Source organism: Rattus norvegicus, chromosome 13, assembly GCF_036323735.1.
Source record: "Rattus norvegicus strain BN/NHsdMcwi chromosome 13, GRCr8, whole genome shotgun sequence".
Taxonomy (NCBI): domain Eukaryota; kingdom Metazoa; phylum Chordata; class Mammalia; order Rodentia; family Muridae; genus Rattus; species Rattus norvegicus.
Window position 1 is genome coordinate 48,114,798 of NC_086031.1, and position 71,510 is coordinate 48,186,307.

Below are 71,510 nucleotides of genomic sequence, written 5' to 3' on the forward strand. Positions count from 1 at the left end.
TACTGGAGGAACAGAAGATAACCCTTGGAGCCGATTTATTTAAGGTGTCCGTGTGTGTGTGTGTGTGTGTGTGTGTGTGTGTGTGTGTGTGTGTGTGTAGTGTGTGCTCACAAATACATAACACAGTCGAAGGGTGAGGGTTAGAGAAAATTTGGTTTTCTTCTCCCACCACGTGGGTCCCAAGTATCAAACTTGCCATCAGGTTTGACCTTAGGCATCTTTAACTTCTAAACCATCTCTCTTGCACCAGCCCCTTTCTGAAACCCACCCCCACCCACCATCCAGCTCTGGACCATATCTCTACTCCAATCCCACTCTGCCAGGAATAGCTCGAGTGATCATTGATTGTTGGTGACGGGCTACTCGTGAGAAAGCCTCTAACAGACCAAGGGCCTGTGGGAAGTACTTAAGTCTGGGACAAGAGGTTGTAACAGCTCTGCCATGAAGGAGCTTCCGTCGAAGGGCAGTGGGGTGGGGGGAGAGACACCCCAGATGAGCAGGGAGTGTCGAGGTAGATGTCACACAGCACAGGAGATGGCTGGGGGCTGTGTGGAATCTCTTCAGAGAGAGTAGGCCAGGTCTGTTCCTTGTCAGGGGTTTCCTGGTCCTCTTCCCTCTGTGGTCAGCACGCCTCGAGGCTGCACACAGTCAAGACAGAGCTCAACTGCTGCTTTTCTTTGTGGGGCTGGCTATTTGGTCTCTGCTCTCTGGACTTTCCTCATCAGTAAGTGCTATGACTGAGCCAGGAGCTGGCTCTCCCCACTCCTATCTGGTCCTGGCTACCTGCAACATGGTGCCCAAGTCGGGGTGTCACATAACCTCTCCGGGGACCTTTGTAGGCTACGTGTCTGCTGGATCAGTGACACAGTCCTCAAAACTCCTGTCGTCACCTAGGGGAGGGCTTCCTTTTGTTGCTCTTCCTCCCGGCTTCTCTTGTATCTTCAAGAGCCACCCTGGGATAGAGGTCAATCTGACACCCAGGGAACCCCAGCACAGTGATTACAGGACAGGGTTTGCAGCTACTGGGACCTGGGTCTCAGTTCAGCAAGTCAGTGTTATTTTGGGCAGCCTTGCCTGCCATCTCTGAATCTCCGTTTTCCACCATATTGTCAGTCAGGACAACAATCCTTGTAGCCTAGGGTTGTATACAGACTGAATGTAGCGGCCCAGTACCATGGAGGACCATGAGTACGGTGTCAAAAACCAGGGTCAATAAAGGATGAACAGTATATTTTGCCAGAGTCTTTCATCAGGAAGGGGGAGGGGCTATCTTTTGAAGTAAACCGAAAAAATGTAAACTTCAAATAAATGTTGAAGAGCACACGACCTAAGAAAGATTTTTGATGTACGTACACACTGTGGGCTCTACTCTAAACTTGTGGACAAGGATTGTCTGGCCAAAGGTCGCTGTCTGCCTCAGGCCATCTTTAATAGAAGCATGTTAAACTCAGATGCCCATAAAGAGCTGGCTCTGGCACACAGCGCACTCGACTCTCAGCTTCTGTCCCTGGCTTTCAGATGCCTGAGACCCTTCTGAGTGAGTCTCAGCTCAATGGATGGATTCACCAGGGCAGCCTGCCTCAGGGTCTGTTAGGTAAACTAGTTACGGGCCCCCAAAAGGGTATCTGTTCTGTCATGTGCAGAGCTTTCTTGCCTCGCTACTTACAAACCCTAATAAGAAGTTTCTGGCTGATTCTAGGAGTCGGGTAGGGTTAACAGTAAGAGTAGGACTATGGGAATGGTGATATGAGAGGGGCCACCACACGTTCCAGACTATCTGGGGTTGGAAGGAGAGGGGGTCCGGGAGTGAGTGGGGGCAGGTGGGTACTGCGTATGCATGCTCCAGACTCAGCTACTGTGCTTCTGAGGCTCCAGTTAACACAGCCTGCGCATGGTAAGATACACGCGTCTCCAAGCATCCCACACCTCCCCCAACCCCCCAAACACCTCGAGGACTACATTTCCCAGACTCCCATCCACTTAGGTGTGGTCATGTGACTGGGTTTGTCCAATTAGCAGCAAATGAATGTGTCAGTGCAGTTTCTTTTTAAGTTAGTTTGTTTGAGTTTTTGAACCGGTAAGGCTTGTTTTGTTTTGTTTTGTTTTGAGACAGGTTGGCCACATGGGCTATGAAGTCAAGAACCAGTCTAAAACTACGTCGCTGCTATCATGTGTGCATGTGCGCCCGCGCGCGTGTTCTCTTGCTCTGTTTCTATCTGTTCCTCCCCGAGAGTGGGGTTTTGGGATTTGAGACTAAGAGTCCTTATGCCCACACTCCTCTACCATAGTATGTGAGTTTGAGTGCCTCTGTCCTCCTCAGCTATTGGAAGAGGAACATTACAGCTGTCTCTGCTTAAGGATGGCAACTATTGTGACGCTGGGTCCTTCTCTTCTTGAGCAAACAATAGTATGTGCCCACAAACGCCTAGTTGATGTCGGTCAGCCACCTTGCCTGGCCTCTTGCTGTAGTCAAGAGATGTGGTAACCATGAACTGAATGGAGCTGCTAAAAATGTAGCAACATACTGTTTATAGCAAGCTTAAAAAAACTGGAGAGTTAGCTCAGCAGTTAAGAGCAATGTTGGGGCTGGGGATTTAGCTCAGTGGTAGAGCGCTTGCCTAGGAAGCGCAAGGCACTGGGTTCGGTCCCCAGCTCCGAAAAAAAGAACCAAAAAAAAAAGAGCAATGTTGTTTTTCCATAGGGTTCAGGTTTAATTGCCAGTACCCACATGTCAGCTCACAATTGTCTGTAACTCCAGATCCAGAGGATCCAACATCTTCACACAGGCAGGCAAGTAAAAAAAAATGCCCACAAAATAAAAATAAATTAATTTTTAAAAAAGGCTGGATGGTGATACAGGCCTTTCTTTAATCCCAGCACTCAGGATGCAGAGGGAGGCAGATCTCTGTGAGTTCAAGGTCTTCCTGATAGAGTGCCAGGATAGCCAAGGCTACACAGGAAAACAAAGTCAAACTTTGGTGATATGGATTGGCCCAGGGAGTGGCATTATTAGGAGGTGTGAGTCACTGTAGGGACGGGCTTTAGGATCCTCCTCCTAGAAACTTGAGGATGCCAGGCTCTCCTGGCTGCAGTTGGAACAACTTGTAGAGCTCTCAGCAACTTCTCCAACACCAAGTCGGCCTGGATGCTGCCATGCTCCCCACCATGATGATAATGGACTGAGCCTCTGAAACAGTAAGCCAGCGCCAATTAAAAATGTTTGCTTTTATAAGAGTTGCTTTGGTCATGTCTCTTCACAGCAATGGAATACCAGAGACTGGGGTATTGCTGTGATAGGCCTGACCGTGCTTTTGTTTGGAGAGTGATATGAACCGCGCAGGCCTTGCTCAAGGAGTTTCAGAGAATTTTGGTACGTTGCTTGGAGATCATTTTTATGAAGTTGTGGTGAAGAATGTGTCTGCTTTTTGCCCTGGTCTGAAGAGTCTGCCTAAAGCTCAGGCTAAGGGGAAGAGACTCCCATTCATTGTATTGACGAAAGAAGCCTCGGGAAAGTTCAGCATAGACTGTGTCCTCTGGTTTATGCTCATGAAGAGTGTTTTGATCAAGTATAGCTAGCTTAGAAAGGAAAAAAAATGTGTGGTTCAAGTAATAAGAGGGCACGAGGAAGTGCGGTGTAACTAAATCCTGTGTTTGAGGAGGTGAACAGAGGAAGAGAGTGGTGACGTCCAGCAAGCTGAGCTTATTTTTATGTTTGCCGTTGATCTGTGATAGTTAGCACTGTGGAGACCGCTATAGACTTTGGGGACTTTTGAAGTTGGATGGGATGTATTTTGCATTATGGGATGGCTGGGTATGGTCCTCATAGACTGATGTGCTTGAACAAGTCTACAGGGGGACCAGGGCGTGGAATGTGGTCGTTTCAAAATGCATGGCCCAAGGAGTGGCACTATTAGGAGGTGCGGCCTTGTTGGAGGAAGTGTGTCACTGTGGGGGTGAACTTCGAGACCCTCCTCCAAGCTGCCTGAGGATGCCAGTCCTTTCCTGGCTGCAGCTGGAACAAGATGTAGAACTCTCAGCTCCTTCTCCATCACCATGTCAGCCTGGATGCTGCCATGCTCCCCACCATGATGATAATGGTATGCCGGCCCCAGTTAAATGCTTTCCTTTATAAAAGTTGCCCTGGTCATGGTGTCTGTTCACAGCAACGGAAACCCTAACTAAGACACAAACAAACAAGCAAAATAGTAGACGTGTGTCCTAAAATGACAATTAAAGTAAGCGTGTAACCGCTGTGGCTAGAGCTTCCATTTGTGTGCCTGATAGATCTCTGATTCATCCCAGACAACCTATCGCCAGGGTCTCAGGGGCTCATGGGTTTAGAATTGAGGGTCACATGCAAGGATCAAGACCTGTACTGTGCTGGATGAGCTAGGGAACCACACCATGGAGAAGAGGCCGTGGGTGCACAGCAGCCCTGGCAAGAGGCCATTCCCTGGAACTACCTCCTCCTGCCCACAGGCAGCACACCCAAGCCCTCCATCTGTGCCACCATGGGGCTGTCAGGAACCAGGAAACAGCTTTGACCCCACTCTCCCCATAACCAATACCCAGGCATGCAGAGAAAGAGGCTCCATTTTAACCATTAACGTGTTTGTTTGTTTTTAAATTCTTGGGGCTGGAGATGGCTCAACAGTTAAAGAGTGTCATGTTTGTGGGTCATGTAAAGGAGCAGAGTGCAGCTCACAGCAGCCACAACAGGCAGCCCATAGATGCATGGAATTCTAGCTCCAGGTTGTCCGGTGCCCTTTTCTGGTCTCTACAGGCACGTGCACACATGTGCGCGCGCACACACACACACACACACACACACACTCACATACACACACACACACACACACACACACACACACACACTAAAATAAATCGTAAAGAAGCATGAAGCAAAGACTTGACAGAGAGCAGGGAGACGCCAGTAGAACTCCACGGTATTTGGCCACTGTGTCTGCCAATGCTGTGGGACCAAGAATCCATCATCTGGTCTTACCTGTAAGGGAACATGGAGAGAGGGCAGGGAAAACTCAATACCCAGGCCAAGTTGGGCAACAAATGACTAGTCTCCAGCTAGCTACAAGAGCAGCTGGGGTAGACGTGACCGACTCCTGATGTCAGATTGAAACGGTAGGGAGAGGCTCTGACTCCAGGGGGGCAGCATCCTGAGAAGCCTAAATCAGAAGCTTAAAATAGAGGTAGGCACCACTTCCTGGGGAATATTAACAACTGGAGCAGAGAGCTGAGAGAAGGGAACTAAGAGTTCAAGACCAGCCTGGAGTACGTCCTTTGCATACTCACTCTCCTTGTTCATAAGACTCAGTTGCAATCTCCACCTGACAAGATTCTGGGCCATTGGAGGCCATAAAACACTGGCAGTCTGTGGAGTGCCTAAAGCATGTGGAAGACCACGCCTCCCAAGCACCGTGGTTGATGCTGTTGAAACCGTGTTGACGGTGGTAGCATTTGCACACCAGACCCCCTTCTCGGCCACAGTGCTCTTTTTCTTCCCGCTGCAAGGCTCCACTGCTCACACTTCAGTTACCCCTGCTCCCCAAGGACCCTCCTCCCCACACACACATGCTCTCTTGCCTAGGAGCCTGAAGCTGATGATTACCTCACACGGGGTGAGCAATCTCTGCCTCAGGATAACCCATGACTACTGCAGGCTGCTTCAAAGCTTCCTTGGGATAGGCCAACTCTGGCAGAGCTGAGCCAAACTTCCTGCTTGGCTCCTTCCAGAGTCCCCTTCTGCTCCTTTGTACCTTTCTGCCTTCTTTCTTTCCTTTCATGTATGTGGCATGCGTGTGTGTGAGCATGTGTGGCACATACATTTGTGGAGGATCAAGAATGATGTTGTCCTCTCTCTTCTCTGCTCTCTCCCTCCTTCCCCTTTCTCCCTCCCCTCCTCCTTGTCCTCTCCTCCCCATCCCCTTCCCCTCATGCTGTTTTTGTTTTTGTTTTTGTTTTATTTTGTTTTGTTTGAGCCAGGGTTTCACTGTGCAGGGCTGTCTGTCCTGGAACTCTCTCTCTGTAGACCAGGCTGGCCTCAAACTCCAAATCAGATCCACCTCACCTGCCTCTGCCTTCCAAGTGCTAGGATTAAAGAGATGGGTCTTCTGTCACTCTGAAGCAGGTCTCTTTCCAAACACTCAGACCAGCAGTGTGTTCTGGGGATTCCCTGTCCCCTGAGCATTGAGATCACAGGTGGGTCACCACACACACTTTGCCTTTACAAGGATCTGGGAATCTGGAGGCCAGCACTTCATGTGCTGAGCCTCCTCCCAGCCTTGTCCCTTGTCTTTCTTCTAAGAGTTATTCCTCAGTGGGTCTCATATGCTCGGATCTGTCATGGTTTGGGGCTGTGAGGGATAAATGGTTCTCTTTCTCTCTGTGTCTCTGTCTTTTGTCTGTCTGTCTGTGTCTGTCTCTCTTTGTCTGTCTCTGTCTCTCTCTGTCTCTGTCTTTGTCTCTTTCTCTCTCTCTCTCTCTCTCTCTCTGTGTGTGTGTGTGTGTGTGTGTGTGTGTGTGTGTGTCAAGTCAAGCATGATGAGAATGTAACCCAGGGTTTGCACCTACTAAGCCTATGGTCTACCTTTGGGTTACACCTACAGCCTGTGAGATATAATAGGGATGAGATTCGCCCAGTGCCTGGCGTGTGAGGAGTACTCGGCGCCGGCACAGAGACTGGGAGCCTTCAGTCTATGACAGTAAGAAGTGGGAATCCCGCAGGTTTGTCAGAGGTGAACAGACTTAGTGCTTTAGTTCTATGGCGGTTTCAGGCATGAGCCATCCCTCCTGCACCAGCAGAGGGCTCCACATACATAAAATTGTGTTTTCTCGCGGCTCTGAATCAGGTTCAGGCAAAGCTGACTGAGTTAGGCAGGCAGGGGCCAGCCTGAGCAGACAGAGGACACTCTAAGGTGGCACAGACAGCAGCGGGCGGAGTGGAGAGGGGCACCAGGCTACACGGGGTAATGTGAAATACGTTATGATCTTAGAAGCTGAAATCGCAATCCACTGAAGGTGTAATGGGGGGATAAACTTTAAAATGCCACTTGTAAAAGATTGCAGAAACAAAGAATAAATGAGAGGAGGCAGTTCCTGGCATAGCATTTGGGGGTCTGGACATACTCTCCACTGGGGACAGCTAGATGAACCAGACAAAGATTGCCACCTGCTTGGAAGCGTGTGATTACTAACGTCATATGAGACGATGGGCCAAGATCGTAAGAAAATGGATGTGGTGACGGGTGAGCCAGGCGCCTGGGCCACTTTGACCCTGGTCACAGATACCAATGCAAAGGGAGCTGAGAGGTAGGACGTTTGTTTGGATGGCCCCACAGGACCAATGCATAAAAGACAGAACCTGAAATGGCAGAGAGGGTCACACCTGTCGCAGGTACAGCCAGCACAGGTGCTGTGCTCAAGGTCAAGTTTTCTTCTCCTTGTACTCAGTGGGCCCAGTTCAAGCCATCAAAACCTCAGTTACCGAATTCGGATTTGCAGTGATCCAGACCTCGGGCACTTAGGTTTGCTAGGCCTCAAATACGCAAACAACTGTTTTCTCCGGGAGCCGATGACATCATCCTAGGCACCCATTATTCCAACAAGCAGACCTGTAAGCAAAAGCCCTGAACACAAGGAAATAACAACTGGGGGTGTCTGCTCCCACTCAGGAGGCAGAGAGTCCTGTACTTCCACTAGTGTCTCCTGCTGCCAGGAGCACCTGTTAAAAAAAACGTATTAAAAAACGTATTAAAAACGTATTAAAAAACGTATTAAAAAAAACCTATTAAAAAAAACGCAGTTTTGAAAATCCCTTCAGGCAGACCAAAACAAACATGCAAGATAATGTTTCCGGAAGTGACAAGCCTTGCAGCGGCTTCTCCTGAGGGAAAGGGGGGCTCCACTAATAAGAGAAGCTTGCGTGGGCTGGTGTGCTGGAGCAGAATCTCAGGGAGCCTGGCACACGGGGAGTCTTGACGAGCTCACTGAAGCTCTCCCTGGGGTGCCCTGCAGGGTGATGGCTGAGGGGCAAAGGTTAAGGGTCAGGAGAGGCAAGAGACCTCTGCAGGGCTACTGTTGGGGAGCAAGAAAGAGAACTCAGTCAACTGCTCACAGCAGGGGAAGGGGGTCTGGGTGGAGAGAGCCCCAGAAGGTTGGGGTCTAAACACTGCAGAGCAAGGAACTCTCCCCAAAGATCCAGGATCTTGCGGCTGGTTTTTGAAGTCAAGTGACCCGCACTCTCAGCTCAAAAAGGTACCAGTTGGAACACAGAGCACACAGGAGTGCTAGACTCTACCAGTAACCACTGAAGGAGAGGTTTTCATCCGATTCTCAGATGGATTGGAACTGAGTCATAAGCAGTAAGTCCAGACTCAGCTCAGTTAAGCCTGGAAAGGACTCAGTCCAGCACCCAGCACCCTGACAGAGACAGACTCAGTCCAGCACCCAGCACCCTGACAGAGACAGACTCAGTCCAGCACCCAGCACCCTGACAGAGATAGACTCAGTCCAGCACCCAGCACCCTGACAGAGATAGACTCAGTCCAGCACCCAGCATCCTGATGGAGACAGACTTAGTCCAACACCCCAGCACCCAGATGGAGGGATATGCCCTTCTAGAGGAGTGTATTTCCTGTCCTACATTTCAACTGTTTCAGCAAAACTGAAAATGGCCTTGAAAGCAATATACCAAAACAGGAAAAGTCAGAATAGATTCATTTTTATTTTGCAGTGCAGTCTCAGGTATCCCAAGCTAACTGCAACCCATTTTGTGCTAAGAACTAAGGCTGAATCTGATCTTGAACTCTTGATCTGCCTGGGAGGGACTAGAGATGTCAATCACCACACCTGTTTTATATGGTTTAAGGGATCAAATCTAGGGCTTCATGCGTGCCCAACATTACCAACTGAGCCACGTTTTCACCTGTGACTATCTTTTTTTTTACCCCTGACTATCTTAACATTTTAAAAATAAATTAAACATTTAAAAACCTTACAGGGATGGGGGACGAAAAGCATCAACTCAACATAGAAAATATGAAAGCCTTCAGCAGTGTACTGGATCAAAGATTTGAAAAATAAATTTAAAAGGTCAACATTACATAAACTCTTTAAGAAACACTTCCAACCCCACACCATTTCCTTATGTTTTGGAGACAGGGTCTCACTATGAAGCCCAGGCTAGCCCGGAACTTTCCATGTAGCCAAGGCTGGCCTGGAACTCACAGAAATCTGTCAGACTCTGCCTCCAGAGTAGTTAAGTGAAAGGAATGTGGCACCATACCAGGCCCGGCACATCCCACCTCAACTCACAAGCCCAGTCCAGCCCCAACATCCCAGTCAGAGATGCTGTGGTGTTTCTGCATGTATCCACAGCCTTTCTACAATGCTAGCACTCAGATTGCTAGCATTGCTGTGGGTTTGAAACCAGTCTGAACTACATAGTGATTTCAAGTCTAGCCTGGGCTATCGACTTTGTCTAAATAGTGAAGTACAAATACCATCAAAAGAAAGGAAGACGTCAATGCCCCTTGTAACTACAGACCCAGTATTTTCAACCACGTAGTATCAAAGTAAATTTAATAAAAGGAAAAGTAACTCATGCTCAGGGAGGTTAGCTAAAAAATTTTTAAAAATGTAAGTCATCACATTAACAGAAATATAAAAATGGAAAAATTATGTAGAGGCAGAATTTAACATTCATTTATAACTATAAATGTGATATTTAACATTTATTTATACCTTTTAGCTTGCCAACAATAGAAGGAAATGTTTCAGCATGAAACATTTTTAAATTTATTTTATTTATATGTATACACTGTAGCTGTCTTCAGACACACCAGAAGAGGACATCGGATCCCATTACAATGCTTGTGAGGCACCATGTGATCACTGGGAATTGAACTCAGGACCTCTGGAAGAACAGTCAGTGCTCTTAACCACTGAGCTATCTCTCCAGACCAGCTGAAACATGTTTAATGCACACACACATAGGCACATAGACATACACAGACACACTAACACAGAAACACACACACTAATACAAACACATACATAAATATACGTACAACAACATGCTAATACACACACACATAGATATTCATGCACGCACACACACATACACATAGACAAACACGTATGCACACACACATACACTCCACTTGGGTGAGGGTGCTCACCGTGCCTATCATTAAATATTGCATGTGATTTGTGGTCAATATAATAGGAAATAAAATAAATCAAAGTTACAGAGATTGAGAAATAAAAAGTCAGCTCTTTATTTGAAGATGTCATGGTTGTATATGTAGAAAATTCGAGAGTCTTCTGGAAGAGCTACTTCAATCGATAAGTGAATTTAAAAAGACGCAGCCTCGATCTGTAGAAATGGTGGTACTTCTATTTAATTCATTTGTCCATGTTTCGCTCAGGGCCTTGCAGAGGATTGATGAGTACATACTGCCAATCCCTGCCACGCTTTTTTATGCTGACAAGAAACACGAGAAAAGTGAAACCTTAATTGCCATTTATATAAGAAAACCATGTAATAATGGTAAAGAAGACCAAATGTGTGCAGTCTCTTTATGCTGAGAGATTATAGACCTTTGTTAAAAGGACTTGAGGAAATGGAGGTTGAATGCCAGATCTATTCACCAGAGAACTCTATACACCAACTTCCCCCCCAGAATGATGTGGATAACTATAGCCAGAGATACCTGTTGAAGGCAGAAGAGCAGAATTAGAAGATTCACACTACCTCACTTCAAATTTTCTGTAAATTTACATTAATCGAGACAACATGCGGCGAAGCCTGGTGATGTGAGTCTGTGACCCAGGCACTGAGGAGCTGACGAAGGCAGGTCTAACCCAAGGCCTGCCTGGGCAGCTCAGTGAGGCTCTACCAAAAAGACAATTCCAGGGTTCCGAGATGGATCCACATTCACGTGATCCTAGACAGGACAGGAAACACAAACTGTCTTAGTTACTCCTCTATCACTGCAAAAAACACCATAACCAAGACAACTTACAGAAGAAAGGGTTTATTTAGGGCTTCCCATTATCGGAGGGCTGGAGTACATAACCACCATGGTGGGGAGTGTGGCATCAAGCAAGCATGGCACTGGACCAATAACTAAGTGTCTGCTTATTGAGACATACACTCCAGGCAGAGAGAGACACTGGCTCTTTTGAAACTTCAAAGTCCATCCCCAGAGACACACCTCCCAATCCTTCCCAAACAGTTCTACCAACCAGAGACCAAGTACTCAAACAGATGAGCCTGGGGGGCCATTCTCATTCTCACCATTCCACAAACCATAAAGGATCAGCCTCTTCTAATTTACTTTAGTTGACTAATGAGATTTATTAAAAGGCTATAAATGTTTATTAAAACTAAACACGTCTTCGCTGATGCCACAGGCTGTTCCTCATCAGAAGACTCACCCGAGAGAGGGAAATGGTGTCCGCAAAATAATGGAAGAGCAAGCCCTGGATCTTCCCTCCCTGTGGAGGCATAAATGTAATAATTCAGAGGTCAACTGGCCCTAGAAAAATCTAGAAACCAATTGAGAGCTTTTTGTTCCCCCTGGTCATTGTGAAGCCCGCCATATTGAAATCTGGTAGAAATTTCTGTAGTTTTCTCCACTTGAATCATACTCATCATCCACCATGTGCAGAGCAGTTGGGAGGAAATTTCAAACTCCCACTTCCTCCAGGCTGAGGGGAAAGAGAACAAATAACCAACATTCTGATGCAGAGGAGTACTGCCAAAGGACTGCGGTGGCATCTGGACCTGCTGCCTGAGAGATCCCAAGCCTCAGTGTGGGTCACCCGTGGTGCACACTAGGTGGCGCTCCAGCACCAGTTTACCCCATCACTGGCGCTGCCGCAGTCTTACTGAGCTAGGTAATTCCAAAGCGGAAACTTGTCAACATTCTCAATTAGGTTAAATTCCCAAGCCCAGAGAGATCATATTCCCACAAAGGGCTTGAGAAAACTCAACATTTTGGTAGAAAATGCTTGTAAATTATATATAGATAAAGGCCCAAAATTCACGATGTAAAAGAAGCTTCTACAAGCCAACGATAACGACAAATAACTCGTTTTAAAGTGAACAAAAGAAATCTGAGTGTGGTGCCCCCAGCTGTACCTCCAGCACTTGGAAGACAGGAGGATTACAACCCCGGGGTCATGTTCTGCCATGCTGAGGTCAAAGCCATGCTGAGTCCATTGTGAATAGAGCTGCAGTCATCATAGAAATAGACGCCTCTATGAGTTCTGGCCTTATTTGGAACGCACAATAACTATTTTAATTTCGGGCACTCCAGTCCTTTCCCGACTAACCGCTGCAGCCTACATTCATACCAGTAAGATGCAGGGTGTCTCACACCAGGTCCTTGTTATTTTTTGTCTTCGTGTCAACAGCTACTGTTGCTCAAATGAGGTGATCACAAATTGTAGTCCTGATTGATTTCCCTGTCCTCTCCACACCCCCTTCCCCCTCACCAGAGGATAGGAGTAGATGTTTCTGGATGAGGAAGAGATCATCAGTATCATCGATTAACAGAGAGATGCAAATCAAAGCCGCCATGCAAGGCCAGCTACCGTTAGAATGTGGTGCTGGATGGGGTGAAGTTCTCAAGAGAATATTTATAAGGGAACAGAAAACAATGAGGACATGGGAAAGTCGGAACCTTACGCAGTGTCTATGGAGAGATGAAATGGTTCAATTATACAGAAGACGCACAGATTTCTCGACAAGATCGTCCTGTGATCCGGCGATCACACTTCTGGTGACAGCTCGCAGGGTTGAAGGCGGATGTCAAAGAACAATTGCCTGATCATCTTACCATATCCGCTTCACTAGCCAAGACAGGGAAGCAGCAGCTGAACGGTAAAGACTTGACATCTACACAGAATGGAGGTTTTATGATCCTCAAAGAGGAAAGCGTTCTTGTCACACGCCACGACAGGAACCTGGAGGACATTGGGACATCAACCAGACACTAACAAACACTCCAATTCCAACTATGTGGAATACTGTCTTAGCTGCTTTTCCTGTTGCTAGGTTAAAATACCCTGACAAAAGCATCTGAAGGGAGAAAGGGTTTATTTTGACTTATGGTTTGGAAGTGCAGTGCAATGTATGTCGTGGTGACAGGGATTTCAGGCAGCTGGGCACATCCTGCCTGTCGTCAGAAAGCAGAGAAATGAATGTTAGGGCTCTGCTCACACTCTCTCCTTTGTATGTAGTCAGGACCCACGCTCAGGGCATGGTGTCATTCGGTCTTAGGCTCTTCCCACTTTAATTAGCCTGATCTAGATAACCCCTCACCAGTGTGAGGGGACAATATTAACTGTCTTAAGTATCTAAGTTAGTCACATGAGGTCATGGATCTGAGAGAGAGCAAGGGCTGGAAGGAGGACAGGGAAAGGGGGAAATGATGTCATTATAACCTCAAAAAATAAGACACTAAAATAAATAAATAATTCATAATAGCATCAAATGAGAAAACTGGGAAGAACTGTGACAGGGAATTGTGTTTAGTGGGAGTAGAGTTCTGGTGCTTCAAGAGAGAGTTCCATACAACAAAATATTACTCATCCAGAAAAGAGTTAAAATGTCATTTGTAGCAGTGCGAATAGAGCTGGAGGCTACTGAATTATGTAAAATAATCCAGATGCACAAAGACAAATGTATACGTTCTCCGTTCTCACTTGCTTGTAGGAGCCAAAGGCTAATTTCATAGGAAGACGCTGGTGTGGCTGAGAAGCTCCATTGACAAAGTGCCTGTCGCACAAGCAAGAGGACCTGAGTTCAAATCCCCAGGCATATCAGCCAGAGCTCAAACCCCAGTGATGTCAGGGCAGAGACAGGAGGATCTCTGGGGCTTGCTGGACAGCCATGGCCAGTTGGTAAGCTCCAGGGTTCAGTGGAGAGAGAGATACAGAGATAGAGAGACGGAGAGACAGGCAGAGACAGAGAGAGACAGACAGAGACACACAGAGACAGACAGACAGAAAGAGGGGGAGAGCAAATGTCAACCTCTGGCCTCCACACAGATACACATATGCATTTCTGTGCATAAGTATGTATACACAAACGTGCCCATAAACATGTACTACTCTAAACACAAAATTTTAAATATAGAAGAAAAATGGCCACCAGAGGCTAAGAAATAGAAAAGTTAAGGGACCTCAAAACATTTTTAGAGGAAGAACTAGCCCTGGTTTTCTATAGCGCAGTAGGTATACACATTGCAATCTATGTTAAATTGCAGAAGAACTCGAAGGCTAAAATGAGATGGAAATGTTTATCACCCAACTTGATCATTAAACACCGTGTGTATGTATAAAATTATCACACCGTATCCCTGAAAGCTACACAGGTCTGTCTCAACAAAGAAGAAGACAGCTGACCATGGTGTCACACAACTGTAATTCCAGTATCCAGGAGACTGAGTCAGGAGACTTGTCACAAGTTACAGGATAAAGCGTGCTCCAAGACCAACCTGGGCTAAAGTAAAGCCTGTTGGGAGGAGAGGGTAAAATGTATACACACAAAAATGTTCTAGAGCCCATTATAAAGCAAGAGAATACACGGACAGTATAAAACTGCACACTTCAAAGTGCTAAAGAAGGAAACCCTTGTCAGTTTTTGAAAAGATGTATGGATTTTGTTTTGTGTGTTTGGGTGTTTTGGCTGCATGTATGTCTGTGCACCGTCGAAGTGCCTGGTGCCTAAGGAAGTCAGAAGAAGGCATTGGGTTCTCGGAGATTACAGTTAAAGATGGTTGTGAGTCCCCATGAGGTTGCTGGGAATCAAACTCAGGTTCTCTGAGGGAGCAGCCAGTGCTCTTAACCACTGAGACATCTCTCCATCCCCAGGTCTTATTTCTTTATCACATTAGGAAAGGATCATCTAAGAAAAGCAACAAGAAAATCCACAGGCTACCAGAGAACATTCACAGCACACATATTGGAAAAGGGACTTCTGCATAGATCACAAAAACATTCTCAAAGCTCAGTAGTATAAGCTAACGACTTGGTGCAAATGTGGAAGACAGACTTGAGTAGACTCTTCACAGACAGAGGCAAATGAATGGATACCAGAGCCATAAAAGTCCTCAGCACCAATCGTCAGCAAAGGGATTGAAAAATCACAGTTCTGCCTTTCTACAGCTCACATGCCAGCAAGTCAACAGACTCCAGACCAACGGCCATGGGGTCATGTGACACAACAAAGCCTCACCCACTCATGTGGGAACTACTGTAGATAACTACTTTAGACAGTCGATTTTTAGGCTGGGTGGTGGCGCACACTTTTAATCCTAGCACTTGGGAGGCAGAGGCAGGTGGATCTCTGAATTTGAGGCCAGCCTGGTCTACGGAGTGAGTTTCAGAGCAGCCAAGGCTACACAGAGAAACCCTGTCGCTTCCATCTCCGTCCCGCAGAAAGGAGCGACACCACGACGTTCTTCTCAAAGCGGTTTATTCAGGAACCTTTCTTTCTGCATGCAAGCAGCATTCTCTCTTTTCTTCCCTTCTCTCTCCCTCCTCCCTCTGCCCCCAGCACACTCCCTTATATCCTCCCTCAACTCCACCTCCTCAGTCCAGACTGCGTAATCTCAGTTCATAGGTCCAAGTCACATGACCTGATTTTGGGTCATGGTGCGCCTGCGCAGCTCTCACAATGGCCGTGGCTAGTTTCAGGTGTGTGAGGAAGTCAGGTGCTAGTCATGAGACTTAGCTGCAGTCCCGGGCGCCATCTTGGGACTACCGCCACACCCGCTCGCCACATCCTTTGTGACTGTATAGCTCAGAATGGCTCCCTACAAAATCCTGCCTCAAGAACAAAGCAAAACGAAAAAGGAAGGAAGAAAAAGAAAAAGAAAGAAGATTTTTTTTTAATCATCTCCTCACTCATCCAGGAAGAAGGGGAGATCAGTTACTACTGTACTTTATTGTGTTCAACCAAATCACCATGTTACAAAAATAGCAAGCTGCCATAATAAAAAATAAGGCTCCTCTATCCAGCACCAGATAGCATCATTTTACTTTCAAGCCTAGAAATTGCACACTTGTATATAAACCAACCGAAGATGAGGATTGAGAGTTCATCTTGGTGGATTTTTTCCTTTGATGAATATGAAGTGTCCTTCCTTATCTTTTTTGATGACTTTTAATTGAAAATTGATTTTATTTGATATTAGAATGGCTACTCCAGCTTGCTTCTTCTGACCATTTGCTTGGAAAGTTGTTTTCCAGCCTTTCACTCTGAGGTAGTGTCTGTCTTTGTCTCTGAGGTGTGTTTCCTGTAGGCAGCAGAATGCAGGGTCCTCATTGCGTATCCAGTTTGTTAATCTATGTCTTTTTATTGGGGAGTTGAGGCCATTGATGTTGAGAGATATTAAGGAATAGTGATTATTGCTTCCTGTTATATTCATATTTGGATGTGAGGTTATGTTTGTGTGCTTTTCTTCTCTTTGTTTTGTTGCCAAGATGATTAGTTTCTTGCTTCTTCTAGGGTATAGCTTGCCTCCTTATGTTGGGCTTTACCCTTTTTTATCCTTTGCAGTGCTGGATTTGTAGAAAGATATTGTGTAAATTTGGTTTTGTCATGGAATATCTTGGTTTCTCCATCTATGTTAATTGAGAGTTTTGCAGGATACAGTAACCTGGGCTGGCAGTTGTGTTCTCTTAGGGTCTCTATGACATCTGTCCAGGATCTTCTGGCCTTCATAGTTTCTGGCAAAAAGTCTGGTGTGATTCTGATAGGTCTGCCTTTATATGTTACTTGACCTTTTTCCCTTACTGCTTTTAATATTCTTTCTTTATTTTGTGCGTTTGGTGTTTTGACAATTATGTGACGGGAGGTGTTTCTTTTCTGGTCCAATCTATTTGGAGTTCTGTAGGCTTCTTGTATGCCTATGGGTATCTCTTTTTTTAGGTTAGGGAAGTTTTCTTCTATGATTTTGTTGAAGATATTTACTGGTCCTTTGAGCAGAGTCTTCACTCTCTTCTATACCTATTATCCTTAGGTTTGATCTTCTCATTGAGTCCTGGATTTCCTGTATGTTTTGGACCAGTAGCTTTTTCTGCTTTACATTATCTTTGACAGTTGAGTCAATGATTTCTATGGAATCTTCTGCTCCCGAGATTCTCTCTTCCATCTCTTGTATTCTGTTGGTGAAGCTTGTATCTACAGCTCCTTGTCTTTTCTTTTGATTTCCTATGTCCAGGGTTGTTTCCATGTGTTCTTTCTTGATTGCTTCTATTTCCATTTTTAATTCCTTCAACTGTTTGATTGTGTTTTCCTGGAATTCTTTCAGGGATTTTTGCGATTCCTCTCTGTAGGCTTCTACTTGTTCTCTAAGGGAGTTCTTTATGTCTTTCTTGAAGTCCTCCAGCATCATGATCAAATATGATTTTGAAACTAGATCTTGCTTTTCTGGTGTGTTTGGATATTCCGTGTTTGCTTTGGTGGGAGAATTGGGCTCCGATGATGCCATGTAGTCTTGGTTTCTGTTGCTTGGGTTCCTGCGCTTGCCTCTCGCCATCGGATTATCTCTAGTGTTACTTTGTTCTGCTATTTCTGACCGTGGCTAGACTGTCCTATAAGCCTGTGTGTCAGGAGTGCTGTAGACCTGTTTTCCTGTTTTCTTTCAGCCAGTTATGGGGACAGAGTGTTCTGCTTTCGGGCGTGTAGTTTTTCCTCTCTACAGGTCTTCAGCTGTTCCTGTGGGCCTGTGTCTTGAGTTCACCAGGCAGGTTTCTTGCAGGGGAAAAGTTGGTCCTACCTGTGGTTCCAAGGTTCAAGTTTGCTCGTGGGGTACTGCCTAAGTCCTCTCTGCGGCGGCAGCAACCGGGAAGATCTGTGCCGCTCTTTCCGGGAGCCTCCGTGCACCAGGGTTCCAGATGACGTTTGGTGTTTTCCTCTGGCGAGAAAGAAGATTTTAAAAATAAAATTAAACTTGCAGCTAACTGATGATTCTAATTTCACACTCGTCTGCTCATTCATGGAAGACAAAACTGTGTCTTTAAGGAGACTCACCCAGGAATAGTCATAGAAACTTACATTCACAGCAGCCAAACAGCTAAAATAACCCATGTCCACAAACAGGAAAGGGAGAAACAAAGTGGAGTATTATATTCATTAAACCGAATGAAAGGAAAGAACCTGCTGATACACACACCTGATGAGTCACAGGAACTCTTTGCTCATGGAAAGATGTCAGACATGGATGGCTGCAAAGGAGTTATGGATTCTAGCAGCCCATATAATAGAAACACATTCCAGGTATTTTGTTTATAAGACATAAGCCTAGATCGGGCAAGTTTGGGAGCTATTCTGATTTATATCTAAGAAATATACACCTTGTTGTTGCTGTCTCTCCTGGCCATTTGCTCATAGTCTGTCTCCTCTCATGGTGGCTTCTTCCTCCCTTGGTCTCTTTTCTTCTTCTCTCTCTCTACCTGTGACCCCCGGCCGGGTAACTAAAAGCCTGCCTCCCTCTATCTATTGCCCAATCACAGGATTTAGCCTTTTATTTTCCAATTAACTTGGGGAGCAAGGTTTGCACAACAAAAGCTGGGATACTTGAGAATTTCCTCATGGGGGCAACCAGAATTTGGGGGTACATAGCAGCACCAGCCAACTCCTTGCATTTCCCCCTTTCATCTAAGTATAAAGGTTCTCTTACGATAATAAACAACATACGGCAGGAACAATTATGAAATGATTATAAAATCTGTGGTGTAATCATTACATTTACAATGTCCAGACCATTTGTAGTTGGCAACTTAGGAGAAAGTATTTTATTATGTATTCTATCCTTGCGAGTTCAGAGTTTTGTATTTAATCACTTTATCATTACCATCTTAAGCGTTCACCCTCTCTAACTTTCATAATTTGTAACTATCAACCTTAAATCCCCAATTTACAATTTCCCCCAACCTTCATCAAGTACCTTCTATACCCTCCAACTTTCATCTACCAACCTTAGAAACCTAGCAAAGTAAACTTTCATGTCCTCCAACCTTTGTAACTTGCACTTACTATCCTTAAAACATCTCCTTAGAACCTAAAACATTTTCTTAGATCCTTTGTAACTTAAGTTTACTTGTGAGACTACACTATCTAGTCTTTAATACCATCAGAGACCTGAGAAGGAATATTGCTGAGTAAGCAGGAGTGCAGAGCAAGCAGCTTCCAAAACTGTAGAAATGACAAGGACAGTTGACTGCCTGGCCGGTCCCCAGTGTTTTTTATAATGCTGGAGCATCATCTTCTGTCTTCAGTCTTCTGGCCCAGCATGTCTGGCAGACACATTTGTGAAGCAGGAAATATGAAGGACTTGCTTACTCTGTCTTGGCAGAGCTTGGCAGTTGACTTGGCCTATGTTTAAGTTTGCCCATTTTGGAGAGCACTCTCTCTGCAGAAGAAATAGGACACTTTCTCTGCCCAATAGCTAGCTTGCCATAATTAAAACCATCTCCAATTGGAGGTCCTTCCAATACTCATCATGTTCTTTGAAGTGAGTTGAGGTACTGCCAGGAACAAACCTGTCTCATAATTGAAAAGGATCTTTAATAACGAAACAACTTTAAATGTCATACTCAATGGATCTCTGAGGTTTTTGAAGACCAGTTATCTATTGATAGCATCTTTTAACAAGAAAATATTACTTGTTTCTAGCTATTTATTATCTGTTCAAACTTGGGTGCATATTTTTGTAATAATCTAGACTAGTTAGTCTCTTACATGGCCATAAGTTTGTCTGACTATTGGCTTGTATTTCTTAACCATTCCTAACAGTTTGCAATGGAAGCTATTAAAAGCAATGGGACTAAACCTTGTCTTTTGTAAATAAGTTGCATAGGCAAAATACTTTTACAAGAGTTGATATATACATACATTATGTTGTAACAAAATTAACCTTATATTTTGTATCAATACATAAGGATTTGTATCAATGAAAACCTTAAGCCTGTATCAAATACGATAATGCGCTTCAATGTAAACAAACACAACCTTATTTGAGAATAGCAATGACTCTAAGTTGAAGAGTAGATTCCATACTCTACCCCTTTCTTCTATTATTCCTATATGATATTTCGATACTCCCCTTTCTTCTCAATCCCCTTCCCTTTATCTAAGAAAGAAAGGATAGAGAAAAGGAAAGGAAAGAGAGAAACCCCTAGGTCTAAGTTCCCTATTTCCTTTCCTCCCTGTCCAAGGCCATAACTATGTGCGACCATCCCCTTAAATGACAACACATCCATAACCCATAAGATGACCAAAACCACACACCTCAACTTAAGGAATGGGACAACGGTCTTAAAATTGCTTCCTGATTTGGGACGTGGGATTTCTTTTTGCAGGCCCAAGAAAACAGAGAAAACAGTCCTAAGAAATAGCTGTGACATTTGCTGTCCAGTCTCTGGGTGCTATGAAAGTTTAGATTGAAGTGAGGTCCTGGCTGGATCAGTTTGTAAGGCTGGACGAAGCAAGATTCCAGAACAAGTGTGTCAGTACCTCAGCATCCTTCAGAATGAATCTCATTAGGTCCTGCTCCTCCTCTTGGCATTTGGTCCTTCTGTTTTGAAAACACATCAACTTTTAAAGGTAACATTTCTTAATAACAATGTATGAAATGTACAGTGCACATAGATCGAATAAAATGAATTTTTTGTTCATTGTTCGAGCAGGTGAAAGACATCTGCCTTTCTTGAGCTAGTCTGGGTTCTAACCCAAACTGTAATATAAATTTTTATCTATGCCATACGAAGGGATGACATGACAAGTCTTGAGGACTCTATAGTCAATAAGATCCAAGTTAAAATTCTGGCTGGAGACATATATATGTCCCAGCCAGTTTCAGAGTTGTTTCACTAGAGTGTGGTTAGCATTATGTGTTACCAATTTGGTGCTTTTGATTTTTCTTTTCCTTCTGCCTGTAGCCAAGATCTTCAGGAGGTCTTTCCCCAGTCAAATCTTATTTCTAATAATTGGATGGAAAACATAGCTTTTCTCTTCTCGTTGGAACAAATGCAAAAATCTCTCCAATCCAACACATTTCCTTTCTTCCATTCTGGAATTAGAACTTCTACAGTCTGGTCTAATTCAGCAGTTCATTCTAAAATCCATGGATTGTTAATAGTTGTGTTACCCGTCTTACTGATTTTTAAAATGTTCAAAGTCAACAAAGCACCATTTAATCTATCCCTGGGATGTTTCTTATCCTCCTTCTGCTCAATGAGCACCTCCTTGTAAGTTTTGTTCGGTTTTCCCATAATGCCTTGACCTGTAGGACCGTGACCTATATCCAGAATAGGCTCTGTGCCCTATTGTTCATAAAGCTGTTGTCTTCTAATGGACACATATGCCTGGGTGGCTTCAGCTTGGGTCACCAAAGGCGTTTCCAAGACAGTCTCCAATAGGTGTGCCGTCTCAGACTCATCCCCTTCAGAATTTGACACAGAAGCCCATGGGAATTTCCAATATGCATCCATAGCAAGATGTGTCAATAAACGTACATATCTCAACTCTACAAAACAAAACACAATTATATTGTGTGACGTTGCTTTAAGAGAGTATCCAGAGATTCTGAATTCTTTCTTTTTGTTTTTTGTTTGTCTGTTTGTTTATTTGTCTGTTTGTTTTTTGTTTTCCGGAGCTGAGGACCAAACTCAGGGCCTTGCGCTTGCTAGGCAAGCGCTCTACCACTGAGCTAAATCCCCAGCCCGAGATTCTGAATTCTTAATTTAATATATTACAGCTCTGTGGGTTGCCCCTCTAATTCCTCAAGCCTTTGCGGGTTTTCCTCATCTGGAGCTACCTTCTGTGTTGTTGTAGGTGCCAGGTCCTTTCACCTCTGTTCTGTAGCCTGTGATCTAGCATCTAAGTTCCCAGTCTCTTTCTGTTTTATATTTGTCTTATTTTGCCTTATTTGTCTTAATATTATAATTATTATTTTTATGATGGTAAGTATAGCAAGATTATACATAATTAGATGTCTTGTGACATTGTGTCTCCCCTTTATTTTTAATATAAAATATACGTTTATCTTAAAGATAAAAGAGCAAAGACCCCAATACAATGAAATTTAATACCTAGCATAGAAATTTGGGGCTTCTAAGTCCCATTGTAGCTTTGGAAAGCAGTTCCTTCAGACTGCAGGCTCTTCAGACCAACATGGGGCTAATTCCTCTCCCTCTGACTTTTACAGCTCCAGGCTTTCCCCACATAAACCTTGACTGGGCTGCAGTTTAAGACCACCTCCTGTCCGCCATGCCCCTAAGCTTCAGCACCGGGGCCTGGGGAAGGCTTGAGGGAAGCTGTGGTTCAGTTTTGTAATTAGCTGTGAGGTAACTTGCCTGTGGCCCAGGTGGAAGTATATCTTTCCTACCACATGTGGCTGCTTGGCAGAGTCCCAGAGAATTGTCTGCTCTGCACAACAATCTGGAAGGATCCTTCCCAAGGGCTACAGCATGAGTTATACCAAGTTTGGGGAAATTAGCAGTGGTCTATTCCTGTGACAGGCACCGGTTGTACCCTTAGGTTGTAGCTTGAGGAAGTTTGTTGAGATTCTGCAGGCCAAGAGAGACCTTACCACAGCCTTCGCTCACTACCCGCTGCTGGCTTTACTGAGAGGTGGTGGAGTCTCTCAATGGAGTGCACCTCTGAGGGCTAGAAACCATCTTTTATGTCTAATAAATGAATGTGGAATTAAAAGGTTTTGGTTTATGCCCCACACTGAGTGACATCTGTAAATGAATTATAAATTCTAGTTATCACACATAAAAGACACATAATCCAGGTTATTTTATTTATAAGATGTAAGCCTAGATTGGGCAAATTTTGAAGCGATTCTAATTTATATTCCAGACATATGTCCCTTGTTACTCGCTGTTTCTCCTGGCCATGTCCTCATAGTCTGTCTCCTTTCATGGTGACTTCCTCCTCCGTTGGTCTCCTCTCTCTTCTTCCCTCTTCTACCTTTCAGTCACCCCAGTCAGGTGACTGAAAACCCATCTACCTCTATCTATTTCTCAATCACAGGCTTTAGCCTTTTATTTTCCAATTAACTTGGGGAGCACGGTTTATGCGTAAGAATTTCTTTGGGGGACAACCAGATCTTGAGGGCCAGTATTTACCATTTGAATACACAGCAGCACCAGACCAACCTCTTACAGACAGCACATACTTAATATTCCAAAAAGATTCTGTCTTAAAACAGACAAAGTTGTCATAGACAGAAAATAAAATTAGTGATCAGGATACAAAGGTTACAGATGAACTGAGAAGAAAGACTATCAGAGAACTATGGGGTAATAAAATCTTTCTAGTCCTGGAGAAATGGCTCAGGAGCTAAAAACGCTCACTACTCTTGTAGATTACCTGCACTCAGTTCTCAGCACCCACAGCAGCCTGCTGCAACTGTCCGTAACTTCAGCTCTAAGGAATCTGATGCCCTCTTCTGGCCTCTGTGGGTACTTCACTCTTGCATGCAGACAAAAAGATAAATAAAAATACAATACACTTTTTTAAATAAAGGGGGAATTCTATAATTTCTCAGGAATGTGAGCTAGCTCAAAGTATACATTTATTTAAATTCAATTAATTGTGCACTTAAGATGAACACATCAAAACTAGGTACATAGCTTTAATCCTAGCACTTGAAAGGCAGAGGCAGGTGGATCTCTGTGAGCTTCAGACCAGCCTTCTCTACATTGTGACTTCCAGGACAGCCAGAGCTACATAGTGAGACCCTGCCTCAAAACAGCAACAAAAGTAGAAAGATGAATACATTAAGAGCTGGAGTGTTACCTAGTTGTAGAATGCTTGCCTAGGACGTACAAGACTCTGGGTTCCATTCCCAGTAGGCAGGGAGGGAAAGAGATGGCTACATTTTACTATATGTAATTTTACTTCAGCAAAGGAAAAAAAGATAAAAATGATACAAAGTCGAACCTGGTAACATGAGGAAACAAAAACACAAAAGGAATGTAAATCAATAGAAACCGGAAAAAAAAAAAAAACAGATACAGAAACAGACTTAAGGCACAGGAATTATAGGAAACACAACTTTGAAATAACTGCCCTTACTGTATTCAAGAAAAACAAGTCAGGGTAGAGAACTTTTCTAGAAGAAAACAAAGCCGGGGTTGGGGATCTAGCTCAGTGGTAGAGCGCTTGCCTAGCAAGCGCAAGGTCCTGGGTTCAGTCCTCAGCTCCAGAAAAAAAAAAGAAAGAAAGAAAAGAAAACAAAGCCAACTTGAAAAAGACCCAAATAAATGAGAGACTGAAAAGGGAGAAAATAAGGGAGTTTAAGAACTCAGAGAAAGAATTAAGCAGAAGATTAGATGAGGTTGTGAAGAAAATTAGTCAATTGGAAGATCAGGAAAAAAATGCTCAGAAGAAAGCACAGATAAGAAAAAAAACGGAGAAGAATAAATGGGGATCAAGAAGCAGAAATGAGAATTGAGAAGTTTTAACATATAATTAAGGGACGAGAAAAGGGAATGTGAAGGCCAAGATGTATGAAAACTAGGCATGGTGGCTCACAGTACTTGGGAGGTTGGGGTAAGGAGATTGCTAGAAGTTCAAGTTCACCATGAAACACAGAGTAAGATACTGTCTCAAAACGGATTATCTGAGGAGAGGATGATTGGGAAATCTCTAAAAGTGAAAGGTGAGAAGTCATGGATCCACGAGTTTAACGCATTGCTGAGGGGCAAACGAAGCCTCGGGTGTGTGAGGCTCACGGTTAATCCTCAACAATAAAACAAAGCGAAACAAGGTGCCCCGTCACTGTATAGCAGAGTAAAGCAGATACAAAGGAATATGAAATCTTGAAATTATTAAAAAGGAGGGAGATATAAGCTAACAGCCAATGTTTCCACAGGAACACAGCTGTTAGAACAGTAAGATGATATATTTAGTGTTCCAAGAGAGAGTAATTCTATTCTCAGCAGAGACATGCTTTAAGAAGAACACGAAGTAGGACATTTTCATGTGATGAGAAAATGGAATTATTTTACCAGCATACTTACACTAAAAAAAAGTATTAAAGGGTGTTCTTCAGACAGAAGGAAACGATTCTAGATGGAAAAGCTAGAGATAAAGATTTTAAAGCAAAGATCAGAATCCATAGGCCAGAGTCTGGAGAGATGGCTCAGCAGTTAAGCACTCTTCTAGAGGACCTGGGTTCAAGTCCCGGCACCCACACGGTGGCTCCAGTCCCAGGGGATCTCATGCCCTCTTCTTGCCTCTGAGGAAATTACACATAAATAATGAAGATACGTATGTGCAGGCAAAGCACCCATGTACATAAAATAATCAATATTGTATACGTTCTACAAAACCATTTTAAGACATAAAATATATAGAAAATTGAATTCATAGATTTAGAGAAGGGCTAAATGGAGTTAATTGTTACCTAGAGATTACTAGGAAAAGTATACAAAGCACCAATTAGTGGTGCTATTAATATTATAATTTCTAAGAATATGAAAGTGTATATAACTTCTAAACTATGATCTATGACTGATGCTTTTTAAACTGTATTTTTCTTTTCTTTTTTTAGTATGTCGCAGAATTCATTGTTGTTGAAAGCCAGACATCATGTTTTCAAATAAAAGAAACTGGAAAAATATTTTACTGTGATAGTTTATATTAACTTGACAGGGAGCCAGCGCCGTTTACTGCCTGCTATATTTATAACTGTCCCTGAGCTTTTCCAACAATTCCTTCTTAGGTTTTGTTTTCGTTTTGATAGCCAAGGCTGGTCTTGAACTCCTGATTTTCCTGCCTCTGCTTCTCACGTGCTAGGATTACAGGCACTGAGCAAGCATGCCTGGCATAGGACCTGCATTTCTGAGCCATGACTGTCCAAAGAATTTTTTAGTTTTCATGTTTCCTTTTATGAGACAAGAAGGTTTGGGGCTGGGGGTGGAGTTGGTCAGTTGCGCCCCAAACAAATAAGGCTCTTATAATGTCCCTCACAGAACAAACTTTTATACAGAAGTCAAGTGGGAATTTCCGGTTTCTTTGGGGACTCAGTTGTGTCACGTGAGTTTTGCTGAAGTAGAGACACGGGTGAGAAGATGTTTTGTTAAAGCTGTCAAGTGAAAGGGGACAGTGATGTTCAGAAAGAATATCTTCCCACGCTGCAGACAGTGGGAGGAAGCTCTTGCATTGGTTCTCCTTGCAATGCATCACTGATCTTCGCTTGTTGTGACTTTGTAGAGAGTAACTCGCCAAATAACTTCTCCTGACATTCTGACGGCTTCTTGCTGCTTGCTTGATCTCTTGCTGGTTGGTAGAGGCTCTCAGTTTCTCTTATTGAACTGCCGCTGCTGATTCGTGTTCGGTGTTTGCTAGTGGACTAGACTGCAAGATTGGAATCGCCCCAAAGAACTATTCTAAACAGGTTCCCCAACCCCTGTTTCCTATTAACCTGTCCTTTCCTCTGGTGGGTGGTGGGCTAGAAGGGAGGTTGAGGCATTTAAGAGTCGTTATTAAATAGGTTTTGAAAGATCTAAGCTTACACAGAAGGCACTCTAAGTAGAATTTCAAACAATTACCACTCCCCCCCAACCCCACCTCTCCACCTTGCATTCCACCCTCCCACCCCCACCGATCTCCACTCTCTTGGACAGCAGGATGAATCATTTCTCCAGGTTTCACCTCCAGCAGAGGTGAGGCAGAATCCACCTGAAGGTCCCAGCATGCCCTGGGGGAATTGCAGGACACCAGTCTCTTCCTCTGCCTCTGTTTTGTCTCCTAGTCATGAAGTGACCCTACCATGCATTTTACCATTACACCAAGTGTGATATCACCACAGATCGCAAACAGCAGGGCCGCCTGACCAAAACCCCCGAAACCAGGAGCCAAAATCATCCTTTGCTCTCAAGTTGGTTTATCCCACATATTATACCGAAGGAATAGAAGGGAGCTGTCACAGCCTCCAAGGCCTGGAGAGCATTTGTGCACTAGCTACTTCCCTGTTGCTATATCAAGAGCCCATGACCAAGGCAACTTATAAAAGAAAACATTTAGTCGGGGACTTGCCTACAGTTTCAGTCAGTCCATGATTATTATGGTGGGAAGCATGGCTTCCGGCAGGCTTGGTACTGATGCAGAATCAAGAGTTTATACCCTCACCTGAGGGGGTGGGGAGGGGAGAGAGAGAGAGAGAGAGAGAGAGAGAGAGAGAGAGAGAACATGAGCTTTGGAAACCTCAAAGCCCACCCCTAGTGACATATCTCCTTCAACGAGGCCACACTTCCCAATCCTTCGTGATATAGTCTACCAACTAGACAACTAAGCATTCAAATCCGTAGCCTATAGGAGCTATGCTCACCCAAACCATCACACCTTAGGTCCACTACTAAATGTCCTAGTGCTCTTTTCTCCCCAAAGGAAAAATGTACAAAAGTATATTTTGTGTTTCTTTTTGAGCTCTAGGCTCTTTTTTTACCATAGACCTTCCTAAGAGTGATTACTAAAAGCCATGCCACAGAGTCGAGAGGCTGTCTTGAAATCCCTTCTGCCAGAGAAGTCAGTCCATTCACTTTGAATTTAGCCTGAGGAAAATCCTTAGGGCAAGGGCAGAAAATAGACACATGGCCAAAATATCGTAAAACGTTCTCTAGCCCAGTTTCTGATGTTGTGCTGCTATGAAACCTCTTAGACTGGGCCCACAGTCCACACTGCTCCCAGCATTGCCGTCTTCCAAGCTTCTGCCGAGAGGGCCCGTTAAGCTACACTTATAGTGTCTACCTACCTTTTCAGTTCAAAGTCTTTCACACTTCTCAAAATACCCACGGTCAGGTCTGCCATAGCAATACTCCACTCTCTAGTACAAAATTCTCTCTTAGTTGTTTTTCTGTTGCTATGATAACACACCACGACCAAGGCAACTTATAAAATCGAATCATTTAATAAGTCTTATCATTCTAGGGGTTAGAGTCCAGCCAGTGGAACAAAGATATGTTTGCAGGGAAAGCTGAGAACTCATATCTCAAACAGCAAGCAGGAGGCAGAGAGTGCCATCAACCAGGGATCAAATATTCAAACTTAGAAGCCTATAGAGGCCACTATAATTCAAACTGCTATAATCTCTTACCTAGAAGATGTTTGACAAATAAGGACAGCAGGTGTTTTTTATTTTATTTATGGGATTAATTAATATTTATCTTCTTTGACCGAGATTTTTAAGCCCACTGGTAAGTATAAAGGTGTTTTACTTTAAGGTGTGCCCTTACTATGCAGCCTGGCTGGCCTAGAGCTTGCTATGCATACTAGAGATCTGCCTGTTTCTGCTTCCTGAATGCAGGGACTGGGGGTGTGTGCCACCATGCCCGACAGTGTAAAGCGATTTTAAAGAGTTAAGTCACATATTCTCATTGTTCGTAAGCAATGTTGGGAGCGCGCAGGTCCTCGCACTCTCAGATCACCAGGGAAATCAGGGATGTTAGGTAGGCACTGTTGTCTTTTCAAAGGAAAGGGAGTTTTTCTACCCAAAAGGCTGGGATTTGGACAAGAACAAGGACAAAAGCCAGACACATTAAGTTTAACAGCCCAGTAATTTATGTTATCTGAAGGACTATGTCAAGCTCCTGCAACCAGGACCAGATGTGGCTGACAGTCTAGGTGACCTTTGTATTATCTGAAGGGACAGGCCAAATCAAGCCCCTGCAACCAGGACTGGATATTCTTTTTTTTTTTTTTTTGTTCTTTTTTTCAGAGCTGGGGACCGAACCCAGGGCCTTGCGCTTCCTAGGCTAAATCCCCAACCCCAGGACTGGATATTCTTAATAGTCTAGATTACCTTTGCATCATGGGTATAGCCAGGGGCTCCCCCAAGCTCCCACAACAAGGACTGGGAGTGGCTAATAACGCAAATGACCTCTACACTCTCTGTATGACCAAGATCTCAGCAGATCCTTCCCAAGGCCTTAAGTTAAGCATGTGGGCCTAGCTCTGGAAGCCATCTTGGATGAAGTGACACGCACATGGAGCTTTGATGTAATTATGCCTCCTTCTGTACCTGGGACTGTCCTATGCCAGGAAACCTTTCCTAAATTGTACTGTGTTTAAATATGCTTACAGTAACCTCACGGCATCAGACTCCAGATGTTTGATCCAGCCTGGCTGGCTAAGTCTGGCTGAAGTGAGTTTTCCTTTTTGCCTCTTTATAGATGGTTTCACTGCTGGCCCCAGGTGCCTGAAGGACGCGCCTCCCCCCTTAACCCCTGCAGAGCAGAGCGTGACTGTTTGGGATTAGAAACTCAGAATCACTCACAGGTGCTGCTCTGGGTTCTCTAAGTTGTTGCTTTCTGAGTGTTTGTTCTCTGTCTGGGGCTCTCCCTCACACACCTGGCTCTCCTCCCGTAAGCAACAGAGTCATCCAAAGCCATTGGAATCTGGAGGTTTGAGAGACTCCTTATTTGAGGCCCTCTCATAGGAATGGCAGGAGAGAGCTGTTCCGTTAGAATCTTGCCAATGTCATTTGAATTTCAGTAGCTTGCAGCTGAAAGCCTTGGTAAGCCTTCTCTTGGACTGAAATGTTTTCAGCCTTTTTCCTGGATTTCTAGGGCTGCAATGGAGGGTAGGATGCTAGTATACATTTAGTTTTCCTGCCCTCTGATTCTCCCTTTGGTCTAGCATCTAACACAGCACTCAGCCTTGTGCCAGGATTCAAGTCTTCAGAAACTGCTCTATGCCTGTATTTGATGTGGGTAGAGAAGATCTCGGATCCGACAGTTTCCTCTTGTGACCTTTTAGCCTACCTTAAAGCTCTGCTGACTCAGCATTTTCCGGGTGCCTCAGCGTACCCTCTCCTGCTGCCTGTGACCTCTCCGTATAACCTGAGGCCTCTCTAGATCTGCTCAGCCACACACACCTGCTCATTCTACGTCCACCTTCCAAACACTAAACATTTCTGCCCCATTTTTTATTTGCTCTGTCCCAGTAGATTTATATACCCCAGGGACTCAGGAGCAGGTAGAGGAGACCTGTTCAATCTGCACGCACAATGCAAACCTCTTTCCCCCATAGCAATATATTGAGACAACATCTCTGCTTATGTATTAGAGGAGGGCATGCCTGCTGCGGTGTTCCTCTGGAGGTCAGAGAACAACTCCTCTCTCTCCTTCCACTAGGTGAGTTTTAGAGACTGAACTCAGATCACCAGGCCTGGCTACAAGTACCTTGCCTGCTGAGCCATCTTGCTACCCCCCATTGCTTCTTCTTAATGGAAATTAGAATGTCCTGTGCAGAAAGGAAGTGTGGGCTTGAACACTGCAAGCTTCCCGTTATTACTGGGTTTTCTGGTGACCGGTTCCCATACAGGAGGGTACCAAGGGACATTTGGTTAAAGCAAATAGTATTCCTGTCACTCAGGAAATCCCAAGTGACGAGGGACCGTGTCAGAAGCCAAGGACAAAAGCCAAATATCAGAACCAAAACTGCACCTCAGACTGTGTCCCTTAGGCAATATCAAAGGGTGAGGCGATCTGTGCTGGTAACTGAGGGCAGGGTTCAAACACACGTTCTTGCTATGTCATTGTATCACAGTGGACCACATTTATTTATTTATTCCATAAATATGAATTAAACACACATTGGGAGATACTCTAGGCACTAGAGACTGTAAACAAGAGAAAGCTTACATTCTGGTGGTAGGAAAGGGTAGATGGATGGATGGATGGATGGATGGATGGATGGATGAATGGATGGATGAATGGATGGATGGATGAATGGATGGATGAATGGATGGATGGATGAATGGATGGATGGATGAATGGATGGATGGATGGATGGGTGAATGGATGGGTGAATGGATGGATGGATGAGTGGGTGGATAGGTGGGTGGGTGAGTGGGTGGGTGAGTGGATGGATGGATGCATGAGTGGTCAGGGAGAGCCCGAATAGGGAGAAATGTGTGAAGATTGCAGGGAATGATATTCCAGGAGGTGACAAGGGCAGGTGTGAAGGCTTCCTCAAAGAACATATTTGGAACTTTCCAGAGATGAGGTCAAAGAGCTAGTCTTATTCTAAATTCCATGGACACCACTGAGGTGGCCATGGTAAGAAGCTGTATCAGGCAGGGTCTGATTAAAGTGTCTCAAAGGACACCCTGGCTGCTCCGGAAGTGCCAGCAGAGGGCAGAGAGGAAGGAGGGAACTCAGAGAAGAGGCTCTGTTGGTGTGCAGGGTACCAGCTGACACCATCGTGGAGGTGGAGGAGATAGGCCAGCTAGTAACACCTGGCCATTGAGGGTGGAGAAAAGAGGGAGTTTCTATGTGTGATAGTTGGCATATAGTTGGCCCAGGGAGTGGCACTATTAAAAGATGTGACTCTGTTGGAGTGGGTGTGTCACTGTGCATGTGGGTTTTAAGACCCTCATCTTGGCTGCCTGGGAGTATTCTGTTAGTAGCCTTCAGATGAAGATGTAGAACTCTCAGCTCCTCCTGCACCATGCCTGCCTGGATGCTGCCATGTTCCCACCCTGTTGATAATGGACTGAACCTCTGAACCTGTAAGCCAGCCCCAATTAAATGTTGTCCTTATAAGAGTTCCCTTGGTCATGGTGTCTGCTCACAGCAGTAAAACCCTAACTAATACACTAGGTGACTGGGGAACTGGGTGTCCGATGATGCCTCTTGCTATGGTAGGGAAGAGCTGACACCATGGGAAGAAAAACTTACAGGACGTCCATTGAGAGCTCACCCCATTGCTGACCCCTGAGGACAGCATACAGAGTAGAAGGATAAGCCCAGCCCTGGGTGTGGCCAACTCAACTACAGAGATGCTTCAGCGTAGCCAGTGGGGGGCTGTAGGACACCACATGGCAACTGCAGCATCTCAGAGACCTGACCGGGTCCTAGCCAGGAACAAAGCCTTTACACACCTTGTCCGTTTGGTCTATAGCACAGCAGGAAGACAGTCTTGCCTCCATTTTACAGAGGAGGAGGCTGCCATCAGCCAACTCTGCCGGCTAATATGGATGCTAACCATGAAGGCTGTTCTGCCACCAGGACTGGGGACTGGTCTTGAACGTTCCTTTTATTTTACATTAGATGTGTTTGCATTTGTTTGGGAAGAGCTCGGGAGAGTAATGGGAAACCCAATAGATTGGAAGGGAGGGTTTAAAGCCCCTAAAGTAATTTCTTGGGGAGCCCCCTGGGACACCCCATGCTGCCTGTCTAAACACTAGAGCTTTCTTTGCTGTTCTAAACAGTTATAAAGAAGTTGGGGAAGGCTGTGCGAGGTAACTGACTGGGGAAGAACAAGACATGGCCAGAGGGTTCTCTGTGAGATTTAAGGGCTAAAGAGGGCTTCCCTAGAAAGGAACCAGGAAACCAAGGCCTGGAAATTAGAGCTGTGAAGATTATGTCAGAGGTACCAGAGATCTGTCTTCCACAGATGGTGACCTGTTTGAGGACTGAGATCCTTTTCCTTGGGTGGAATTTTGGGTTATTCCTGGGGACGCCTCCTCAGCTGTTTTACTGGCTATGATCCCTCCTCCTGCATCCTGAACCCAGACTGACATCTGTTAGGAGCAGGCATGGCCAACAGATCACGCTAGAACTGTGCCAAAGCCTGGATGCAATCTCTTAGTGAGCTCAGTGGCTATACCGCTCTCCTGCTGCTTCCCAGAAGCACCTCAACATGCTTATTTTTAGTGCAATGCAGGGTTTTTCATAACACTTGTTTCTCCAGGAAAGATGGGCTATTACCTGTGTGTGTGTGTGTGTGTGTGTGTGTGTGTGTGTGTACTCTGAGTAACAACCAAAACATCAGTTCTGAGCAGTGACAGTGACAGCCTTTGACCTGGTTTTATTCCTTGTAAATGAAGTTCCACCTGGGATTGTTATTTGTTTTCTTTTATTTAAGATGGGGTCTCACTATGTAGTCCAAGCTAGCCTTGAACTCACTATGTAGCTGAGGTTAGCTTTGAACCAGTGTAATTTCCTGGCTCAGTAGTCGGAGAGCTGAGATTGAGGATAGGAGCCATGGCCCCTGCCCCGCATGAGTTTGCAGGTGCAGGAAACATGTTTGTACTTCTTGAGGTGCTTGTCTGGAGACCGGACTTCCTCTGGGTGGCTAGTGTGTGTCTTAGGAGTCTCCAGAAGGGTATGTGATTCTTTATCGCAACTTAATCGACCTTAATATTGAGGAGATGTGATTTGGAGCCCCCAAATCACAATAGATTCTTAGCAGAGCTGCTCAGAGGATCCTGTGTGCATCTAAACTAGGTTTTACACACTTTCCCTTGAAGAAGTGATGTCGGACAAAAAAGGAAGAAAACAACAACAATTAAAACAGGAAAGAGTGGATAGACTAACCATGGTGGCTGGGGATGCTAACGGTGGGTGACTATGGAGCATGCAGAGGCCCTGGGATGCTGGGACACTTGAGCAGCTCTGCAGTCAGGCGCCATTGTCAGGTCTTTTTGGTGACCCAAAGCTACCAGTCATTCCATCATAGAGGTGAGAGATAAGAAAAGTCCCTAGAGAAGTTCCCCACCCTGACCAAACTCCCTCCATTAGCCTCCCCACTCCCATCCACAACCCCAGGCATTTCTGCCAATGCCAGGATCCCACGCGGAGTCAGAAACACTGAAACAAATCTGTGTGTTCACAGGAAAGCAGAGTCACAGGGCACCATGCGCTCCTCAACCAACTTCTGAAGGACCTTCAAGGGAGCTTATCTCAGAGGTGACAGATCCCTGATGACCTCAGAGGGTGAGCAGAAGTGGCTGCCATGTGATATACTCTTGCAAGCCCTGCACCCAAGAGGCTGAAACAGAAGGATAGTAGTTCTGGGTTAGCCTTGGCTACACAATGAGACCCTGTCTCCAAAGAGCAAAGCAGCAACACCAAAGCAAAGAAGAATACCAGCTTGCATGCCTTCACGGCACTCCTCTGTAGAATTCTTTTAAAGATATTTTTATTTATTATATGCAAGTACCATGTACCTGTCTTCAGACACACCAGAAGGGGCATTGGATCTCATCACAGATGGTTGTGAGCCACCATGTGGCTGCTGGGATTTGAACTCAGGACCTCTGGAAGAGCAGCCAGTGCTCTTAACCACTGAGCCATCTCTCCAGCCCTGTAGAATTCTCTTGATGAGCAAAGAAAGCAGAGCTCAGGGACTAAGGGGCTTGCTTAGTTAGCATCTCTGTTGCTATAATGATATATCATGACCAGAAGCAACTTGAGGAGGAAAGGTTTTATCTCGGCTTATAGGTCTACACCACTGTCCATCACTAAAGGAAGTGAGGCCATGGAGGCGTGCTGCTCACTTGCTTTGCTCAGTGTGTCTTGCTCAGCCTGCTCTCTTATGCCCTCCAGATCAAGGATGGCACTGCCCACAGCGGGCTGGGCCCAACCACAACCATCAAGAAAACGTACCACAGGCTTCAGACCACTCATATTAACCCAGACGCTAAGTCCTGTAGAAGTTGTAGCTTCCCTCTGGACCCTGGAATCCATGCACACACCAGACATTGCACACAGCATTGGTAATCTACTCACTAAGGTCCTGTCATGAGTTAAATAGTGAACTCCATAACCTGCTCTTTGTTTGGACCTGAAGTATTGATTCCATAAATCCGGTTAGAAGCCCATGGCAGGGAAAGTCTTGTACCCTGGGGGGAACTTAGTGCTGTTGTGTAACTGAGTTGACATGGCTTGAAACTGCTTTCTGAACCTCTGCGTTTACACCATAGATGAAAGCAGAGAGTCATGCTGTTCCAGATGCTAAGACTAGGAAAGGCTGAATGCCCGCCCTTAACGAGAACATTCATTGCAACTGCCCTGAGTCTCAGGGAACTTTACAGAAGGGCAGGGAGTGGACAGGGGAGTACGGGAAGATAGGGAAAAGGCCATGGAATGCTGTCTTCTGGCCTCAGCCCTGGTATCATGCATCAAATATCAAGGCAGCTACAGATGCCTCCCCAGGGCCTGCACAGAACTGGGGCTGTCATCAGTCAAGACAGGGATGGAGGGGGGCTTTTAAGGCTCCTGAATTATTGGCTACTGATAGATTCCCAGGAAGGAGCGATCATTGTCATCAGATGAGTCTACCAGGCTCCAGAGGACAGTTCTAAACCAGTGGTCACACAGATGGCCTTCCTTAAGCCAAATGAGTCACAAAACAAGACAAAAGGACATGAGTGTGGGAAGGGGACTTGTAGAGAGGAAGCCATGTCCAGCACTGAGAACGTATCTTTCCATGGCTTGTCTCGGTTGTTTGTGTTCCCTGTAACCTCTTGAGTGTGTTTATAGTTCTCTTTATACATCTGAGAAAACACAAGAGCCACAAAGTGACAGGCAGTAGTTCACATCTTCCAGCAGTAATTCTGAGTATTAACAATGGTCTCAACTCCTCCACAGAAAGACACAAACTAACAGTTTGAATTAGAAAACAGAATCCGGGGGTTGGGGATTTAGCTCAGTGGTAGAGCGCTTGCCTAGGAAGCGCAAGGCCCTGGGTTCGGTCCCCAGCTCCGAAAAAAAGAACCAAGAAAAAAAAAGAAAACAGGATCCGTCTTTTTTGGTTGCTTTCAAGAAACACACCTCCCCACCACACTGGCACAGGAAAGGACTTTTTGAACAAGATCCCGGTAGTGGAAACATTATGTAAGTCCAATAATCAATAAATGGTACCTCATGACTAAATACCTTCTTCACAGCAGAGGACACCAGCATTTACGTAAAGGCAGCCTACAAAACGTGGGGGGGAAATCCTTACCAGCTATACCTCTGAGGATTAGTGTCTAGACTATACAAAAAATTCAAAAGATCAAACATCAAGAAAACAACCCGATTTAAAATGGTGCATAAGACTAAATAGAGAGTTCTCAGAAGCCGAAACACAAATGGCTCAGAAATATATATTTTTTTAAATTCTCAACACCCTTAGCCATCAGAGATATGCAAATTAAAACTAGTTTGAGATTTCTTTTTACGCCAGTCAAAGAAGAAAAAACAAAACTGGATGGCATATGCTGGCGCGGCTGGGGAGAAAAGGGAAGTTATTCACTGCTGGTGCGTGTGAAAACTGGTGCAGCTACTCTGGAAAACAGCGAGGAGCTTCCTCAGAAATCTATAAATAGATTTACCGCAGGATCCAGCTAGCCCACTCTTGGGCACACATACAATGGACTCTCATATGCGCCTACAACATACCTGCTCCTCTGGGCTCACTGATGCTGTACCATGGTCACCAAGAAACAGAAAGGACTTTGGTGTCCATCACTGATGAGTGAATCGTGAAAATGTGGTACATTCACACAACGGGATATTACTCAGATGTTAAGAAAAATGAAAGTATAAAACTCTTGGGGGGCTGGAGAGATGGCTCAGTGGTTAAGAGCACTGACTGCTCTTCCAGAGGTCCTGAGTTCAATTCCCAGCAACCACATGGTGGCTCACAACCATCTGTAATGGGATCCGAAACCTTCTTCTGGTGTGTCTGAAGACAGCGACAGTGTACTCACTCTACAGTGTACTCACATACGTAAAATAAATAAAAAAAGATCTTAAAAAAAAAAGAAAGAAAGGGGAGAGTAGACCAGGAAGGGTTAAATTGGGGGAGGGAAGTGGAGAACAGGGTAAAGTAGGGAACACAGGGAAGGAAAACAAACACTAAAGACATTTTGTTTTAAAGTCACATGGAAACATTACTGTAGAAGCTTCCGTGTGTGTGTGTGTGTGTGTGTGTGTGTGTGTGTGTGTGTGAGACCCTTTAACAGGGTGACAATTCCCCACAAGACACCACAGACAATCAAGTAAAAGGCCCATGCAAGTTGATGATAAGGCCCTATTGAAGTCACCATATACCTGGGTCACAGAACATGGAAAAATCGGTGTGATTTTTTTTCTCTCTCGTGAGTTTAACAGTTAGTACCCCATAGAGAGCCAAAAATGATGTTGAAAGAAAATAGCTTATCTTTGTGAGCTGATGATCTTACAGAGGGAGGAGCTAAGTTCAAAAGAAGGCTGTAAAGGAGCGGGAGAGCTGATCTAGCCCACAACTGCCCTGCCCTGAGTCGCTTGTCTTCTCCTGGGCCCCAAGCGGGTGGGCCCCATGCAGCTTGGGGCCGCACATGGTCCCACCAACCCACACAAAGAGTAGAGTCAGGCTGGTCTGTGGCAGGAAGACCGTGGGCCCTTCCCACTTTCTTCTCTCTGCCTCCTGGTTCGGCAATAGCAAAAGCCCAAGTTTCACCCTTAAATCATTGCAGAAAAGCAAGAATTGCTAAAGACCACGGTGTCCGGCTTGTTCAACCCAGAGCACTGGATTTCGCTACCCGCAGCTCTCCTCCCTCTCTCTCTCTCTTTCTCCTCCCTCAGGTATCCATTTCAACATTTCTGGCTGTGTGGCAGCAGGCCAGCCTGAGGAGAGCAGAGCAGGACCTGTGGAGCCGCTCCTCACAGAGCTCTATCTGCTGGAGGCAGGGTCATGGTGCAGTCCCTGGCCTTGGCAGGTGCGTACCTTGGACAGGGAAAGTGGGCTGGGCCTCAAGAGCCGAGAGTGCAGGAGCCTGTGGCTCCCTCAGATAAGGAAGCGAAAGGAGAACTTTGCTTCGTTCTACCTGGCCCTGACTCCTGGCTTGACTGTTGTTTTCAGCTCAAGGGTGTGTGTTCCGGAAGGCATAGACCCTGTTCTGGAAATGCAGTCAGTGGGCCCCTTCGCTGGGCGTTTGCTGTTGTTGCTGTGTTGTTTGTTTCCCTCCTGAGTATTTAGTCCGAGAAGCACCAGCCAACCATCACCTTCCCTAACTTTATATTGCTAGTCCTCCAGGAAGGCAGCCTGAGGGCGAAGAACTCTAGATGTTCTTACGAAAATAGTATTTTATATATGTCTAATATATATATATATATCGTGTGTGTGTGTGCGCACGCGTGCGTGTATTTGTGTGTGTGTGTGTGTGTGTGTGTGTGTGTGTGCGTGCGCGCGCGCGCCCGCGCCTGGGTGAGTTTATGTATACCGCATGCATCCAGGTGCCCATAGTAGCCAGAAGAGGACATCAGGTCACTTTGACTGGAGTTACAGGTGTTTCAGAGACACCTGATACGGGTGCTGGGGCTGAACCCAGCTTCTCTGCAAGAGCAGAAAGTGCCCATAACCACCAAGTCATCTCCCTAGCCTTTTCTTGACGATTCCATGCAGATTTTTTTTATTAGGTCACCAGAACGGTGTAAACAACTTTTTTGAAGGAGTCTGCCAGCTCTGGGTCTCCAAGGCTGCTGGGAACAGCGTTAGCCTCTGGTGACAAGTGGTAGGAATGTGAACCTTTGGGACCAGGGGGTCAGAAGATGGGGTCTCCTGCTCAGCCCTTCTAGGGGGGCTCTTCATAGCCCTGGGGTGGGTTCTCCATCTCTTCCACAGAGGCGCTTTTTCTCTGCATACCAGGTCTGCTGGTTTCCCATCACCTTCCTAGATCCATGCTGCCCTCCACTGAGACTCTAGAGCAGCCCCAGAATTGGGAAAACTCCCAGTTTCCAGGATAAAGTCTGAACAGAAGCGGGCCCTGGCTGAGCAGTTTCCTCTGGGTCTTCTCTGGAAGGAGAAAGTGTGACTTGTGTGACATCATCTTTACTTGGCCACCTGCCGCTGCCTTGCCTCTACCAACACGTGAGGCCTGGCCTGTGGCCCTGAGAATGACCTTGTGATATCTGTCTTCTTTTCTTGGATTACTTCAGGTGTGACGACTCTGCTGATGATCCAGTGGGGTAAGTGGCACCTGTTGGAGGCCAGTGCTTGCTCTCTCTCTCTCTCTCTCTCTCTCTCTCTCTCTCTCTCTCTTGCTCTCTCTCTCTCTCTCGCTCTCAGCCCATCTGTGTTTCTGTTATACCCCTCCATTGTAGCCACTACACACACATGTACACATACACATGCACACACACACATATGCACACACAGTTTCTGTTATACTCCTCCATTGTAACCACTACACACATGTATGCACATACACACACACACATACACATGCACATACACTGTTTCTGTTATACTCCTCCATTCCAGTCACTACACATATATGTGCACATACACATGCATACACACACATGCACACATACATATACACGCACACACACTGTTTGTTATACTACTCCATTCCAGCCACTACACACACACACACACACACACACATACAGTTTATTTTATATTCTTTCATTCCAGCATCTACACACACACATTCCAGCATCCATACACACATGTGCACACATGAACATACACAGTTTATATTATATTCCTCCATTTCAGTCACTACACACACACATGTGCATGCTGTTTTTGTTATCCCTCCACTACACACACACACACACACACACACACACACACACACAAAGAACTCTTGACAAACTAGGAGGACTAGCCTTCAAAACTCAGCCTCCTTGAGGATTCTCTTTGTTTCTCTAAAACCCTACCATTCCTTTTTCCCAGAAGAGTTTCGCCTCCTTCCCCCTAGCAGAGCTCCCTCCAGCTCACAGCAGCAGCTATGTCCTCTTCTCTCAAGTCTTCCTCAAGGTCCCTTGCTCCCACATCTGTGTCTCACAGCGTCTGCACACTTTCTAGGGTGGATCACAGTTCCTATAGTTCTCTCCTTGAACTTTTTCTCCCACAAACTCTGAGCTCAGAGGTAAGGGAACCCAAGAGCAGACCTGCAGTCCAGCCCTGTAGCCCAGTGAGGATATTTGTGCTTGCATTTGCTTCTGGTGCAGAGCTGGAGAGAGTCAGAGGGGACCCCCATGTCAAATAAAAAAGATCTAAGAGATCTCCCAGGCATTGGCAGGTCCTTTTCCCATCCCACCTACCTGCCAGGCATCAGTGCTCCAGAGATGCTGGCCCCTTGGGCTCTTACTCTGAAGATGCTTGACATGCTAGGCTTAGCACTGGGTACCCATCTGCGCTCTGGGTCTCACATGAGGAGTCAAGCAGGAGTGTGGGGTACCATGGATGGGGAGGTAGTGAGGCTGGAACTTCTCCAAATGCTGACCAAAGTCCCAGCCACTTCTGGGCTCCAGCAATGTAGCACAGGAAGAGGACTTTGTGTGGACCTGGGATTAGTGTCTGTGAGCACCTTGAAGAGACCTCGCCCTGTGTCAGCACTCATAAGGCTAATGCCACAGGGTTATCCTATGAGACACATTGTGTGGGCAAAGGTCCCCAGTTCAAGAGGAGGAAGCAGGGTTACCTGAGCGGTAGGTGCGTGCACTCCAGGACCTGCCCTCACCTGTCCACTGTGTCGCCTCTGCTGTATAAAATGTATTTGCAGCATTTGTGCATTATTGAAGTGTGGAGCTATGAGAGCCTCCTGATTCCCTCCTGTGTGACCCTGGGCCTGATCTCCTCTTTCTTCCTTTTACCATGAGGAGTTCACTGATCCTTGAACATGCATCCCTTCTTAGAAGCTCTGTGCCTGGATTACTTCTGTCAGAGCCATTGACTACCTGGAGGCTCTTCTCTCTTAGAGCTGACCATGTGCTCGGGGTCAGGGCTTCATGAACAGTCTCCACTTACAGTCGCCCTACACCCCGTCCCCTCCTCCACCTTCTCATTGACACTGGACACAGAGAGAGACAGTTGGGAGGTAGTAAGGAAATCCTGTTGGAACAAAAGGAAGTCCCAGAGCCTAGACACCTTCTCATCATTCATCAAGCCCCTGGCATAACATGTTGCTTAGTGCATTGCGGAGTTACACAGGAAGTGACCCCAGAGAGTCAGATGGACAAGCACTGAACGAGAGATGCACCTAGAGTTGGTTCTGAGTGATGCAGGAATGAAGACAATAATTCCTGCTCCCTGATGCCCTGGTCCTGCCTCAGGGATTCCCTCTGAGGGACCATCAATCACCGTTGGCCTCCCTGGGCCTCTCCCTCACAGCCTTTCATGAGTTAGAAGTACACCGGACACAAGCTACCTCCCCCCCCCCAATAAAACCGGCTCTTTACTAGAACCTTAGCTGTGGCACTGATAAATGCAGGCCCTCTACAAGGCATAACAATTACATGCAAACGACTTTAATGGAAGATTAAAGAAACATGAGCCCAGGCCTGTAACCGGAATGCCTCTCTCCCTGCTTCACGTATTTGCATTTTAATTGACATTGTGAAGTATTCCCAGCTGTGTTTTGAAGGTTCCACCTCTCTTCCTTTGGCGAAAGAACTTGTCGTGTTAACTAACTCCCTTTGGGCCTTGTCTTGTGATGGGGCTGCCACGGCAGGTTTCAGGCCAGGGCCTGTAGCTTGTGGATGTGGACTGTGGGCTTAGGGTGTTAAGGGATCAGGAGACCAGGAGTCTCACATCTGCTCTGCTCTCTCAGGGGTCATGCTGACAGAGAAGGGTCCCAAGATCAGGAACCTTGGGTTGCACTCGATGAAATGAACTTGGTAATGAGGGCTCTGGCACTCGTGGGCAGCCTGTGGCCCCCATAACTCACCTATGCAAATGCTCTCCTTACCAGGAGGTGTTTGCCTAACAAAAAGCAAGTCCAATTTCCTTCTAGCTGTCAGCCCTCAACCTAGGCACATAAAACACTCAGGGGTACTGTGTACCTGGGGCAGAGGCCACCAATTCCCAGGGGCTCATCTGATGGACTTTTTCCCCTCCTCCCTTACTGGTCAGGCTCTGCTGCAAAACTGTTCTGCTACTTCACCAACTGGGCCCAGTACCGGTCCGGGGCAGCTCGATTCCTACCTAGGGATGTGGATCCCAACCTGTGTACCCATGTCATCTATGCCTTTGCTGGACTGAACAACCACCAGGTCAGCACTGTAGAGCCCAATGACGAGCTTTTCTACCAAGAGCTGAACAGCCTAAAGAAGAGGTAAGCCGGAGTGGGAGAGGGGTAGGGTACCCTACTCCTACCTCAGCCCCGACCAGAAAATCTCCATTCCTGCATTACCATATTCCCCCCACCCCCATGTCAATGACCTGCTGTATGGCACTGGGCAGGTCATCTCATCTCTCTCTCTCTCTGGTAGTCTGTGCTTATCTAGAAGAGATGCGAGTCAGTGGGAGAATTGAGAAGGCCCCTTCTGGTTTAAATCCAAATAAGATCCGGATTGCAAAACTGTTTCCCACTCCGTGGAATTTTCTTCTTCCTCTTGGGCATGTTCTAAATGTTATCCATCTCCAGCTATTTTACGAAGCCCCTTTGAGGATCCTGGTTACTAAATCGTCGGTTCCTTGTGTGTGTGCACCTGTGTGAGGCTGCCCCAGTTCGACATAGGGTCCTTGACGTCACCCACAGAGGCTTTCCTCTCCGGATCTCCCGCTGCCTGCGCACTCAGTACTGGCTGTGTATCCAGGGGCTGATGCAGGCTCAGGCCGATTTCTACTGCCCCTCCCCTCCCTTCCACCTATTGTTCTTGTCAGTCCTCGGAGCTGGTGAGATTGAGACTTGGGCCTCTCTTGTCTTTTCAGGAACCCCAAGCTCAAGACCCTGTTAGCCGTCGGGGGCTGGAGCTTTGGTACCCAGAAGTGAGTGGATGCGGGCACGTGGGCGGCAGAACCTGTGGGTGGGAATGTGGCACACTGGCAGACAGAGAGGTCCTCAGGGAAATAGGTCAGGCCAAAGCTTGACAAGGGGTGAGGTTCCAGACCATGGCGCTTTTCCCTCTGGTTCTAGACCCGCAACAGGATGAGATGGCAGGAAGCATGGCTCCCGGTTGCCATAGAGATAGTCTCACCAGAAGCCTAGAACCTAAAACAGCAGAGAGAGTTCTGACCTCTCCAGCCTCAGTCTCCTCCTCCAGGAAGTGGGCGGAGAGGGACCAGGGATCCCAGACAGCTTGCAGTGTGCTTTCTGAGTTCTGAATGGGATATCTTGTCAGTGAGAGTTAGCTTGGCTGCCAAATTAATTGTCCATCTCTATAATTGTTTTTATTTATGGAGATAATGAAGCTAGAAATATCTAGAAAAATTTACACTATATGGTTCCCAAAGCTTTAAACATTTAAGAAAATATTTTTGGACCATAAGACATTTTGAGAATCTGATTAATGTTATGACAACTTCCCAAAATAACACTTATATATATATTTTTTAATTAACATTGTTAGGGTTTTTAGCCTGGCATCCCCAGAGACATGGACCTAAGAGTTGACACCATTAATTTAAGTTAGAAGTTAATAAAAGTAAATCAAAATAGAATCAATCTGTAAAAACTTGAGATTCTTAGGAACTCTAAGGATTCTTTGGGGGGGTCCACTGGGGGAGGGAGATGGGGTAGAGGTTCCCCCATCTAACATGGAGATTCGAGAAGAGCTCTGTACAGCATGAAGGTTAGCACATAGCACTCCACTTAACCTGCCAGGGAGCTCAAAAGGGGGGGGTCCCCAGGTTCCCAGCTCCTTGCCAGTCTCATTGCGTGCCCCTCTAATTACATTGGGACAATCCATGTGAGGAGGAGGGGGTGGTGATAATTCTGATCGACAGTGAGACTGTCCAGGGACTGCCAGGGGATTAGAGCAGTCCTGGTGACATTGATGTTAGGGTTAGAAAGCACTTCTATTGTTCCTTTTCTTAACCAGGCCCCTAACCTGTCAGCAAATATCCCCAGCAGCCCCCAGACAGCCATCCTAGAACCCTTTCTGATCTAAGCTCATGATTTGGATCCTGAGAACTTTTCTATTTGCCCTTGAGCAAGACAGTGGTCTTTAGTCTAGCCCCAGTCAGGCCACACCCCTTCCATCATACCACAGGTTCACAGACATGGTGGCCACAGCCAGCACCCGGCAGACCTTTGTCAACTCAGCTCTCTCGTTCCTGCGCACTCATGGTTTTGACGGCCTTGACCTTGACTGGGAATACCCAGGAAGCCGAGGGAGCCCAGCAGTAGACAAAGAGAGATTCACAGCGCTGATACAGGTATGGCTGGGAGGGTCTAGGGTCAGTCAGTCTGCCAGGTGACTCAGGGTGGTGGTCCTACTGTGGTTGAGGGCTGCTCTGGTCCCAGGACCAGCAGCTTCAGACTGCAGAGTGTGAACACCTATGGGGGAGTGGGTAATAGGATAGAGGGTCCTGCTAGCCCCTGCCTCTGCCTTCATTCTGCATTCTTCCCACAGGATTTGGCCAAAGCCTTCCAGGAGGAAGCCCGGGCCTCAGGGAAAAGTCGCCTCCTTCTGACTGCAGCTGTACCAACTGGTCGAGGCCATGTGGATGCTGGTTATGAGGTGGACAAGATTGTTCAGTGAGTCTCAGGCAGTCTACTTAACCCCCACATTCTCCAAGGCTGGAGCAGCCCAGGCTGGTTGAGCTTTACAGAGATGAAGCAGACCTCCGCCTGCAAGGCATGGCTTTCAGATGCTACCCCGTGTCTGAGAAGTCCCTGCTTTCTGCATTGGCTACTGCGTTATTTCAGATCCTTTTTGTGGGTGTGTGTGGATGGTTGGGGTGGTCTTTGTTCTTCCCTTCCTTGGGTACTCACAATGTTAGAGAAAGAACACTCTTGGGGGCAGGAAGAGGGAAGGGAGAGCATCTCCAAGAATATGGGAGGTCACTCACATGTTAGCTCTCAGTGTGGTATGTGGAGCTGCGGCCCCTATGACACTTGAGAGATGGAATAGTGGTGCAGGCCTTGATTCCCAGCACTCAGGAGGTAGGGGCAAGCAAGTCTCTATGAGTTTGAAACCAGCCTGCTCGTCACTGATTTCCAGGTCAGCTACATAGAGAGATGCTGTGAGTGTGTGTGTGTGTGTGTGTGTGTGTGTGTGTGTGTGTGTGTGTGTGTGTGTGTGTGTTTGGGGAGAGGAAGCTTATAATTGCAGCCTGCTGAGTAAGAGCCTACATTTAGTGAGGTTCTCAGGGGACTTACGTAATGTTAAAACTTGGGAAGCACTGAGCTAGATTGCTTCCAAAACAGCAAAATAGAACCAGCTTTCTTGCACAGAACAGAAAACACCTGAGGGTGCTGAAGTGGGGAAGGGGGAGGACAGCAAAGACAGTGCCCAACACCCCAGTGGGAACGGGACTGGTCTAAGGGTGAGGGATGGAGAATGTCCTTATCTCCCCACCCCTCCCCACCTCTCCTGCAGGAGTTTGGATTTCATCAACCTTATGGCCTACGACTTCCACAGCTCCTGGGACAAGACCACAGGGCACAACAGCCCCCTCTACAAAAGGCAAGGAGAGACTGGGAAAGATGCTGAAAAAAATGTGGTAAGTGGTCGGTGGGTGGGGTGAGGTGGGGGTCCCCTGTCCAGCAGAACCTGTGCGGTGGCCTCATCTGAACCTCAGTTCCCTAATGGAAAACAAAACCAGGAAAACTAAGTAAGCCACCAAGTTCCAGGGTTTTCCTGTTGTCTTTGTCTGCTTGCTTTATTCTGCCCCGTGCCAGTTCTGAGGGGAAAGCATCACTTCTCTGCAGGATCTTAGCTGACAACAGAACAAGTCATTTTAATGACATCAGACACACAAGGGACCGATGGGGAAGCCTCCTTGGAACTTGACTCTGTAGCCCATATGGCTCCCTCGTGTTTCACATCCACCCCTTGCCCAAGGTTGATAACACTGAAAGGGGAGGAACTACCCAGGCCCAGGAAGGGCAAACTGGTCTTAAACTGCAGCCGGGATCCACCCAACTCTTCCTCCCTGAGAAGTCTGGATAACTTCTCAGGGCTCTAACACGTGACTGTGCTTAGACACTGGGGATGCAGACCCAAGTCCCTTGATCTTGTTCCCAGGTGAAACCTATCGCCATACTAGTTAACAGAGAACACGCTCCCAGCTTCCTGTGTCACATCTGCTAGGCTCACGAACACGGTACACCCTTGAATTCAAAAGGCTAACTGTATTAGTTTCATTCTAGATGCATTGCCAGGTGGGGCAGGAATTTCTTTCTTCAGTGATGTATTCCAAGCCCCTAGGGAAGAGCCTGGTACACAGGGGACGGTCGGTGACTATTTGTTGGGTGCATGGTTGACTGGTTCCAAAGCCCCAAGTCTGGTTATTGGGCCTTGCAGCTTCTCTCACAGGGCGTAGGAGCTGAAAGAAGGGTATAAATGGGGTGCTTAAGAACCAGCTTAAGAAGAGCCTGGGACCCAGCAGAGGAGATCCTGCCCTCTTGCTCCCTCTAGAACCCCATTCTCAGGCAACCAGAACCCAGGTAAAGACAGATAATCAGGCCCCCTTCTCTAACAGGATGCTGCTGTGACGCTCTGGCTGCAGAAGGGGACCCCTGCCAGCAAACTGATGCTTGGCATGCCCGCCTACGGACGCTCCTTCACCTTGGCCTCCTCATCAGACAGTGGAGTTGGGGCTCCAGCCACAGGACCTGGGGCCCCAGGCCCCTATACTAAGGAAAAGGGGATACTGGTTTACTTTGAGGTAAGACGACTTTTAGCTATCCTGAATATGGTAGAAGTCCAAGGACTCCTGCGAGTTAAGAGGGCTTCTCCTGTAGTTTCTGAGAAAAGGTGGTGAGCGTGGAGAATTCCGGCCAAGGGAACTCTATCCCATCCTGGACCCCTTGTATATATCCTTAAGCTAAGAAGCCTAAAGTGTAAATCCACAGTTCTAGGTGTTTCCACAGAACCTACTATGTTCTCTAGGCTTCCTTAGATGGGAATTTTCTAATCTCCTGTCTCCTCTTGGCATGAGGAGACAGATACTGTTAATCCCAGAGATTCCAGAAAGACCACAGACCCAAACCGTCATAGCCAAATTAATTAAAGCATGTGTGTGTCTGTGTGTATGTGTGTGTGTGTCTGTGTGTATCTGTGTATATGTGTGTGTACATGTGTGTGTATGTGTGTATGTGTGTCTCTGTGTGTGTGTCTCTGTGTGTGCATATCTGTGTGTGTGTCTATGTGTGTATCTGTGTGTATATATGTTTGTGTGTGTATGTCTGTGTGTGTGTATGTCTGTGTGTGTGAGTGTATGTGTGTGTGTATGTGTGTATGTGGCTCTGTGTGTGTGTATGTGTGTATGTGTCTCTGTGTGTGTGTATGTGTGTATGTGTCTCTGTGTGTGTATATGTGTGTGTGAGTGTATGTGTGTATATGTGTATGTGTCTGTGTGTATATGTATGTGTGTGTGTCTATGTGTGTATTTGTGTGTATGTATGTGTCTGTGTGTGCATCTGTGTGTGTGTCTATGTGTGAGTGTATGTGTGTATATGTATGTGTGTATGTGTGTGTATGTGTGTATGTGTATATGTATGTGTGTGTATGTGTGTATGTGTATATGTGTGTGTATGTGTGTGTATGTGTATATGTGTGTGTGTCTGTGTGTATGTGTATATGTGTGTATGTATGTGTGTGAGTGTATGTGTGTATGTGTGTGTGTGAGTGTGTGTACAGGCTGCCTCCCTCTAAGGAAGGGTTCAAGAAGTCAGCACTGGACTTGGGAAGATAAGGGTTTTATAGTTTAGGTGTAGGGAGTTTCCACAGGGGGTGGCAGGCAAACAGGTGTGATCACAGAAGCAGAACATAAGCATAACAAGGTGGTCGAGATGACTTCCTGAGACAAAGCCGTGGCTGCACGGTGGGCACAGCACGGTGGGCACAGCACGGTGGGCACAGCACGGTGGGCACAGCAAGGGGGTCACAGCAAGGTGGGCACAGCACGGTGGGCACAGCACGGTGGGCACAGCAAGGGGGTCACAGCAAGGTGGGCACAGCACGGTGGGCACAGCAAGGTGGCCATAACAAGGTGGTCATAACAAAGTGGTCACAACAACAAAGTCATATCAACATTTTGAAACAGCAGAATGGTTGTCGTTTTCCAGAACAGGCAGTACAGCACCACTTGAAGGTAAGGGTTACAGGTGAGGCACAGCACAATCCTTAAAAAACAGATTTAATCACAAACAGGAATGAGCCTAGTTCGTGTTTACTCTAAGACGGTTTCTTTTTTCTTCTTTTTTTTTAATCTTTATTAACTTGAGTATTTCTTATTTACATTTCAATTGTTATTCCCTTTCCCGGTTTCCGTGCCAACATCCCCCTAGCCCCTCCTCCTCCCCTTCTAGATGGGCTTCCCCTCCCCATCCTCTCCCCCATTACCGCCCTCCCACCAACAATCATGTTCACTGGAGGTTCAGTCTTGGCAGGACCAAGGCTTCCCCTTCCACTGGTGATCTTACTAGGCTATTCATTGTTACCTATGATGTTGGAGCCCAGGGTCAGTCCATGTATAGTCTTTGGGTAGTGGCTTAGTCCCTGGAAGCTCTATAAGACGGTTTCTAAGCCCAAGCTGGAGGCAGGCTGATTTGTCACTGCCTGCTGTTGTTATTCTTTCCTAACATAGCTCTGTTCCTACAGGTCTGCTCCTGGAAGGGAAAACAGAGAATCGAGGACCAGAAGGTGCCCTATGTCTCCCAGGGCAACCAATGGGTGGGATTTGATGACAGGGAAAGCTTCAGAGCCAAGGTGAGGCCCAGCCCAATGGGGAGGTGGTGGCCCCAGCAGATCTGAGGCCTATCAATAACATCAGCACTTAAGTTCTCTTCAAGGATGAGTGTTCTTGTAAATACCTCAGCATTGCACCCTCTTTGTGTGACAGCATCCTGAGCACTTATCACCTATCATAAAGACACAATGGAGGCTGGGGATGTAGCTCAGTGGCAGACGACTTGCCTGGCATATGCAAGGCCCAAGGTTTAATCCCCAGTACAGAGAGAGAGAGAGAGAGAGAGAGAGAGAGAGAGAGAGAGAGAGAGAAACACACACACACACACACACACACACACACACACACGGGAAGGGAAGGGAGGGAGAGGGGGAGGAAAATGGGGAGAGGGAAGAGGAGGGGGAAAGGAAGGGAAGGGAAAGGGGAGGAAGGGGAGGGGGAGGGGAGAGGAAGTGGAAGGGAGGGAAGTGGAGGGAAGGGGAGGGAGGGGGAGGGGGAGGGGGAGAGGAGAGGAGGGGAAGGGGAGAGGGAAGGAAGGGAAAGAGAGGGGGAAGAAAGGGAAAGAGAGAGAGAAAGAGAGGGAGGGAGAGAGAGGAGAGAGGAGAGAGAGGAGAGAGGAGAGAGAGAGAGAGAGAGAGAGAGAGAGAGAGAGAGATCCTCTTGACAAGATTTGTATTTTACCGAAATACTAACTCTACAGGCACATGGAAAGCAGAAATACGCATGGTGGGACATGGGATTTTATCCAGTCCGTTGGCCACAATTGGAACATGTGTGTCATTGATTTGCTTATAGGACCCTTTCATCCTAATATGGGCTCATTAAAGTGTTTCCTGGCCCCTCTTCCTGAGGAGATCCTCAGTTCCTGAAGGGAACAGAGCTACACATGTTCGTGAACAGGCCTCTTGGGGCAGACAGCAGCAGGCAGGGTCTCTCAGAAATGCAGATGATGTGTTCTGTGGGAATCTAGAAAAGAGTAGATGCTGTTCAGAGAGGAAGTGTACTTGGGGCAAGTCCGGAAGCCCAGAAGGTAGGCAGGTATCCAGGGAGGAGACTGTGGGCAGTCAGGATGGAGAAGGGATGGACCGTGAGTACAGGGGTAGGACCCATGAAGAAGAGTGAGGTCAGCTCCTGGCCCCCTCCACAAATATCATGGAGCTCTCTGAGGCAACGCATAGCTCAGCGTATTCCCACAGGGGCCCTCGGGGTGACAAGGACATGAAGACATGAAGGCCAAGCTTGCTTCGGAACTTTGGGAAAACTGAGGCCTGCTTGCCTGTGGCAGCTGAGCCTCTAGCAACCAGGAGACATCTTTTAATCCCCCACATCTGCTCACACCCCCAGGCTGCCTATGTGAAACAGAAGGGACTGGGAGGGGCCATGGTCTGGATTCTGGATGGGGATGACTTCAAAGGTTCCTTCTGCAACGAGGGCCAGTACCCTCTCATCCGGACACTACACCAGGAGCTGAGTGAGTAACCGGCTGAACTCAGAGAGGGGTGCACACCCTCCCGCCTCATAAGCCTTTCTGAGGAAACACTGCCCTCCCCCCAGTATTGTGATTTCTCAAAGTTCATGTGCACAAGGAGCTAAGGGAACTGTTGAAACTACAGGCTTCGCCCTCCCTTTCCTGTTTCTCACTGGCAATAGCTGACAGGGTGTGGTAACAGGGATACTTCCAAAGGCCTCAGCCAAACGGCTGTTGACTCTCATCAAAAAGAAAGCCTACCCTCACCCCGTGGCATGCAACCCAGGTGCCCCTCATTGGTATACGGCTAGGTGTCACACTGGTACGTGGTCATCGGCCGCCTTCTACTGTGCACATAGATTGTCTTCCGGGCAGTGCCCCGATGTAGGTGTGACTCCGTCTGGATGCGGGATGAGGGGTACTGGACTGCTGCCTTCGGTGGCTGCTGCTGAATGCTTGGCCTGTGGTTTGGAATCTGTTAGACCAACATTGGTTGGATCATCCTTGTCTTTCTAGGCCTTTCATCCGGGCCTCCAAGAAGCCCAGAACAGGAAGTACCTGGGCCACACCAGCCTTCTGAGCCCGAGCAGGGCCCCAGCCCAGGGCTAGATGACTTCTGCCAAGGCAAAGCTGATGGGCTCTACCCCAACCCTACAGAAAAGTCCAGTTTCTACAGCTGTGGAGGGGGGCGACTGTTCCAGCACAGCTGCCCCCCAGGCCTGGTGTTTATCGACTCTTGCAAATGCTGTACCTGGGGTTGAGTCCCTGGAGTCCCATCAGACTCCAGTCTGAGGCCAGGCTTGGGACGCCCCGCCCCCTGCCAGTAGCTTGCTTCTGCTTTCCCTGGGGGGCTGCAGGAGGCCTCTCTGTTCTTTCCCTGACTCGGCCTCTGCTCAGCTTTTTGGCTTCCTTTTTGTCTCTTCTAGGCTCCCGCTTTACCTGAAAAAATAAACTTATTTTTCACCCCCGAGCTTAAAGAAGCTCTCTCAGGTCACTGTTGATTCAGTGGGGGGTGGGAGGGACCCAAGAGGAAAGGGTGGCACACAGTAGGCAAAGGTCAGAGCCAGGATTACATTTCCGATGCGTCTGGCCCCATGAAAATCTCCTCACTGAATCTACCAGCCAACAAGCATTCTCCAGTACATGGGTGACAGCATACAAGGCACTGGCCAGGCTCCACACATCCACTTGCCACTTGGGAAGATGCTTAACCTCTGCTAGACTGTCATTTCCCAAATGGACACGTGGTGGCAGCAGAGAAGAGCTTTTCCTACTCTACTGCTTGCGCCGTCTGCAGCCACCAGTGAAGCCACCAATCCGTGAAGAACTGAGTCCAGTCTGCGCCTGCCTGGACTTGGATGCTCCTAAAGAAGACCCTGAACTAAGCGCTCACTTTGAAATGAACCCTATGAGGCCTTTTACGTGCCTCAGCTCAACCTCCACTCCCAGTAGGTGGATGACAGAACGATTGTCGCCTGCATTTTACAGGCATTCAGTTAAAGACTGATTCTAGCCAGTTCTGAGTCCAGAATGAAGGCTTAAAATGGGCCAAGACAAGCATGTGCCTCCAGGGTCATCTATGAAAGAGTGATCTACAACCCCAGCACTGAGGCTGAGGCAGGAGAATCTTGAGCTCCAGGCTAGCCTGGGCTATGTAGTGATACACTGTTTCAAAACAAACAAAGAAAGAGGAGTAAGCAAGTAATACATATCCCTGCAGCTTCTGGCCAGTGACACCTTAATTGTTGCATTTAAAGAAACTCTTCATTCCCTAAAGGTCTATTTTGGTATACACTTGCTGGAAGCCTGGTTTGGGGTTGGGAATGAGTTAGGCCGGAGAGAGGCGAGTGTAACTGTAAGAGTGTGGGAGTGAGAGGTGACATGTGGCCTGGGCTGTGGCAGGGATGCTGAGGCAGGGACTGTGGGTCTGGGGAGGAACAGGGGCCTGAAGATTAGGGAGAAGCCACGGAGCATATTCTTATGGATAAAGCTAACACTTACCCACTCCCGTCCCCTGCCTGTCCACTGGCCTCTCTAACTGTTTAGAGCAGGGTCCATGGGCGGCTTCCTACAGAGCGTGCCTGACAGCAGGGTTAACTATAGGCCCACTACTTACTAATGGCTTCAGCCTGGGTTTCCCTCTCTGTGAGATGGATGGGGCACTCCTGCTTTCTGGGTGACTGAAGCAGGTATCCACTGTCTTTCTGGGAGTCTGTATTCGTCCCTCTTTCTTCAGCCTCCATCTGCTGGTTAAGTCATGAAACAAGTAGTCCACTGTTAGTAAAAGTGCTCTCCTGAGAATTCAGATAGCCAAAGTCCCCCCAGATACCAAACCTTTCGTCTGTGCTAGTTCTATCCATAGGAGAGTGCACTCTGTGGCTTCTCCCTGGCCTTCACACACGTCTGTTCCTCCCCATGCCCACAGTCCCTGTCTCAGCCCAGACTACATGTCACCTCACATTAAGACAAGGCTTTTCCTTGGTCCCTCTGCTCCCTTACCGTCCCTTCTCTATTCTCTCCACAACCAATCAGCTTAATCTTTATAAATGAAGGATCTAATCTAATCACTCCCATGCTTAGAAACTCCTAACTGCTTTCCCAACCTGGAGAATAAAGTCCCAATCATCAACTGTGTCGAGACCCCTCGATAGCCCCCACCTCCTGTTATCTCACACCCCTGGTATCCAGTTGTCAGAGTTAACCTTAGGCATCCAGATCCCAGTGTGCAACTTCTAGGCAGCCACCGTCATCCTGCTTACCCAGGTGCTTGTTTTCAGGAAGGATCTTTCTGAGCCCCAAGCACTCAGCACACCTAAAGCCATTTGTACTCACACTGACCCTGCCACTGTGGGCTCTGGGCCCCTCTAGCTCTGTAGCCTTCCATTGCAGTTGGATCTCAGCACAAAGCAAGCATCTGTAATATTTCAATCCATGTACTGGGTAGACATAGCAGAGTGGGGACGTGTGCAGTGCTGGGTGGGGGTACAGAGAGGGCAGTGTGAAGTGTTCAACAGACAAGGAAAAAATGGGGATCCTTTCAGGTGATAGTGAGGGCTACAGTAGGAAGGCTTCGTGGCTGGAGACTGAAAACGAGTGTGGGTGTGACCACGGTGCGATGCAGTCGGAAAGATCCCTCAGTGGGGGTCACATTGGAGCTTCCTAAAATCCAGGAAGACTTGCTCATCTTGTCCTCAGCTCATCTTGTCATTATGGGTGGCCAGCCCTTCCCTGGTTGCTTCTTTTTATTGTCAGGTAAAGAAACCACTTCTGCACCCCAGAGAGTCCCGTACAGAAGTATCCCCACTGTCCTACACTGCCCTCCCAAGCTTGTCTCTTAAGCATCATTTGTCCTTTTTTTCCCCTAAGATTTGTTTAATGTATGTAAGTGCTCTAGCTGCACATACACCTGCAGGCCAGAAGAGGGCACCAGATTTCATTATAGATGCTTATGAGCCACCATGTGGTTCCTGAGAATTGAACTCAGGCCCTCTGGAAGAGCAGCTACCAGTGCTCTTAACCACTGAGTCATCTCTCCAGCCCCCGTCATTTGTCCTTTGAATTTCTTAAGAAATCTTTCTCTAAGACAGATATGGTGGTTTCCGCCTATGATCTCAGCATTCGGGAGGCAGAGACAGGAGACCTACACGTCTACATGGAAATTTACACCAGCCAGGGCATCATAGCAAGACCCTGGCTCAAAAGACCAAAGTAAAAATAAAAGAAAAAATTAAAGGAAAGAAAACCTCCTTTTAAAGTCAGATACTTTTCTATATTCTAACAGTATTGTGTGTTTGTTTTCTTTTTAAGGTTTACTCCTTCTGAAATTAAGATCAGCATTTGCTGTGAGGTAGAATCTTATTTTATTTTATTTTATTATCTGTCCCCTTCCTGAACATCTCAGCGTTTCTCCAGGTGAAAGGAATCTTTTCATTCTCTTAATCTAGATCATTCTCTGCCCCAAGAACTCAATCAACAGTGAAACTTGCCAGTAGATTTTAATGCCGAAGACAGGAAGTTCGTCCATGAAGCCTTAGTTTTAGGACCACCTATGCTCTCCTAAGCCTTGTTTTTCTACGTAGATATCGGAGTCATTAAACAGTCTTGTCAGGCTTTGGTTAGACTTGCACTGAGCTGTGGACTTGTTCTGGTAAATCATCATCTTTATCACATTGCATTTCCTTGGCAACAATGTGTTTCTTTGTTTATGTTTCTTGTGCTACCTTTTCACAACATACTTTAATGCCACTTTATAATATTCGTCTTAAGTATCTCACACATTACTCCCAGGTTCAATTTTTTATTATTACTGTAAGTTTCACCTTTCTCTTTGGCTACAGCAGGAGCGTGTAGCTAACTTTTCGATGACTTTTGTGTATTGACATTGTGTCACGACTTTTCTAACTCTCAGTAATTTTCTGTTTTGTTTTGTTTGGTCTCGAGGCAGGGTCTCTGACTGCCCTGGATTCCACACCCTGGCCCTCTTCACCTCAGTCTCCCAGCATGCACCACCACACCCGGTTTGCTCTCATTAACTCTGCTCATTATGCAGCAGATCCTGCCTAGTGTTCCATGTGGCCAACCACATCCTCCTGACAAATGAGTTTTCCTTCGTGCACTCTAAAGCCTTTGCCCATTTTCTTGCTTTCTGATCATAGCAAGCTCTCCAGGAGGAGCTGGATATTAGCATCAAAGTAGGCCCTGCTGTCTTGTTCTTGATCTAAATGAGAATGTTTTCACTGTCTCGGCATTAAACACGAGATTTGGTGTGGGATTCATTGAGTCTATTTTTACTTTTGAGACAGTCTCAAGTAGCCCAGGCTGGCCTCAAACTCTAGCTGGGGATGACCTTGAACTGGTGACTCTCTGCTTGACACCTCTTTCCCCAGTGCTTAGATCATAATTGTGCACCACCGTGCTTAGATTAATATGGGGTTTATCAGAGAAGGGAAGCTTCCTTCTGTTTCTACTTTGCTAAGTGTTTTCATGTGTCTGAACGATTTTGGTCAAATATTTATTTAAACATTTTTTTGTTTGTTTTATTCAACTCTAGTGGTAAGATAAATTGTTAAATTTTCTTATAGTCCTAGGATTATTCTAACTTGGTCATGATCTATTTACAGGCGTTTAGGTATACTGCAAGATTATATGGGTGTTTTCTTTTCCATTTTTGCACATGTAAACTTCTACATAAAGTGGGACTCCAAGGGGCTGGAGAAATGGCTCAGTCGTTAAGAGCACCAGCTGTTCTGCCAGAGGTCCCGAGTTCAATTCCCAGCAACCACAAGGTGACTCACAACCACCTGTAGTGAGTCCTGATGCCCTCTTCTGACAAAAAGTGGAACTGCACTGCGTTCTGGGATTTCCCCTGCTGCCTCAGCCACTGCCCCTGGCAATAATGAACTCGTGTGAGTTTTAAGGCTCTCATAGCCTCTTTCTCAGCTAGGAAGTGGCCCCTTCTCCTTCTGAAGACTGTGTGAAAAAGACTTGGCAGCAGCCCCCAGTACGGCTGTCTCGGAGCAATGCTTCTTTTAATTTTATTTTTAATTTTTTAAATTTAATTTTTTAATGGCTTGTTTAATGGTTTTTGATGGCTCCAGAGCCGTTGCGTCTGTCTCTCGTAGACTGAGGAGTGGCGCTCGTTATCGGTCTGATGATCATCCCTTTCCAGCCTAAGGGACCTGCGGGTGACAAAAAGCAGCACCAGAACACTAGTTTCCTGAGAACTCAGGGCTTCTGTGTCCCTGAACAAGATACAGTCAGGGAGGGCACTGGCTACCTCTCTAGTCCCTCCCAGGGTCTCCCCAGGAGGGATTAATCGAGTTCTGTAAATCTACTGTTCTCCCAGAGGTCACTGGAGTGGACCCAGACTATTCAATGTCCACGGGACCATGGCCAGCTAAGAACCCTCTTAGGGCAGTTCCTCACCTGATGCACTGTCCTCACCCTCAGACTATCGGGACGCAGAGTCTTCTAGGGACCTACTGAGGGCCCAGTGCAGTAAACCATCTCTACTCCTCCCTCCTTCATCCCTTGCTTAGATCCCAGTCCCACTCATGGCATCACAGACTTGGGTCATTTTCCTATACTGGGTGGGAGAGACCTGAGTATCCTTGGACTCTACGGCTTGTTGTCATTGAGTTTGGGGACCCAGAAAGGACTCTGGGGAAAGAGCTGCACCAATGGAGACGCAGAACGGAAGCACAATCTCTAAAAGCTTGTGTAGCTCCGTGTCTCAGGTACGGATGGAGTTAATGCCTCATCGATCTCCCCTCTTTGACACTGTGCCCTTTCTGAGTCTTTTCCCACGTTGTGAGGGGTAGGTTTACCACTGAGAGGCACTCTTTCTGCTTCTTCATCTTCTGGTTGGGAGGAAAGCCCACTCCTCTGAGTCCAGACCCTGACTCAGACGACTTCTCTTAATTCGTTCAGTTATTTGTGCAATGCATATTGTCCAGACGTACCGGAAGGAGAGGAATTGTACTCCAAAGACCTGCTCCCACATTTCTTTTGAGCCACTCCTCATTTTGCTCAGGGTGTGAATGGGGAGGGACAGACATTCCTGGCATGATCGCCCCTCCTTGACCCCCACCAGATGGCATGGGAGATCTTGGGAGCTTAGAGAAGCCCCAAATCCACTCCACACCCTCCTCCTGCCATTCCATTCCCAGCTGTTTTCCAGACCAATAATAACCCAAGGAGGTCAGGGAATCAAAGCCCAGGCTTAGCCAAAGGCATCCTCCTGGGTCTCACACCCCATCCCCCCACCATCCCTTCGAAACCAGACTCCATGGTGGGGCGCCAAGGGGACTGCCTGGGGAAGAGAGACATCTAAAGACAAAGAACTCAAGGGCCCAATGTCTATCACTCTTGCCCTCATCACTTGGTCCTCACTGTCCTCCCAACCAGAGCATCCAGGGGAAGTAAGAGCTAGCCTGCCCTACCGAGGGCAGACTGGTTAGTTAGCGATCTTGTCTTTCCTGAACCTTCCCGTGGTTATCACTTAATCCTCACCCTCCGAGCTGTGGTTCAATGTGAGACCCCCCTACTGGCAGTAGCTTTTGTGGTGCCCTTACTTCGGTGTCTGTAGGAGTGGAAACATCCGCCATGTTCATGTTTTAAAGTGGTTGTCGGTACGTCCCATGTGGCTTGCTTACGTCCTGGGCTGCCTTCTGTGCACAGCCCAGGGTTCATTCACCATACTGAAGGTCAGCCCAGAAAAAGAAAGGATTTGACCCTTGAAGTCAGAGCACTGAAAGAATGTCACTGTTTGGAGTTCTGCCGCGTCACCACCTGGAGCAGAGGGACCTTTTCTTACTGTGCTCTTCTGTGACCTAGAGTGAGACCTTTTCTCATCGAAGTCCACTATACTGTGGGCTGGCTACCACAGCCAGCCACTGCCACCACTGGATGCCCACTTTCTAAAAAGAAGAATAAAAGGAAAGGCCCCATCCTCCACTTGAGACCAAACACAGACTCCCTGCACCCTGCTCTCCCAGCCAGAACTCTCCTTTAACCACAAGCTGAGCTAGATGTAGGAAGCTGGCTCCACAGCTCCTCCCCTAGCGTCCCCGCACACATTAGAATGCACTGCCTCGGGCAAACATAGGGCTCACTACCATGGGTGGACAGGTGTCTAATGCTGCCCTTTGCCTCAGGGCCTGCTTTCCCAATTACTCAGGGCCTCTGTTTCCACTGGTGACCTCAGCTGTACCATCCTGCCTGTCCACCCTGAGCCACTTCAGCCACAGAGCTAGCCAAAGGTAGCCAGCAGTGGGATATGACATCTAGGCTGTATCTAGAACATCTCTGGGATGACTCAGAGGTTACCAGACTTTGGAGAGCATCCTGAGTGCCCCCCAACCCCCAGCCTGCTGCTAGAGACATGTCTGACACAGCACACAGAGGGCCCCAGATGCCTGGAGACAAAATCTTCCTAATCCTTTAATCCAGTGGTGGGAGCCATTTTCTATTAAGGGACCGTGACTTCAGTGGAAAAAGATAATCATCCCAGGCTATAATATTGTATATAATAACTTATTTTTTTGTTCTGATACTGGTCTTTTAATTGAGAGAGATGTGTAAAACATGAACATTTTGATTTTTAAAGCAAGGCCAAAGAAAGTATGAAATAAACAGGAGTAATGCTGTGTCTAAAATATCTTCCCGACTTGGGGCAGTCGAGATGACACAGCTTGGAAGAACATGAAGGGGAAGTGAGAAATTGTGGCAGGAAGAGAGAGAGAGAGAGAGAGAGAGAGAGAGAGAGAGAGAGAGAGAGAGAGAGAGAGAGAGAGCGCAGCGGACACTCAGGACTCCATGTCCTAGAGCAGTGGTCCTAAAGTCGCAACCCCTTTAGGAGTGGGGCACAGGGGTCCCCTAAGACATTACAAATCATAGATATTTACATTATGATTCATTAACAGTGGCAAAATTACAGCAGTGATAAGAATAGTTTCATGGTTGGGGCTGTCACTACAACATAAGGGGCTGTGTTAAGGGGTCCGGGCATTAGGAAGGTTGAGAGACACTGCTCTAGAGGATCCTCTCACCCCAGCTTCTTCCACAGTGTTTGACTTTCAGAAAGTTACCAAGCAGAAGCCTGTATGGAGAAGTGTTCATTGTTAAACCACTTAATCCTCACAAGAACTCTAAAGGTTAAGGCATTTGTTTTTGTTTGGTTTTGATTTTGTTTGTGGTTTTAGGTTTCTGAGACAGGGTTTTTACCCTAGGTAGCCTCTGCCTGCTAAATACTGGGACACTAGACCTGGGCTACCACACACCCAAGACTAAGTACACAAATGAAAAAAGTCGACCCAGAAAATTTGCTCAGGTGCACACAGTTAGCCATGTGGTGGGTGTTAGATGACTTGGCTGCCCTTCTAGAGGATCAGAGTTCAATTCCCAGGACTCACAGTAAGTGGCTTATAGCTGCCTGCAACTCCAGCTCCTGGGACTCTGATGCCCTCTTCTAGTCTCTTCAGGAACCCACACTCACATGCACACACATGCACACGCACACACCAACACACAAACACACACATACACACAGGTTAAAAAACAAGTCCTCATCTAAAGCAGACTTTCCGCTCTTCTCTGAACCACCTCATGTTGGCCCCTCCCTCACATACATACTCACAAACACATACACACACATATACTCACACACTCACACACTCACTCATACACACACACTCACACACTCAAACACACATACATACTCTCACACATACACACACTCTCTCACACCTACACATACACTCACACACACAGTCACACACACTTACACACTCACATACATATTCACAAACTCATACATACACATATACTCTCAAACACATACACACACTCATACACACACACTCACACACTCAAACACCATACATACTCTCACACATACACACTCTCACACCTACACATACACTCACACACACAGTCACACACACACACTCACATACACTCTCACATACATACTCTCCCATACACATAGACTCACACACATTTGCACACTCACACATTCACACACACTCTCACACTCTCATATTCACACACACTCTCTCACACACACTCACACACATTCACACACTCACACACACATTCACACACACTCTCTCACACAGACTCAAATACACTCACACTCAAGTACACACTCTCACACATGCACATACACACACAAACTCTCACATGCACACTCTGATACACACTCACATTCACACTCACACTCACACTCGAACACACACACACTCACAGAGTATACCACAATACAGTCATTCTTCCCCCCTCCTCTGGAACTCCTTCAGTTGCCCATCTGTTCTCCTCACCCTTCCCAACCTCAAAGGTTTGTCTGATCTGTCCCTTCTGGAAAATTCCTCCACAGACCTTCTTGGTCCAGCAGTTCATCCTGGGTCATTTACTAAGAAGGCATCCCAGCGCTGATACCCCATTTTGGTTTATTTTTTACCTGGGATTCTGTGATCCACAGCGATTCCCTCCTGTGAAGAAGGTTTCCACGTAAACAGAAATTTATCACCCTTAATTATTGATCCCATCTCACTTCACTTCTGGCACATGGTAGATGTTCAATGTGCGCTTGTTGGGATTGAAGCACTTTGGTAGGCATCGACTGGTGGACGGCAGGTTCCAAGTAAGCCTGTGTTACATAGTAAGACCCTGTCTTAAGACAACAACAACAAACTTGTTGAATGAATGACTAGGTTTCTCTGTAGCCTGGTGTTGATGGACCCTGCTCTTAGCTATCAGAACGGCATTTCCGCAGAGAAGCAATCATCAGGCCATACATATGCTGCATTTCTCTCATAAGCTCTAGTCAGAACTCATCCCTTGCATAGAAAAGACCTCAGCCGAGACTATAGATGGAGGTTAATGAGATGTGACCCAGGCTCAAGGTTTGATCTCCTGGAGTTTCTAGAACACACAACCACAAAGGATTGTAGTTTCTGACTAAATGAGCCATAAACAAGGAGAAATGAACAAACCAAATATGTTCAAAGGAAGGAGAGAGGCTGGCTGGGTGATCCAGGGGGGTTTCACACAGAGATTCAGTGTTGAACTAGAGCCCCGAATGACGTCCAAATCACAGAAGTTTCTGTCAATAACAGGGCCTCAGGCTTGAGACAGGATCCCCACGGTGTGTGTGTGTGCTCCAATTGGAGGGCCAAAAGAAGGGGGGAGATGGATGGGAAGAATGTGGCAAGCCTACAGATGAGAGCCCGCTGGAGCTCTGAGCTGACTGTAGGCTAGAGCAGCTCAGAAAGGAGGGTGGCAGGCATGACAGGGTTAACTGGCTTCTCTCTGTGAACAGTTCCGTGCAGGCCTATTCCTCTGTTTTCAAGTAGTGTGAAATGTAAGAGGGTCAACAAGCCTGGTTTCTCAACACCAGGAAGTGAGGCAACTGTTTTTGAGAAAATATCCTTCCTTGGTGAGGGCAAGGCTCCAAGCTGTGTCTCTTTGCCGGACACAGTAATCCTGGTTTTAGCTTGTCCGGGAAGGGGTGGGGACCAGGACCTCAGGATGGAGATGGAAATGAAGATAGTCAGCCAGGACTGCTGGTGGAGGGCGAGAGTGCTGAAGGGCTACAGTGTAGCAACCAGGCTTACCACCCGCAGAGAGGAGCAAGGCATGGCGAAGGGAAAGAGCCTTCCCTGGGGCTCCCGGGAACCTCCAAGAAAGAGTCCCGGGTCTGAAACAGTTACTAGCCTCTGCATCCTTGACTGCCATCTCTCCCAGTTCCGTGACTCCCACACTTTATACCAGTCCCCAGCTTGGAGAACCAGGGACCACAGACACTTCATTTAGTTCCTTTTTCTGAACCCACATCTATAACATCTTCACCTCACTGTATTGTAACGTGAGCTCATACAACTGTCATCTCGAGACCATTGGGAAACATCTTGCCAATAGCCTTAGGATCTGCCAACCATAAATTTATTTTCCTTGTTACATCATAACTGTAAGTTTGCTACTGAGCAGTGTCTCGGTTCCTAAGACCATCAGAAATATGTATTTTCTGGCGGTCACCACACACATTGAGACCTGCTGCCTTAGAGGTCTCCTCACTTTGCATTACCTGTCTGGCCCCACCCTCCCTCCCCTCCAGCCCCTGGAGCATTTGGAGTTGAACCTTGGCTACATCTCCACTTCTACCTGGTCTCTAAATGGCAGGGCTCCTCAGCCTTGGCCTGGGTGTCTTTCCTTAGGAACTATTGTCCCTTGGCTGGCTTTTAAAAGTATCTCTATGCTACTGGCCCCAATGTGTACCTACCTCCACCTTAAGCCTCCTCCTACACTCAGAAGGGCATCTATGCTGGCCTGCTTGCTCTTTGTGCACAGAAGGATCCTGCTTCTCTCTCCACCCTGCCCCTTGCCTCTGTGGGCTCCATCTGCTCTGGTCACGAGCTCTTTGCTTGCTAGTCCTTCTCCTTCTAGGACCTATCCTGTGGTATCCTGTGCCTCCACCACTTTCTCCCTTCTAGGCTAAACCCTAAATCCCCCAGACTTTACCTTAAGCCTGTCTTCTGGGAGAGTCTTTCCTGACTATCCTAGCCACACAAATCCTCAGCCAGATTCACCCCATGACCCAGCTTAGCCAAGCACTGGGCACATAGCTCAGAAAGTCTCTCTTGGAACAAAGAATGAGCATAGCCACAGGTCCCAGGCAACTCCTGGGAGGTCTTCCTTAAGCCAGCAGGGATATGGCCACTTCTTCCCTTATCTGTGGAATTTCTCAAAATCGCCCTGGCCAATACCATATTTCTCTCTCCTCCTGAATAAATTCACAAATGGACATACTGCTCACCCACTTCCTAGCTTCCCCTCTCAGTTTCTAGATTTGAATGCCGGACACTGCAGGGGAGAACAGGACAGGGTAGGGGAGAGCAGGACAGGGCAGGGAAGAGCAGGACAGGGCAGGTGAGAACAGGACAGGGCAGGGAAGAGCAGGACAGGGCAGGGGAGAGCAGGACAGGGCAGGGGAGAGCAGGACTCTGCAGGGGAGAGCAGGACACTGCAGGGGAGAGTAGGAAGAGTGGAAAATAACCAGTGGGAGATGTGTTAAAGTCCTGAGGCTGATGGGTTCCTCTGGCCACATCTGAGTCTATAGTTAGCCTCTGACTTCCTTTCTTGGCAAGAGCTGGGCCTGTTATCTAGGCCAGTCCCAGTTTCCGACTCTTCCAACCTATTGTCTGCTGTGACTTCCTGGACTCCTGCTATTCTAACTCTTTTTTCTCTTGTTCACCACTTTCCCCGACCAGGGAATACAGCAGCAGCTGAGATCTGTGTGGAAAGAGTCAAACCGGGCTTGAGCCTTATTCTTCCATATAAAACCTGCATGACTTTGGGAAATTACTTATCTTTCTCAGGGTTCAGCTTGCTTACCTGTAAGAAAGATAAAATGACAACCGGATGCACCAGCACCCACAAAGCCACTTCTCCCCCTCAGGGTGGAAAAATGGTGTAAAGTCATTTTTCAGAAACTGGAGCACACACACACACACACACACACACACACACACATATCCATGCACATGTGTGCACGTATACATACACACACACATCCACGCACACACACAAACATCCATGCGCATGCACACACACACATCCATGCACATGCATGTACACACACACATCCATGCACATGCATGTACACACACATCCATGCACATGCATGTACACACATCCATGCACATGCATGTACACACACATCCATGCACATGCATGTACACACACACATCCATGCACATGTGTGCATGTATACATATACACACACCCATGCACATGCTTACACACACATACATACACACACATCCATGCACACACACACCCATGCACACATACACACATCCATGCACACATACACACACATACACACATACACACATACATACACATCCATGCACATGCATGAACACACATCCATGCACACACACACACATCCATGCACACACACACACATCCATGCACACACACATCCATGCACACACACGCACACACACCCTCCTGGGCGGCAGTGAGCTGATGTTTAAATCAGCAGTATAATCATTCCATTAACACAAATGTCAGGCGATTGCTCTATCATCTGCCTTGTTTTGTGACATAGGAGAGAAGCTAGGTCACGTCTATAGGCAGGGTGCTCCAGCTCTATGAGGTAATACCAGGCTCTAAAGACTGGCCTCAAGCAGGTAGGAGACTGTCCCTTATCTCTTGGGCTTCAACTCAGAATCAGGGTGTGTCTCCTATCAAGGAGTCCTGTAAAGATAGCTCTTTGTGGGGACTCAGCTCAGAGCCCTGCTGTGTGCCACTGACCATGTGCACTTCCCACTCCCCTCTGACCCACTCCCCTCAAGACGTTTGCAGTGTCCTGACACAGGCTCATCATCGAAGGCTGAAAGACCCCAAGCTCTCCCAAGGCTCCTTTAGTAATTACCTCCTAAAGGACAGAGCAGTCACACAGTCCATCTACCTTCGTGGAAATTCTTAGTTCATGGACAACCTGGGCAGTCCTGTCAAATTCATTCATAAAGGACATTAACACTTTCCCCACACCATCAGGGCACTGCCCCCTCAGGGGAGTGCTGTTCCCTAGCATGAGAGTCACTTTCAGTCTTGTCCTTTCTCCCTGTACTCTGTCTGTGTTTCCATCTTCACCTCAGCTCCTCTGACCAAATGAATCTAGGCTCACAGGCCATCAGCAACTGAGGGGCATGGAGCAGTTACCTGTTCTCCGTCAATGTTAAAGCAATCTGCATTAGCTTCTCCTGACTGCTGTAACAAATTGCCACAAACTTTGAAGGTTTACTTTGCAGGATATTTGATCTCACTGTGAACCCTAAGGTTGTATCATTTACCGAGAAAACCTGTTTCTAGTTGTGGAGTGGCTCACCCTTAGCACACACCTTCAATCCCTCTGACTGGAGCACAGACACCCCCCTTAGTACACACCTTTAATCCCAAACAGTGAATGAGGGTAAAGTTAGTTTGTAGAAGGAAACACCCATTTTTGAAAGCGGTGTCTAATTGAGAGGTAGACAAAGTGACGAATCAAAGAAAGAGTTGACAGAATAGGATGTGCCCAATTCTCCTCAGAAGAGAGGGGAAAGGAAAGCTACTTAAGAGGAAGTGCAAAAAGAGAAGGGGGCAGCTTTACCTGGAGAATTTTGCAGAGACGGGTTACAGAGAGAGAACAGGGCAGACACAGGTGAAGACAGAAGGAGCCAGAGAATGAGAAGGAGACAGAAGTTTGAGGCCAAGCAGAGCAATTCAGAATAGGAGAGAGAGAGAGAGAGAGAGAGAGAGAGAGAGAGAGAGAGAGAGAGAGAGAGAGAGAGAGAGAAGCCAGATTGAATCAGTCAGCTTGGAGAGGAGTTTGAACCAGAAGAGCTGAGTTGAACCATCCAGTCAGAGATCAGAGAGAACGAAGGTGAGCTTACTCAGCAGGAAGTCTCAGAGGATGAAAACCTTCTAGGCCTAGATTCGATTGTACAGAGGCTAGAAGCAGATGGAGGCAGAAGGCCTCAGAGACGACAATTACATCAAGCAAACAAAAGTTACTTTTACGGGTTCAAAACAACACGAATAATAGTATTCTAAGCTCTGGGCCCCAGAAGTCCAAACTAGGTCTTATGAGGTCACCTCAAGGTATCAGCAGATCTCCATTCTCTGGAAGCTTCAGAGTAGAAACCATTTTTATGCTCCACCCTCAAAGCTGCTGCATTCTTTGGCGTACAGCCCTTCTCTCGACAATGGGATGTCCCTCAGTCTCCGTTTTTATTGTCACTCCTTCTTTTGTGTGTCTAGCCCTCCATAACTAATCCATCTACCTTAATCCTCCCCCTTGTCTCAGTTCCTTTTCTACAGTCACGACAAAGCACCACGGCCAATGTAGCTTAGAGAAAAAAGAACTCATGGAGGGATTACAGCTTTGGAGGGTAAGTCCATGCCTACTATGAGGAGCATGACCGCAGGCAGCCGGGGAGGCAGGCAGGAACCATCACTGAGAGCTTATATCCTTATCTGCAAGTAGGAGGGAGGGAGGAGAGAGAGAGGGAGGGGGAGAGAGAGACAGAGAGAGAGACAGAGAGAGACAGAGACAGAGAGAGAGACAGAGAGACAGAGACAGAGACAGACAGAGAAAGGGTAACTGTGACTATCATGGATTTTTGGAACCCCAAGGCCTGCTCCGAGTAACACACCTTCCTTCCCAAACAGCTCTACCAACTGGGGACCAAGCACTCAAGTATACGAGCCTATGGGGCCCATTCTCATTCAGGCCACCAGACCAACCAAAAGCTCAACTTCTCCTAAATCCACCTCCAGAGAAGGTGACATTTGCAGATCCTGGGGGTTGGGAGGCAGGCTTCTTGGGGCCACCATTATTCTCTCAACCCACATCTTCTTACGCAAAGCTTCTCCCCTAAAGCCCATGCACCCAGAAGCTCTGGAGAGCATTTTCTAGTCTCACCTCAGGTCAGAGGACCTGGTCTTAGTGATCCCAAGGACAAAGGATAGAGATGCCGTTGTGCCTGTTTTCCTACTGAAGGCCCTCAAAGGGAGTTCTTGTTGGTGTCTGGCTGGCTTCTTTGTGAAGAGGGAAGAACTCCATGCATCTCTTTCTCCAACTCAGTACCTGGCGGAAGAGCCACAGAACTTGTGATCTGCAGAGGAGGGGATAGAGTGGAGCAGCAGGGGTTAGGGCAGTGGTGGATGGAGGAAGGGAAATGACTTCCAGAAGGATCTATTGCACATGAACTCCTCGTGACAGTGTCTCTTATCCTTGCAGCAACTCTGCGGGCAGGTGAGAGGCTGAGCTCTGGTCCTAAGTCATCAAGTGGCCGAACCCAATAAGGGTGTAAGGCTTTTCTCATCCTATCAAAGCACAGTATGGTTAAAGCCTAAAGCCCTGTGTATGCACGTGTGTGTGTGTATGTGTGTGTGTGTGTATGTATGTATGTGTGTGGTATGTGTGTGTATGTATGTATGTGTGTGCTGTGTGTGTATGTGTGTGCTGTGTGTGTGTGTGTGTATGGGTATGTGTGTGTATGTGTGTGTATGTGTATGTGTATATGTGTGTATGTGTGTGTGTAGGTGTGTGTATGTGTGTGTAGGTATATGTGTGTGTGTGTATGTGTGTGTAGGTATATGTGTGTGTGTATGTGTGTGTAGGTATATGTGTGTGTACATGTGTGTGAGTGTGTGTGTACGTGTGTATGTGGTGTGTGTGGTGTGTGTGTATGGGTATGTGTGTGTATGTGTGTGTATGTGTATGTGTATATGTGTGTATGTGTGTGTAGGTGTGTGTATGTGTGTGTAGGTATATGTGTGTGTGTAGGTATGTGTGTGTGTGTGTGTGTGTGTGTGTGTGTGTGTCCAGCATTTCTCTCCTGGCTGAACTACCTTGACAGTCCATATCTTTTTTGAGACAGAGTCTCTAATTGGCCCCTTCATTCCTGCTAGGCTGAGCCCTAGGGATCTCCTGTCTCCGCCTCCCCAGTGCTAGGTTATAAGCCTGGGCCACTGCATCCAGTGTTTTACATTAGTTCTAGGAACTAGACTCATGCTTCTGTGTTCAGCAAACCCTATTCCAACTGAGCCATATCAGCCCAAATGCATATTTTAAAGTTTTTTATAGTTATGCATGGTCTTTAAGCATTTAGACTATAAGTTCATATCTTGTTTTTATCTTCTGACAGTTCAGAATTTTTTTTACCATGTCCTTATCATTTTCCTTATCCAGAACAATAAAACCTTAAGATGTCTTTTGCAAATGTGTGCATATGTATGTGTGTGTGCATGTGTATGCGTGTGTGTGTGTATGTGAGTATGCATGTGTGCACATAGGATACACCCATGTCATTTCATTGTGGTATGCTGGGGAAGAAACCCAGGACAGGCTAGAGAAACATGCCACCCACAAGCTGTACTCCAGCTGCTATAGATTTCCCAGATCACCACATTAAGGTATTAAGATAAAGACCTCACAAAAGAGAAAATATTTTTAAAAATAATTATTCTGGGCCTGGAGAGATGTCTCAGAGGTTAAAAGCACTTGGCACTCTTATAGAGGACCCTGATTCTGTTCCCAGCATCCACATGGTAGGTCCCAACTTGTTCTAGGGAATCCGGTGCCCTCTCTGGCCTCAGTGGGCACCAGGAATGCGCACAGTACAATACAGGCAAGGACCAGCTTTACTCATAAACTAAACGGTCAATAAAATCTTTAAGAAAATAGTCATACTTGATACTCTTCAAATGATGTATTAGAGCAGCTTGGTTATGAGGTCAATCTTAGTTATTCCTGCTTGCCAAGAAGAAACATTGGTCTTATTAAGTTTTAATTTAAATAATTCGATGATACTTATCGAGAACAGAAATTAAACATTCTGACATTCAGATATAAAGACTGACACGCATAGGAAAAAATTCAATACATTCATTTACTGTAAAACCTGGCGCCAGAGAGATGGCTCAGAGGGTAATGCTTGCTGACAACCTGAGTTTGATGTCCCCGGAGCCCACGTGGAGAAAAGCAAAACCTCCGGCAAGTCGTCCTCTGTCCCGATACATGCGCTGCGGAATGCCTCATCCCCCCACTCACTAAATAAATATTTTTTTCAAGGGCTGTTTTTTAAAAACCCGTCTTGAGGTTTAAGTAACACTGACAGTGAGTTCTCGCCTCTCTGGCTGGGATGGCTGCTGCTGCCTGCACTCTGACAGGAACAGGCTGCATAGTAAATCTTACCATGGAGCCGACCCTCCTCTCCTCATATTGCCTAACCAGAATGGTCTAGCCCTACCATACCCAACAGTAGCTCCTTTCTCCTTATGTCTGTGAAGTTCCCAGCCACAAACTAAGGTAGGGAAGAAATAGCAAAAGAACATCAACGAAAAAGCTACCTTGTCCGGGCATTTGTAATCCCATCGCTGGGGAGACTGGGGCGTGAACAGAGTGAGTTCAGGTTGGGGCAGAGAAACTCTGTCCACAAAGCAAAATACAGAAACCGAATCAAACCGGGAGCCTCGACTGTTGACGCTGCGCGATCTGTCTCTTGGCTATAAAGACAGGCTTCTCCAGGCTGGACCTGCCAGACTCGTTCTAGAACAAAGGTCAGCAGACCATGACTCTCAGGACAACCCCGACTAGCTATCGACAATGGCTGGAACGTGTCCATGTTTCTACGGTTGCTTTCCTGCTATAAGGACAGAATTGAGCAGAAAACAGATTAAAAGGCATACGGCTTTGTAGGCATACAGCTGGGCACCTGGCCTGAAGACAGAGAGAAAAAGAAATTGCCTAGGACTAAATAAATTCACGAACTGGCTATATTGTGATTAGGTGTCTTCATTTGTTTGTCTGAGATACTTTGTAGAGCAGGCTGGCCCAGAATCTCTCTGATCTTCTTTTGCCAGAATATACCCACCCATATTGGGATGAGGCATTCATTTAAAAAAAAAGTAATATATTTTACTTAATGTAATATATCCACAAGACTGACATTTCAATCTAAAACTTATTAACATTTTACCTTCTGTTCTACCTTCAAGGTGGTATTTATTTTGTCTTACACTTACAACGCCGTGTTGTTAATTTCTGTACAGTGCCAACTCAACACAGTAAACGGGGATACTTTTTTCGAAAGTTGACAGCACAGGTAAAGTTTCAAAAAATTCAAATTATATATCTGTATATATATATTTATATTTATATAAAAAGACCAATAATAGCAGTGTGTTATGCATCAACATCAGCAACAGCTTTTCCAGGTTCTGCAGTCATCTGAACAAAACTGTAGAGACATCCAGCACACTCCATTAAAAAAAAAAAAAAAGTAAAAAAACAAAACCCGAGAAAACAGCACAGTTCTGTTACTCTTGTGGTACCTGGCACCATTTTTTTTTAAATTAGCTTCTCAATCATCATCTGGAAAGAAAACATTCTGAGCAACATCATTAAAAACAGCTCTGATAAAGCACGGTCACTACTACGTATCATAAAGCAGGTACAAGCTATTTTACATCCACAGAGGTATGATACAGTACTGTCCTACATCTATAATACTAGAGGATACAATTTAAAAGGCATTATTTGAGACTTGATTCTACTTTTCCAGCAGAGGGCCCAAAGGATGGTGTGACACAGCTTTGTAAAGAAACATACTCTAGACAGGATTTCCTTTCACTAGTGGCACAGTTCTAAGGATTCATTCTCTCCATGAATGTCAGCTAAAACCGTTATTAAAAAAATGAAATATCCCTAGAACAAAACCGTATAACCACCGGATTCACATGAAGATGACCTAGTGGAGACAAGCTGGACCTCACCTTACCAACAAGCTATCAAATCTGTTATGTTTAAACAGTGAGACCTCCAAGGAAGGAGATGCCAAGTAGTGCTTCAAAGCTTCGGACCACAATCAAACACAGCATCCTTTTCAACAGAAGCAGAAGCTCATCTGAATATGCTCATGGATGCTGACATCAACATTTAATCATCTCCTCACTCATCCAGGAAGAGGGGGAGATCAGTTACTACTGTACTTTATTGTGTTCAACCAAATCACCATGTTACAAAAATAGCAAGCTGCCATAATAAAAAATAAGGCTCCTCTATCCAGCACCAGATAGCATCATTTTACTTTCAAGCCTAGAAATTGCACACTTGTATATAAACCAACCGAAGATGAGGATTGAGAGTTCATCTTGGTGGATTTTTCCTTTGATGAATATGAAGTGTCCTTCCTCATCTTGCACGGTAGATCTTCAACATCCATTGCGCTCTTGGCAGATGGACCTTGAACCCTCTGTGAACCTCAGACCTGCCCTGTATTCAGGATGCTCCTGCCTCAGCTTCTGACGTGCGACTAGCATAGAGTCTGACATAGTTCATCTCCAGGACAGTTGGAAAGGAACAGTTCTGTGAATGAGACAGACTTAACTGACTGGCTCTGCCTGCGGAGCAGTAACAATGGCCAAAAAGCAAGCCTTCTGCAGCTCTCTCACCTCGACGGCCAAGCATTCTTACAAATCCAAGGAGGAAAATGTAACCAATGTATTATTATAGATGTCTGAATGGGATCGATGTTTACGGTCATGTAGCTTATTTATATAGGTTCAATAAGAGTCTGTCATTATTTCTTACTAGAATGTAATTGGATATTGACTATGCCAAACATTCCATTTAATATATGTGTGTTAAGGGGGAAAAAAACCACATCTAATGGCGTTTGTTAATGTATGACAACGGAGACTTTTCTGGGTACACTGTTATAGATAGGTACAGGGACCATGACAAGAGGGTTTTTTTTTTAAAAGATGTATTTATTTTATGCATGTGAATACACTGTGACTTTCTTCAGACACACCAGAAGAGGGCATCAGATCCCATTACAGATGGTTGTGAGCCACCATGTGGTTGCTGGGAATTGAACTCAGGACCTCTGGAAGAGCAGTCGGTGCTCTTAACCGCTGAGCCATCTCTCCAGGCCCCGACAAGAGGGTTTTAAAGTCAGAGAGAGACTGGGCTCAAAACCATGTCATATGGACAAGTGGGGGCTGACAGTTCTGTAGGGCGGTGGTGTGACAGTACCTGACAGAAAGCAACTTAAGGGAAGGAGGATCTACTTTGGTGCACAGTTTAGGAGGACAGTCCATCATGGTGCTGAAGACAAGGCAGAGTTGCTGGTGGCAGGAGCTTGCATTTGGTATTTCCCCATCTTGGCTGACCAAGAAGCAAAGAACGTGCTGGCACTCAACTGGACCCCCACACACACTTTTTTAAAAAAAGCTCTCTAAGCCAGGCGATGGTGGTACACAACACAGCCCTCTGGTGGCAAAGGCAGGCAGATCTCTATGAGTTCAAGGCTAGCCTGGTCTACATAGTTAGTTACAGGTGGGTCAGAGCTACACAGAGAAGCCCAGTTCCAGAAAAACAAACAAAAGAGAAGTCAGTAGCACCCAGTATTCCTAGGCCCAGGAATTGCTTCTGAGACCAAAGGAGCCTGAGAAGGTTCCAGACAGTGTGGCTATAGACTTTCCCTTCCTTGTTAGGCAGTTCCTGTCCCTAGTCCACACAATGGTGCTACCCATGCTCAAAGTGTGTCTTCTCTCCTCAGTTAAGATCCTCAGGAAACTCCG

General features: G+C 46.5%; 1 protein-coding gene and 1 long non-coding RNA gene across 8 annotated transcripts in view; one reads left to right on the forward strand and one right to left on the reverse strand.

Moving 5' to 3' along the window:
* Positions 1-3,088: 3,088 nt before the first annotated feature.
* Positions 3,089-50,848, forward strand: Chit1 (chitinase 1). 6 transcript variants are annotated; one of them, NM_001270846.1, is made up of 13 exons: positions 31,092-31,113; positions 33,674-33,774; positions 37,393-37,526; positions 38,746-38,775; positions 41,672-41,873; positions 42,473-42,529; positions 43,753-43,918; positions 44,116-44,240; positions 45,085-45,208; positions 46,190-46,375; positions 48,313-48,420; positions 49,745-49,871; positions 50,385-50,837. In NM_001270846.1, exons 3-13 carry the CDS (start codon positions 37,502-37,504, stop codon positions 50,627-50,629), a joined length of 1,395 nt encoding a protein of 464 aa, NP_001257775.1. In that variant the 5' UTR covers positions 31,092-31,113; positions 33,674-33,774; positions 37,393-37,501; the 3' UTR covers positions 50,630-50,837. The 6 variants fall into 6 exon arrangements, with proteins under 6 accessions (NP_001257777.1, NP_001257775.1, NP_001073157.1 ...); NM_001270848.1 differs by lacking the exons at positions 31,092-31,113; positions 33,674-33,774 and adding an exon at positions 3,089-3,195; NM_001079689.2 differs by lacking the exon at positions 33,674-33,774 and having other exon boundaries at positions 31,092-31,565.
* A 14,414-nt stretch (positions 50,849-65,262) lies between these two features.
* LOC102552406 (uncharacterized) overlaps positions 65,263-71,510 on the reverse strand; it is a 13,695-nt gene continuing 7,447 nt past the window's right edge. For both annotated transcript variants that reach the window (XR_005492458.2, XR_010057199.1), the window contains exons 3-4: positions 65,842-66,006; positions 65,263-65,393 (exon numbers count right to left, since the gene is read on the reverse strand). This is a non-coding gene — a long non-coding RNA (uncharacterized LOC102552406). The remainder of the gene's footprint in view (positions 65,394-65,841; positions 66,007-71,510) is intronic.

What these genes read in the sequence shown, in the direction of transcription:
- Chit1 (NM_001270848.1), top strand. Translation starts at nt 37,502, where the DNA reads ATGGTGCAGTCCCTGGCCTTGGCAG. An exon ending in TCTGCTGATGATCCAGTGGG is followed by an intron (nt 38,776 to 41,671) that starts GTAAGTGGCACC and finishes CTTACTGGTCAG; the next exon opens with GCTCTGCTGCAAAACTGTTC. An exon ending in AAGATGCTGAAAAAAATGTG is followed by an intron (nt 45,209 to 46,189) that starts GTAAGTGGTCGG and finishes CTTCTCTAACAG; the next exon opens with GATGCTGCTGTGACGCTCTG.